The 56,107-nt window shown below is 42.4% G+C and overlaps 3 protein-coding genes and 1 long non-coding RNA gene across 7 annotated transcripts in view; 2 read left to right on the forward strand and 2 right to left on the reverse strand.

Moving 5' to 3' along the window:
* Positions 1–19,874, forward strand: part of LYPD6 (LY6/PLAUR domain containing 6) — a 680,840-nt gene extending 660,966 nt beyond the window's left edge. The window contains exon 6 of the transcript XR_014213666.1: positions 19,826–19,874. The gene's annotated coding sequence lies outside the window, so the exon portion shown is untranslated. The remainder of the gene's footprint in view (positions 1–19,825) is intronic.
* An 11,213-nt stretch (positions 19,875–31,087) lies between these two features.
* On the reverse strand, positions 31,088–35,094 carry RBM43 (RNA binding motif protein 43). The gene is made up of 3 exons (XM_082199365.1): positions 33,930–35,094; positions 33,295–33,389; positions 31,088–32,570 (listed from the first exon to the last, which is right to left on the reverse strand). Exons 1-3 carry the CDS (start codon positions 34,048–34,050, stop codon positions 31,800–31,802), a joined length of 987 nt encoding a protein of 328 aa, XP_082055491.1. The 5' UTR covers positions 34,051–35,094; the 3' UTR covers positions 31,088–31,799.
* Positions 35,095–41,387: 6,293 nt separating this feature from the next.
* On the reverse strand, positions 41,388–54,050 carry NMI (N-myc and STAT interactor). Of its 4 annotated transcripts, none has more exons than XM_082216153.1 (11): positions 53,970–54,050; positions 50,535–50,609; positions 50,359–50,433; positions 49,808–49,876; positions 49,124–49,282; positions 47,454–47,570; positions 46,701–46,863; positions 45,596–45,702; positions 44,031–44,217; positions 42,749–42,855; positions 41,388–41,672 (listed from the first exon to the last, which is right to left on the reverse strand). In XM_082216153.1, the coding sequence occupies exons 1-11, from the start codon at positions 53,985–53,987 to the stop codon at positions 41,469–41,471; spliced, it is 1,281 nt and encodes a 426-aa protein (XP_082072279.1). In that variant the 5' UTR covers positions 53,988–54,050; the 3' UTR covers positions 41,388–41,468. The 4 variants fall into 4 exon arrangements, with proteins under 4 accessions (XP_082072279.1, XP_082072280.1, XP_082072278.1 ...); XM_082216154.1 differs by lacking the exon at positions 53,970–54,050 and adding an exon at positions 53,406–53,417; XM_082216152.1 differs by lacking the exon at positions 53,970–54,050 and adding an exon at positions 51,987–52,250.
* LOC309528589 lies at positions 52,430–54,778 on the forward strand. The gene is made up of 2 exons (XR_014217809.1): positions 52,430–52,598; positions 54,601–54,778. It is a non-coding gene; the product is annotated as an uncharacterized lncRNA (long non-coding RNA).
* Positions 54,779–56,107: the final 1,329 nt, after the last annotated feature.

Below are 56,107 nucleotides of genomic sequence, written 5' to 3' on the forward strand. Positions count from 1 at the left end.
TTAATTCGTTCTGGAGGTCCGTTCTTAACCTGAAACTGTTCTTAACCTGAAGCACCACTTTAGCTAATGGGGCCTCCTGCTGCTGCCACGCCACCGAAGCACAATTTCTGTTCTCATCCTGAAGCAAAGTTCTTAACCTGAGGTACTATTTCTGGGTTAGCAGAGTCTGTAACCTGAAGCGTATGTAACCTGAAGCATATGTAACCCGAGGTACCACTGTATTCTGTAACAAAGTGCAGGCTACATATGCATCTTGGATAAAATGTGAATGTGGGTTAAAACCCGGCGTTGGAAATGCAGTGAGTGCAGACATCCATAGTTGCTCGGTAAGTAGCCCAAAATTATGAAGCCCCCCCCCCAAGTCAGAGGCCGCCTTTTTTGCCCTAATCCAGCAGTGCGCTATGAGCTGTTAAATCCATTAGTGATCTTAAACACGCCCAACTCTACACTGGTTTGTGCCCAGTGGCTTTTTCCCCCTTTGCTTTTCCTGATCGTTTAAAACAAGAACCATTCTTTATAATCCAGCAAGATGCAAGAATATATATATAAAATAAGCCCATGGTTAAGGAACAATCTATCCTCCCTTAGTCATCTATTTTCTGATAATTTTCCTCTTTTTATAACAAAAAATATCTCAATACGTTACCATCTGATTTCTATTTAAAAGACTCAACCCAAATACTGTTCAATTTAGTTCAGCATTATTCAAATAATATTCATTATTCATAAAACAATAGCATCCCAAAATAGCAAAACAGGCTCTGCTCATCCACTGGCATGCAGGGTTGTTCAATGCAGGGTTGTTCAATACATTTATCTATGCTCCAACTGCAGTATATTATTCCGTGTTTCTGCTGATTATCGTTTTGTTACAATTGCTAATTTTTAGACCATTTATATCAAAACAATCATTCAGTGCCTCCAAGCAATAAGTGGCAAGTGGCATGTGATATTTTGGTATTTAATTTGTTGAGGGAGTTCATCACTCAGGTTTGTTATTCAGTAATGCAGTGCTGGATTCTTCTCCCCTCCCTCCACTTTTCTGATGGAATAGTTGCCAATTTTAATGTTTCCTTCAAATTTAAATGCATTTCTTCTATGCCATGAGGTATCCCACCATTCTTCTCCCTTCCTCCCGCAACAGAATAGAAATATGGTAAGAATGCTGTTAAGTTTTTAGCCGAAAAAAATACCCACCCACCCCATGTGAAACTGACTGAAGCCCAAATACTCAAGGAATATAATCTGAGTTTAGAGCTATGAGGTGTGGTAACTTGAAATGTCAGACAGGCCCAGCCATTGATTTAGCTGTATCCTCGGAATAAGAACTACAAGCTATGTGGCAGATAGTAAAAGCTGAAATGGTATATTAGCAAATATTGCCAAACGGCACATTAGAATCAACAACACAGGTGCCAATTCACACATCACACATGATTAGTGTGTGCCCTGAATGTTGAAAAGCACTAGGGCGGAGATTATGCAAAGTCATCAGAAAGTTCTCTGATGTTTGATCTGTGATGACTCATTCACACATGCAAGTGGCCACTCAAGGCTACAGCCATCAAGTAACCATACATCTGTGAACCAGCTGTAGAATCCAAGCAATTCAGGACACACACACCCCCAGACATCCTTTTAATGGAGCATTCATCATCATTTGTGCTCACGATGTTATCATGGCCATTATACACAGTTAATGTTTTTCAATACCATTTGCACCTGCAAAAGATTTGGAGCGGTCATGTTGCTTCATCTGCAATAGGCTTATGTCTTGTAGTTTCCTGCTGAAATCCTGCAACTTTCTATAGTGGGCTGTCCGACTTCCATAGAATCATAGAACTGCAGAGTTGAAAAGGACCTAGAGGGTCATGCCAGAATCCTGTCCAGTGCCATCCCTGGGTCATTGAACTATTGCACAATAATGGTCCTCTAGACAGCAATAATGCTGGGGAAACATAATAAAGCAGAATTAATGTGTGGATGGTCCTGTATAAATGCACTATTATTGCATCAATAGCATATTGCAGAATACAGATGCAAAAAAAAAATGGTAAAAGAAATGGTAAAAGCAGCTCTACATTTGCATTTGAGGGGTTTGTGGAGAGCAAGTCTGGGGAACTGAGGGGTGTTTTGGGGAAGGGAGTTGGATGTTGTTAAGGTGGAGTGTGTCAGGGACATGGCATGCAGGAAAGCAATTTTAAAACTGTGTGGTTAGCTCCCATTCAGTCAGTTGGTTGGAGGGCATCACAAGATGAGCCTCAGCAGCTGAACTTGTGGAGGGCAGTAACCTGTAACAGTGCGGCACCCCAAGTCATTGCATGAGGAGGGGGGAAATATGAAGAGCATCTGTTAGTTAGCTAGTTCAGTTATCATAGAATTATAGGGCCGGAAGGATCCTACGCACAGTGGCGTAGCGTGGGTTGTCAGCACCCGGGGCAAGGCAAGTAATTTGCACCCCCTAACCCATGGATTTGCGCCCCCTAACCCTAACCCCCAGATGTTGTGCCCGGTGCGGCCGGCCCCCCTGCACCCCCACGCTATGCCACTGCCTACGCACACCAAAAGCTGTGGGGTGATGATTGCTTTTCCTTCTCGCCACAATACTCTGGCAATGTAGATTTGAGGGAGTTAGATAGCAATGGGTCCAGTTTCGTTCTTGGTTCCCTGCTTCACGTGCTGATTTCTCGAAGCACACATTACGAAATTGGCATGGGAAGGAGCCGTTGCTGGTAGGTAAGATTTGCTCCAAATCTTTCTGAACAGACACATATTATCCAGTAGCAACCAACCTATACAGCAGAAGGAGGCAGCAGGAGCATGGCATCCATCAGATGTTTTGGACTACAACTCCCATCATTCCTAAGTACTGACTATGCTGGCTGAGGAGGATGGGAGTTCTAGTCCGAAACATCTGGAGGGCAAATCTGCCCCTAGTATAAAGTGACACAAGCACAGAGTAAAAGCAAACAAAATGACCTCAGGTGCCAAACAAAGGACTATTTAGCAAAGCAAACCAGATAGTGCAAACTAGCATGTCATAAGCAAAATCAAAACGTTTCCATCATATAAACTGGAGAGGTTTGGTTGGTGCAGTTTTTCCTGTCATAAAAAAGATGAATAAATCTGTAAGGCTGATTATTAGTAGTGACATTTGACCAGAAATGTGTTGGTGTTGTTGTTTTAATCTACCACAAAGTCATTTCTGATTTCAACATATTGTGGGGTTTCAACTATTACCTGACTGGGATTAGAATCGTTCTTGAATGGAAAGCATTTTCAGCAGATGTAACTAACTAAATGTAAATATTCCACAGGAGGCTGCACACCCTTTGACTCTGTTACCACCACCAATAAGTCAAAACTCTTCCCCGTGTCTTAATCTGAAACCATTCTTTACATGGTGTGCTATTTCTTCATGCGGTGTTTTAGCAGTACCCACACAGAGGGCATTGTCAAGGGGAAAAGAGGGCAAGAAAGGGGTGAAGGGAGGTCAGAGGGGGCAAAGTACAGCTCCGCTCCCCAGTGGCAATCCCCAGCTGCCTTCAAATCCCTCAAGGACATGAGGCCAGCTGTCAGAACGGACTCTTCACCCTCTGACCTCATCTGACTGATCATTTTGCCTCCTGCCATTTTCCTCCTACCTCAGCTACGATTTAGCTAACTTGTAGCGCTCGAGCAGTGCAAGCAGTGATCTTAATTGGGTCTCGCCTGTGCCGTATAAAGCAATATAATGTGACATTCCAAACCCCATAGACAGAGACCTAATCCATTTTTCACTTTTACTACTGCCAGCCACATGCTTTATGGTGAGTTTTAAGTGTCTTGTTAAATAAATATCACTAGCAAGACCCCGTGTGCCGGTTCTGACTCTTTGAGCACCAATGTGTGTATTGTGTTCCATTTCCATGCGATTCCTACATCTGATATTTCATATATTTGTTTCCGTGAGGCCAATATCTGTAGAACGTTCTGAAGGTAGAAAACTGCTTTAAGGTGCCTGGCAAGTCTGTTCTGATGAACTTGAATAATTAAAACACATTGAAACACACACTTTTATTTTTCATTCTCCCAGTACTCAGAGTATATTATTTATACAATACCTATCACACTTCTTAAAATGGATCTCTTCAAGCGTCTGATAGAGTGGGCTCTGGCCCATGAATTCCTAATACTAAAATAAATGTGTTTTGTTTCTTCTTTTTTTCCTAAAAGCAGATCAGCCTTAAGGAAAGCCCACACGTCCCCAAAATACAAATGCACACACACGTTTCAGTTTTTATCTCAATTCTTTTTTTCCTGTGTACTTGAAGACAGGAATAGCAAATATGACAATGACTGGAAGCATCCATGAACTCTGAGAAAATTTTGCCCTTAAACCCATGAGCCTAACTGCATTGCTAATGCTATATATATATATATATATATATATATATATATATTCACTTCAGGCTATTTAAGCAAACAGAAATTTAAATGAACATATTCCAGAGTAGCTGTGTTAGTGTTTTGCAGCAAAAACAACAAAGTCTTGTGGCACCTTAAAGACTAAGACATTGATTAATCTGTAACCTATGGTGGATATGCATCTGATGAGGTGGAAATGTAGTCCACAAAAGTCTATGCCACTGTAAATTTTGTGGCATCTCAACTATTAACAAATTTGCTATGGCATAAACTCTTTGGTCTTTCAAAAATACACAGGCTACTTGTCAGTATTTCTTGTGGAATCTCTGTGTAACACCAGCAATGTCAAGAAATAATTGAGTTTTATTTAGTTCTCTGCCTACTAAAGTCCTCAGTGGGGCACCCATCTTGGAAAAAAACATACTGAGCTATCAACCTGCTCAGTCTTCTCTAAACAAATGACTCTGCCTTTCAGCCACTAGTTGGCAACAACATAAACCTCGAACCTCCCCGCCTTGTCTGTCTTTGCTCCGCCCTCTTCACACCTCTTCGGGTTCTAGGAGACCAGCAGGGAACTGGTTGCCACAAGGGGGGGGGAGCCTGGCTTCTTCACCAGCATAACTCATTGCTGTCTCTTTGCACACAACCCTGCAACCTCTGCTTCTGCCTCTGTTCCTGGACTGCTCTCTGCCATAGCCTCTCCCTGCTCATTAAACCCTGTTACCTATTCAGCTTCCAACACCTCCTCCTCCTCCCAGTCTGCTCCCTCTTCTTCCTCTGACCACTCATTGTTGCCCCACCATCTATCCCCCAGCTGTGAGCCATCTACCCTTGGGGTTCCCCAGTTGCCGCCTTCTACCACTCCTCTGCATTCAGCCAGTCCATGACAATAGATAGTCATGAGTTTAAGGGGGGAGGAAGTAGGCCGTATGAGAGATCCTTCTAACCCCTGGATCCACCAAGTGTTAAAATATAAGCCAGGTTTCCTTTCTATGTTGAGGTCATAGCCTGGGTGATGGGCCATTAAGAGAACAAAGGAAAGGGGCCAAATGGGTGGCGCCCCTCCCACAACTTGTGGTTACTTAGAAGAACAAAGCAGAGTTTTATTTAGAGTTGAGTTGCAGTGAAGTGACGTAGAAGTAAAGCCGCAAGCTAGAGAGAGAGTCTGAGGCTGTAGCTATGAGGAAAAACAAGACCCTTCTGAGATATTAATGCTGCGAACTCCTGGACTGGGGTATATATGGATATATGGATAGGGCGCTAATTGCTGAGTTGGAATAATGAATGGAGAGGTGTCAAGTGATTTATAGGCATGTGTGAAAGAGACCTAAACGGCTTGTGTGAAGTTCCTCTAATTTTTATGTATTACTTGATGTGATGTGATGCCTGTAGATGCATAAACTCTATCTGTGCTTGATCTCTGATGGCTGCTTTGCACATAGAAGCAAGTACCTGCTGCTGTGGACATCAGACGATGGAAATTCATGTGTGAATACATGCTCAGGCAAGCTTCTTGTCTCCAGATTAGGTTTTAATGCGAATAGTCTGTTTTCCTTAATCACCTGGGACCTTCTCAACCTCAACCTTGCTAAAAATTGCCAGTATGAACATTCATATTTTATCTTGTGTGAAGATGGATCTCTCAGTGTCTCTCTTGTGGGAAGAACTGAGACAACTGGAAAGCAGAGAGCTACATTTTCTTCTATTATTGGAAGTTAAGATGATTCTCCAAGGACCTATGAGTGCCTTCATACTTATCTTGAACTTCTTCACTGGTTACTTTTTTTTAGTTTTCAAAACAATTATAGGATCAGCACTGATAGCATTTCACTATGGCTCTGGCAATTCTGATGGTGCACACTGGTGAAGTAGTGGCTTTAAGCAGCCGTTAATGTGCATTTACACCACAGCCAGACCTACTATCAAGAAGAGTGAGGCATGCACTGAAAAGTATTGGGTAGCACTTGCTTGATTTAACATCATCTAATCTCTCCACAGACAAGTTAGGATGAATGATAGTTACATAGCCGATGCTGTCCAAACACTTTGCAAACAAATCAGGCTGAATGTCATCTGGAAGCAACCATAGTCTAACACTGTCTAAGCTTTGTGTGAGCAAATCAGTAAAATGGTCATCTGGGGACCCAGCTACATTAGCAAAAGAAAACATTATAAATGCATTATAACGCTGTGACACCAGATGGCATTGTAGAGCTGAAATCGGAACTCTGTGAAATTTTCCACTGTGAGCTTTAAAACGGTTTTTTCAGAGCATTTTCAGAGAGGTTTTTTAAAGGTGTGTAGATGTAGTCTGGGACAGCCTCTAGATTTTTCTGTAGAATATATTTTTGAATTTGTGTGGATTATTGCAACACTCTTTGGCTATGAGCAATAAAAGTTTGGCAGTAACCCAACGGTTTACACTTGCTTCTGTTGATGGCAGTTTTTTAATCCACAAACCAGGAGCTGATTTCCATTTGCTCTGATTCAGTGGTAAAGAGTGGATTTTCAGGAGAAAGCTCTAGAGCAAGCAGAAGAGTGCTTGAACATGGAACTATAAAGTCTGACCCATGTCTGGAAAGCACAGGGGAAAGTTAAGTGCGGACAAGCCCTATGACTGTGCTGTGCTATAGTATCCTGGGAGCACAATCTTTACTGTGTAGCAAGTTTGCATATTATGCTCACTTTTTCAATCTCCCTCTTAGCTGGAAGCCCACACTTTCTGCTCTCCTTCAGTGCAGTCAAAGGAAAAGTGATCTTCTCTGTTGGATTGAGTTTAAGAAATCTTGACAGGGCCAAGAAAAAAAGGAAATTGCATCTTGACTTTTGGCTCAGGTCCAAAAATGTCTAAAGCCAACACAGGTTCTAGTTATTTCCAGGCTGAATACTGCAGGTTTTACTACAGGGGTAGCCAATTTGGTACGTACCAGGTCCCAGTCAGCATGGCCAATGGTGAGGAACGATAAGAGTTGTAGCCCAACTACAATTGGAAGGCACCACATTGTCTACCTCTGCTTTCCTGTATTACTACAGATTTCCATAGCAACCACATCAATAAAAAGGAGGCCATGTTGTATTCATATAAAATTTACCATGATACCATTATGAATATTGTTGTATCCCAGTCCCAGAAATGCATATCTGGCTAGGCTGCAATGCTATAAACTCAGAGCTAGCATACAGAGACAAATAGAATTCATAAATGTCAGACTTGCTAATGCTAACACACCTGGATGCAGTTAAACACTTGTAGATGTAAAATTATAATTGACAATGCTGTATATTGTGGGAAACATTTCTGCCTTTTTTCTTTTGATTTGACAAGCGGCAGACTAGAGGACAAAATTTAACTTTGCAGCTCCCTGCAACATTTGTTAAAGTATAGCATTTGGATAAATTTCAGCTGGTTGTATTTTTTCTTGGTGGTGCTTATAAAAGGAACTATGGGAGGTTGTGGGTTAGAGAGCTTCCTTAGAGTAGCTATGGATTTGTATATGTTCACGTACAACTCCTTTAAAGTTCATTGCATTAACATTTACAGATGCTGAAAAATATTATTGACCCTTTTACACTGATGGCTCATAATGACTTTTCAGTGATGGAAAAATATACTACAGCTATAGGACATTTAGCCATTATTGGTGGGCTCAGATACACCATAAAGAAATATTTGTGCTATGGATTATTTGGAGCTGCGCCCTGAACAAGAACTGTTGTGGAAATGGAAAGGATTTAAAGGCAGTGCAATTTGAAATGGCTTAGACACAGAAAAGGGGGTGAAGTAGACACCAAAACAGCAGCCAGTTGGAACTGCGAAATTCATCATCCTGGAGTGTCTCTGTCACCAACAGGTACTCACAAAGAGAGTACAAGATGAAGTCACATTCCCTTTCCTCCTACACCGCACTAAAAGAGTAGATAATGAAACTGTGCTTGCAGTACAGTGTAAGAAGTGAGGAAGTCTCACCCCTTTGCTTTGGTAATATGGGGAGACATTTTCAAGCTCACACAATGGGTCTGTTTCATACCTCTTCATCTTCCTGATAAATTATTTGAAAGGGGACTCTTTCCATTTTGCCTCCACTCCATTCAGCATGCATTCGCTCATGATACTTCTGTGTGTGGTCTTCTTTTGCATTTCATGTCAAGATTCTGGGGAACTCTTGTTATTAAGTACTGCAGAAAAGACCTGCTGGTGCTTATTGGCTGCAATCATTGTTTCCACAGCCATTTCAGAACACTGCACAAAACCAAGTCGGGGGGATCTCTCTGTGAGTGATTTGAAGAGGTTTTCTGCGGTGAGTGATGATGAATGTAATTGTGGAATTATGGAGTGGTTTTGTCTTTGCTTGAACTCTAAAGTAGATTCACTTTGAACTCTGAGATTAAATTTTCAGAAAGTCAGACATTTTACTTTGAATTGCTTGGGATTTTCTCTATGAGCCACAGAAGTGTTCTTGAAATTTCTCTTCCTATTTTCTTTCAAAGTAATTGTTTAAAAATCACTTTTCTGAAATAGGATTGTTTCACTGTAAAATATGGACATGCATTTAGTGTCATGGTTACTCCTCGCAATAGGTTCTCTGTTTTATTGTAAAAATAATTATTGCACCCAAAGATGTTACGCTTCCACTGATATTTTTTTTCAGATGAAGCAAACTGTGCAGAAGATTTAAAATAAAATCATTGGTTACTTTTGTTTTCAACAGGGGTCGATGCCACACAGCTGCCATCCAGCAAACATAGCAAAAGGAAATAGAAAAAATAAAAATCTATTTTTCAACAGATTTTCTGCACAACTGGCATGCTGGGAAGAGTGGAGATCAGAGAATACACATCTGGAAGAAGATTTGTATTTTCCAAACACTAGAAGTAGCCCGCCCACCCTCCCTAGCACTTTATCCTCAAGAATTCCAGACATTTTTTTAAAGTCCTCTCCAAAAGTTGGAGGATAACTTACTTATAACTCCATCCTGAGGGTTGGAGATAGACTTTTTAAAATAATAATAATAATAATAATAATCGGAATCAGAGTTAAACTGTGTTAAAGAAATGCTCCATGTCTAGGAAATAACTTGACAGATGTGCTCAAATTACCTCCGGTAATGTTGAGTGGAAGCATTTAAATCCTGATTGCACCCAAAATGTAATGCATGATGCATATGAAGCTTTTATGGCTGACATATAGGCTGTTACCTGACGACACCTTTTCCAACTATCTAGAGATCATTCGGCTAATGCACTTGGAAAAGGCAAAATTAGAGGTAGTAGAAAGTCATTAAACTAGAAATTATATAGATTGCCTGGGCCTTTGCGGATATATATATATATATATATATATATGCTTTCGTAGATTTTCACGGGTACAGGAATGCAGGTTTTGGTGTCTTCGGGTGTCTTCCCGTGTAAGAGTCGGGGTGTCTGTGCGACGTTTCGACGAGGTCTCACTCGTCATCTTCAGGCTGGTGCTTTCGGCTTCTTGTTACTGGAACAGAGCAGAATCTGGTGTTTGAGTTCCTATAAATACTGTTGAGGGGTGTGGTGTATAGCCTCCAACGTTCTGGGCAGAGAGGAAGTTCCTAGATTAGTGTGCCTTTTCTTCTTTTGTTCCTTAATTACTTGAGGGATATCTTGAGTGATTTCATGAGTGATATTCTGAATACCACTGGGTGGGTCATTAAGTGTAGATTAGTTGCTAAAGCTTTTGTGTCTTGACCTCTTGAGCTTGTGAAGAGTTTTTCTGAGAAGATGGCTGTGCTGCATTTAGTTGTGCTCTGGCTTGGCTTCGTGTATAGGGGCGAGCTGTGGTTTTGTGCCTTGTGCCAGCCAGATCTGTGTAGGGATTGCAGGGGGGTGCAGCATCCGGAGGTGCCACTATAGTTTGGCTACTGGATGGAGTCTGTAATATGTCTGTGGAGAGGGTCTGGGTTTGGGTCTGGTGTGGTTGATTGGTGACGGCGTTCTGTGTGCCTCTGGTTCTGGTGTCGGTTTTTGTGGGGAGGGCTAATTTCCAGATGTCTGGCAGGCGGGACGTGTCGTCACGCTTGTTCATGTTGTGAGTGTGTTTCTCTATCTCGATGGCTTCCATGATTATTCTCTTGTGGTGATGTTCCATGTTAAAGAGCAATTTGGAATCTGCAAAATTAATTTCGTGTCCTGTTTCTTTCATGTGTTGGAAAAGAGAGGAAGTTTTTTCTTCTTTTTTGACGGCATTCTTGTGTTCTGCGATACGTGCATTTATTCGTCTGTTTGTTTGTCCAATGTACGTGGCTGGGCAGACTTTGCAGGGTATTTCATAGACCCCTTGGTTTTCCAGCTGGATTTTGTCTTTTGGGTTTCTGAGGATATTGGCTATTTTTTGGTTGGTGCAGAAGGCTGTTTTGATATTGTGTTTATGGAGGATTTTGCTGATTTTGTCTGTAGTGCCCTTGATATAAGGAAGGAGGGCCATGCCATTGTTTTCTTCTGTGTCTTGGTTTTTGGGGGGTGTTTCTTTTTGGATTAGCTTCGTAACCCTGTTTTTCTGGTATCCATTGGCGATTAACACATTTGAGAGATTCTGTAACTCAGTTGTCAAGTGGTCTTTGTCAGCCAGGCGTTTGGTTCTGGAGATGAGAGTCTTGGCTACGGAGTTTATTTGTGCAGGGTGGTGGTGTGATTGTGCATGTAAGTAGCGGTTGGTGTGTGTTTTTTTCCGGTAGATAGTGTGTCCTAGGGAGCCATCAGGTTTTTTGTAGATTAGGACGTCAAGAAAGGGGAGTTGGTTGTTGTCTTCTATTTCCATAGTGAATTGTATTTTGGGGTGTAGGCTGTTGAGATGTGTGAGGAAGCTATCTAGTTTTTCTTTCCCGTGTGGCCAAATTACAAAGGTGTCGTCAACATATCTGAGCCAAAGTTTGGGTTTGTGTTCTGACTTGTCTAAAGCATTGGTTTCAAAGTGTTCCATGTACAAATTTGCGATGACCGGTGAGAGGGGTGATCCCATGGGTGCTCCTTCTATCTGTTTGTATCTTTGTCCATTGTGGATGAAGTACGTGTTGGTTAGGCAGTGGTTGGTCAGGTCCAGGATGTATTTGGGGGGGTTGTATTTGTTTTGAATGGCTGTCAAGGCTTCATTAATGGGCACTTGAGTGAAGAGAGATACAACATCGAAGCTCACAAGTAGGTCATCGGGATGTAGGTATTGCTTCTTTATTGTTTCTATGAACTGGAAGGAGTTAGTAACGTGTGAAGCGATGGATTCTGCATAGGGCTGAAGTTGCTTAGCGAGAAATTTAGCGAGATTTTGTAGAGGTGAGCCTATGGAGCTGACTATTGGTCTGAGTGGTGTTCCTTCTTTGTGTATCTTGGGGAGACCGTAGAGTTTGGGGCATCTGGAAGAATTTTTCTCTGGGGATGATTCTTAGCTGGATTTCTTCACTGATAGGAGAGGCTTTTATTTTGGATTTGGTGGTTTTTTCCAGATAGGTGGTGGGATCTGTTTTTATAGGTTGGTAGGTAGGGTCTTGGAGTAGATTTGATAGTTTGTAAATTGCTTCTGGGTGGTTTGCTGGAGCAGAGGATGTTGGTGACTCCAGCAAACCACCCAGAAGCAATTTACACAAAGAAGAACAGAAAGCACTCACCAACCTGAGGAAAGACAACAACATAATCATTCTCCCAGCAGACAAAGGCAACGCCACTGTTGTGATGAACACATCGGACTACCAAGCAAAACTATCAAATCTACTCCAAGACCCTACCTACCAACCTATAAAAACAGATCCCACCACCTATCTGGAAAAAACCACCAAATCCAAAATAAAAGCCTCTCCTATCAGTGAAGAAATCCAGCTAAGAATCATCCCCAGAGAAAAATCTTCCAGATGCCCCAAACTCTACGGTCTCCCCAAGATACACAAAGAAGGAACACCACTCAGACCAATAGTCAGCTCCATAGGCTCACCTCTACAAAATCTCGCTAAATTTCTCGCTAAGCAACTTCAGCCCTATGCAGAATCCATCGCTTCACACGTTACTAACTCCTTCCAGTTCATAGAAACAATAAAGAAGCAATACCTACATCCCGATGACCTACTTGTGAGCTTCGATGTTGTATCTCTCTTCACTCAAGTGCCCATTAATGAAGCCTTGACAGCCATTCAAAACAAATACAACCCCCCCAAATACATCCTGGACCTGACCAACCACTGCCTAACCAACACGTACTTCATCCACAATGGACAAAGATACAAACAGATAGAAGGAGCACCCATGGGATCACCCCTCTCACCGGTCATCGCAAATTTGTACATGGAACACTTTGAAACCAATGCTTTAGACAAGTCAGAACACAAACCCAAACTTTGGCTCAGATATGTTGACGACACCTTTGTAATTTGGCCACACGGGAAAGAAAAACTAGATAGCTTCCTCACACATCTCAACAGCCTACACCCCAAAATACAATTCACTATGGAAATAGAAGACAACAACCAACTCCCCTTTCTTGACGTCCTAATCTACAAAAAACCTGATGGCTCCCTAGGACACACTATCTACCGGAAAAAAACACACACCAACCGCTACTTACATGCACAATCACACCACCACCCTGCACAAATAAACTCCGTAGCCAAGACTCTCATCTCCAGAACCAAACGCCTGGCTGACAAAGACCACTTGACAACTGAGTTACAGAATCTCTCAAATGTGTTAATCGCCAATGGATACCAGAAAAACAGGGTTACGAAGCTAATCCAAAAAGAAACACCCCCCAAAAACCAAGACACAGAAGAAAACAATGGCATGGCCCTCCTTCCTTATATCAAGGGCACTACAGACAAAATCAGCAAAATCCTCCATAAACACAATATCAAAACAGCCTTCTGCACCAACCAAAAAATAGCCAATATCCTCAGAAACCCAAAAGACAAAATCCAGCTGGAAAACCAAGGGGTCTATGAAATACCCTGCAAAGTCTGCCCAGCCACGTACATTGGACAAACAAACAGACGAATAAATGCACGTATCGCAGAACACAAGAATGCCGTCAAAAAAGAAGAAAAAACTTCCTCTCTTTTCCAACACATGAAAGAAACAGGACACGAAATTAATTTTGCAGATTCCAAATTGCTCTTTAACATGGAACATCACCACAAGAGAATAATCATGGAAGCCATCAAGATAGAGAAACACACTCACAACATGAACAAGCGTGACGACACGTCCCGCCTGCCAGACATCTGGAAATTAGCCCTCCCCACAAAAACCGACACCAGAACCAGAGGCACACAGAACGCCGTCACCAATCAACCACACCAGACCCAAACCCAGACCCTCTCCACAGACATATTACAGACTCCATCCAGTAGCCAAACTATAGTGGCACCTCCGGATGCTGCACCCCCCTGCAATCCCTACACAGATCTGGCTGGCACAAGGCACAAAACCACAGCTCGCCCCTATACACGAAGCCAAGCCAGAGCACAACTAAATGCAGCACAGCCATCTTCTCAGAAAAACTCTTCACAAGCTCAAGAGGTCAAGACACAAAAGCTTTAGCAACTAATCTACACTTAATGACCCACCCAGTGGTATTCAGAATATCACTCATGAAATCACTCAAGATATCCCTCAAGTAATTAAGGAACAAAAGAAGAAAAGGCACACTAATCTAGGAACTTCCTCTCTGCCCAGAACGTTGGAGGCTATACACCACACCCCTCAACAGTATTTATAGGAACTCAAACACCAGATTCTGCTCTGTTCCAGTAACAAGAAGCCGAAAGCACCAGCCTGAAGATGACGAGTGAGACCTCGTCGAAACGTCGCACAGACACCCCGACTCTTACACGGGAAGACACCCGAAGACACCAAAACCTGCATATATATATATATATATATATATATATATATATATATATATATTCTAATGTCTCTACAAATGTCAGCCGGCTCCTCTCCATTCTTTATTCCACTTATTTGCACTTTCTTCTTCCTCCTTGACTAGCAACAGTGCCTGTTCTGACTATGATCCCTTTCAAAGAAAGGAGCAACATGGTGACCAGTTAACATGTTAGGGTTGCTATGGGGAGATGGCTGCTTTAAAATGATATACGTAGAAGAGGCTGCTGATATTTGGGGAGCCTCTGGTGTGCAGCCACCCACTATCTAGACTAAGCAATGGTCTCCACACCATGGCAAACCTCCAAAGCAAAAAGCCAGTGGCAGAAATGACTCACTCCATGTGCAAACTTCAGCTCAGCCGGCTGCTTAAGGCTGTGGATTACATTTTCTTCTTGAAAACTGCCTTCAATTTTCAGCCCATTTTAGGTTCTCCTGAAATATTTGCCTCAGTTCATTTGGATTTAAATTACGGGAGTCTCTGCTGAAGCGCAGTCGCGTCCCAGTGTCACTCTAAACTCTTGCGATTACATACCAGTGGCACCAATCTAATGCCGTTTGAGGGGCTCCCACCCCACATGACTTTTTGCACTGGCGCACAGCGGCATGAGCACCTCATGCATCTCATCGCCTAACATGCGTCCATTTCTCACACTGAATCTTTCATTGCTGAACTGGGCCATAACAATGTTCTTAACAGAAGCTGGTTACAAAAAAAAAAGTAGTCAGTGGCAACAGACTCTTTATGCAGCAATGGCAACAAGATATATTCGAGCAAAAAATTTCTATTTATGTTTTATTTTTTCCTGGGAGGTAGGCACATGCAGCTGACAATTGTGGCTGACTGAAATTTGCTGCTTGGAGGCCCTTTGGATGATATCCCATGTCATTTTACCCAACAAAATTCAAGCACTATGAGAGCTTGTATCTGCCTTCATGTAAACCAATCCTCTGAGAAATTAAAAGATTGAGGCCCCTAGTTCAATGGTATATTGAGTTCTCGTAGCTTAATTCAGAGGTGCTAAGCAAGTTTTGCGAAACCCCAATGAAATGTTTAGGTATTTCCACCAGCCCTTGGCTGATGTGGGGAGAGAATTCTACTGATACCTATATAAAGCTCCAGAAAATTCTTTTTTAAAAAGGAATGGCATATTGTGGAGGGTCAATAAAACACTACTTTTTTTTAATGAACAAATATATGTATGAAAAAGGAATGGGCAAAATACTGCTTGTAAAATGTTTAAGGCGAATTAAATTGCTTACACATGCTCTGAACACAGCGTTGCCATGGTTTCCTGTGTCAGGAGAGAGAGGGGGGAGTAGAAGCTAGATATCCCTTTGCAACAGTGATTATGAAAAAGAAATGCAGGCCACACAGAGAAAAGGAATTTGGGTGTTTCAATCACGTCGCTCCTGGAGAACGTTAATAGCAAGTATTGACAGACAGAAAAGTCCTGGTTCCTATGCCCACTTGGAGTGCTTGAGAATAATATCTTCTGTCACACAGGACACAACTTCAAAACCACTGCAATTCAGGATGTTGTTTGGCCTCTGATGGAAGGAAGTGTTATTCCAGGAAGGAGCTTCAGGATATCCTACAAGCTACTTCCCAGAATAGATCTAGATGAGTAAATGACAAGAGGCCACACATAATGCCCCGGGAAGGGTCGCCGGTCTAGGGGAGATTTGGATAAACAAAGCGAAAGGCAAGATTAGTCTGTTTAGAATGCAGTCACGAAAAATGACACTAGGACAAAGGAGCATCTGGTGGCTATTCATGGGAAGACACGCAGCAAATCCTACCAACATCTTAAGGCAAATGATCAAGAAATAGCCTACCATGGGTGAAACTGAAACGTGGGCTTCCTCACACTTCTGTTGCATCCACACCAAACATTTAAAGCACATGGCTCCTCCCACACACACACACACACACACAAAGATCCTGGGAACTGTGGTTTACCCCTCCTAGATTCACAATTCCCAACGCCCTTAACAAACTACAGCACCCAGAATTGTTAGGTCACGTGCTTTAGATGTATGGTGCGTGCCTCCCAACATTTTCATCCCCAAAATTGGGGCGTCAGGAGGGGCACGCCTTCTGGTCCAGCAGCCTGGCGATCATCTGCAGGGTCGTCCCAGAGCGTTGGGAGGAAGATGCTCTGTTGTGACCCTGCTGACAAGTGATGGAGCGCCAGACCAAAAAAATGGGACAATCTGGGATCCAAATAGAAGCCAGAATTGGTTTCTGTGATCTGGGATGTCCAGCTTAAAACAGGACACTTGGGGGGTAGGATGGTGCAGTTTGCCTTGAGACAAGGGAATTTCTACTGCTTCCATGTGAATATTCCCTTTGCAGGCCGAGTCCTGGGTGTCTAGATCAAAACCATGATGTGGGAATTGAAAGGGGGGGCGTGTTTCCTATTTCCTTACATCATGAGCACTGTCCTGTGGACACTCACACTGATATCTTTCAGAGAACACTTCAAATCACATTCACATGGGAAACCTTTGAACTTTCAGTTCAGCAATGCTTTTGGCTTAAAGGTTGGGCCCTGCAATATCTCTGAATGCTTCCTTAATATATACAGTAGTACCTCTGGTTACGTACTTAATTCGCTCCGGAGGTCCGTTCTTAACCTGAAACTGTTCTTAACCTGAAGACCACTTTAGCTAATGGGGCCTCCTGCTGCCGCCGGAGCACGATTTCTGTTCTCATCCTGAAGCAAAGTTCTTAACCCAAGGTACTGTTTCTGGGTTAGTAGAGTCTGTAACCTGAAGCGTATGTAACCTGAGGTATCACTTTATGTTTGCAAACTAATAAAAAGAAATGCCATTGGAGCATTTCTAGTGGAATTTTAAATTGAAAGGGACTGCATTTATGCAAACACACATACATATGGCTATAGATATGTGTCATAAGCTCTTCTGGGAGCCTTTTCAACTGAAAACCATGGAGGAGAATTAAACAAATAAAAGGATCTGGTTGTTGCTCTTGATATCTAAATATTTTTTTCCAGGCTTTTCATACTGCCCCCCCCAAAAAAAAAAAATATGGAAGTTTTTGCTGCAGCTGATCCTTGGAAGAATGGGAAAGCTAGTTTCCATTTAAACTCACTTCTCCTGTTCAGCCAGGCAATCAGTTGCAGTCAAAATGTCCAAACAGTACCTCTTTGCATGCGCACTTCACTCGCACAAAAAGTGTTGCTCTTCCCTGGCTTAGTCCACCCAACAGACTTCATCTGTGCCTTTACCTTGCCCCACCTACAATACCAGATAATAGCTTTAGCTCAGTTCTCATTGTATCTGAACACCCCTTAGAATTCCAGACAGAAGCATCTGTTGTCCTTGAGCACACTCTATCCACCCATGGCAAGAAGCTTTTAGACATTACTGCTTTTACACGCAACTGCTGCAGGGGAAATCTTGTGAGTGGTGCTAATACCTTTGAGCACCAATGACCAGAGAATAACCATGCAAGGTGGTAGAGGGAATCAGGCATTTTGAGTAGGCACTCTCAATGCTTGAAACACTAAAGTGCTCCATTGATTTGGGGGGAGTAAGAAGCAAGGTGGCAGACCACTTCTCTTTTGTATTTATAAAGCCTTGTAAAACAGGCCTTTCTTTGGGTGGGTGTTTGCAGGGGGCTAACAGACCCTTGCTTCTCTACCATTCTGAGCCACAGCCAAGCCAAATGTGTTCCCCCTAAAGTGGAAAGTTGCAGGCATTGCAATTACTGAAGAATTGGCTGTCACTGGGTTGAAGGACTGGAAAATGGATAGGTTCCAGTTTTTCCTCTCCATTTCCCCAGCCTTCTCCCGATGCGCTGCAAAGGCCAAGCGGTGAGTTGCAGAACTGGGCAAAGTGTCAAACAAATGTTGCGCCTGACATTAAGCAGGGCTTGACACTTGCGAGGGGAGATTGTGGCACACCTCGTTCTAACTCTATTAGGCAAATTAACTTCATTAACAAGTATGCATGTTTTGTGGTTCATTAAATTGGAACTGCTCTCTAGATCCAGACTAAATGAACTTTTTTTTTTGTGGGTAAGGAAAATTACATTTGTTGCCAAGTGTATCATTTGAATTAAGCCCTTGTCTGAACACAAGTGCCAGAGGCGAGAGTTGAAATCTACATTAAATGTATTAGCTGCAAAAGGTGGGACTCCTCCCCTCCCCAATAATGAAACAATGAAAACAAACCACAATTTATTTTCTGCTTGTAATGTTTATACACTGCAGTAGATCTCCCATGGACCAAACACTTGCAGTAATGGCCACAGCATGCTTAGGTGCACTTATTGTGCCTACTGCAGACTTGAAATAGGGATTAAATAAATACTCAGAGGATGCATGCAAATCACAAGAGATTTGCTTGACAGAACAAAGGAGTTGAGAGTAAGTCGGGGGGAAGGGTAGTTGAAATATACTCAGAGTCGAGAGTGGATTTCACGCTCTTTATTCAGCTCATAGTGGGAGGAGGAATGAAAGTTCCCCCAAAGTATCTGCTTTATATACAGTATTTACACAATGGACTGAACATGACTGGCTAATTCCGGAATTCTCCTGTAGGCCAATCAGGTTGTGGAATCACTTACATCTGGAGCTGGATTGGGTGGCTCCTGCAGACCAATCATACTACTGCATTGTTCTAGGACCAATCAGACTGCTGCATTCTGAATCCTATTGTTCTAGGACCAATCAGACTGCTGCATTTTGGATCCTATTCAACTCAGTACATAACAGTAGCCAAAGCCCAATCTGAGTCATTTTCAGTGCAGTGTTAGCATTGATAGGGTTCTTCTCCAGCCTGGAGGATACGGCATTCAAAAACAACAAACCCAATCCTTCAGTCCTGTAGCTCCTGGAAGACTGCTCCATGGCCCATATGATACATCAGATCTCCTGCTCCAAGGTGGCAGGTTGGGTGGGGGGGGGAGAGATCAGGCCTTGGGGAGGAAGATTTTATGCCGGATTCCCCCTATCTGCTTATTCAGCAGATGTTCATGGTCTTTGCCTGACCCACATCAGAGCTCTGGCATCAGTAGGGCTGGGGGAAGGTAGGATGCATGCCCAGTGAGGACCCAGGAAGCCGTGGATCTGAAGGATCAACAACCTATCCAGTTCTTCAGCATGCCTCCAAGACAGAGAGAAAGTTACGCCAACCCCAGAACTGGTTTAATTAGTAGGAAAAATGAGAAGGAAATAATGCTGTTGTTTTCAGATGCCTGGAAAAAGATGGAGAGGTAAATAAGTGCTCCTCCGTCGTAGCTTGATGGGAGTTATAATCTAGTCTTAGAGAATCACAGGTTCCCTGCCTAGTACTATTTATCAAGGTCAATTTAGAGCCATAGGCACTCGTATCTGGAATTACCATAATCCATGGTCAACCATATCTGCAACTCAAGACTTGGAGTGGGAGTTTTCTCTTCTAGAATCCTTGCATTCAAGGCATTAAAACCACGATAAAACATCAATCCTTAAAAACTTCCCTAAATAGGGCTGCCTTCAGGTGTCTTCTAAAAGTCAGATAGTTGTTTATTTTGCTTGACATCTGATGGGAGGGCATTCCACAGGGCGGGTGCCACTACCACTACCCTCTGCCTGTTAATTACTAGTTAGTTACTATTATATCTCACCTTTTTCACTGAGGCACTTACCAGATTTAGACCTGCTTAATTTCAACAAGGTTCAAATGTGCCTCCATGTCAGACAGTCTAAGAGATAACATTGAAATCTGATGAGATATATAGGTAGAATACTGATGCAGCTGGATTGATCAGCTGTGCAAGCTCCTATTATATTTACCTGGCCTGGCCAAGCCAGGCCAATCCAAAGGGTTCATACTGACTGCCAGTCATAGGGGCCTGGCCAATACTATTCATTCTTATTCCCTTTTGTGCCCAAAGAAGGCTCCAAGGCCCAAATGTGTGCAATCCTCTGTAACAGGCTTCCTCAACCTCGGCCCTCCAGATGTTTTTGGCCTACAACTCCCATGATCCCTAGCTAGCAGGACCAGTGGTCAGGGATGATGGGAACTGTAGTCTCAAAACATCTGGAGGGCAGAGGTTGAGGAAGCCTGCTCTGTAATTCTCAAGGATTCATCTTGCCTGCAAACTTGGGCAGATGCAAAGAAATAATTCTTTATTATTTATGCCAAGTTTACTAACAGGTTTATTCTTTGAGTACCATATCATTCTCACACATGCCCTCAATGTGCAGATTATATTTTTGAATCCATCACTCTGCAAACCTATAGATTTCCATTTGTTATAATGCTGTTCTAAAACAAACTCAATACCTGATTTATACAGAGACAAGTGCTTGGCTGGAACTGTATCAGCACTTAATGAATGTACAGGTTAGTCCATTAATCAGAAGTGAGTGGCCTCTTGTATCACACTGAACTTAAACTAAGAATTGTTGCGGGGTGTGGGCTGTTCATATTTACACTTCTCGTGGTATTACATTAGCTAGACCATTGATTTTCTCTGGCTTGGGACATTTAAGTCTATTGTAAGCATGTCAAACACTTCAAATATCAGGAACATCAACGCAGCAGAATATTGGGTTATATCCAAACTGAGCTTTGCTTAGAGCAGACCCACAGAAACGAGTAGACATGACTAATGATGTGTGCCATAACTAGAAGTCAAATGCATTTTGACCTCCAAGAGTTCTTCTTCATTGGTCAAGGAATATGCAACACTTTATTTGTCACCCAGAGTTAGCAGTTGATGGATCTATGTATATGAGGTGAGTTGACCCGTAATCAATGCAAAACAAAGTAATACATAGTCAATATAAATTTCTAACAAAACTAAGAACCCTAGTCTGGTGTGGGGAGAGGGGAATTAAAATTCAATACAGTGGTACCTCAGGTTACATATGCTTCAGGTTACATACACTTCAGGTTACAGACTCCGCTAACCCAGAAATAGTGCTTCAGGTTAAGAACTTTGCTTCAGGATGAGAACAGAAATCGTGCTCTGGCGGCGCGGCAGCAGCAGGAGGCCCCATTAGCTAAAGTGGTCTTCAGGTTAAGAACAGTTTCAGATTAAGTACGGACCTCCGGAACGAATTAAGTACTTAACCCAAGGAACCACTGTAATCATATCAATAAGGCTACTATGCATGCATGGTAAACATTAAGCTGATATTTTAAAATGCTGCTTTTCTACTAGTGCCCAATCTGAAGTATACTGTCCTAATATAATGCAGATAATGAATATAAGATCCAACCAAGAAACTGCATGGGTGATCTTTTATTTGCATTTCATGGTCCAGTTCAACAGGGGTTCCCCACACAGAAGTCTCTTTGGCATGTAGAATAGCCTGCTTAATCATGGTACGTGAGTCAAGTTTGATTTCATAGTATAATAATGTTATAGTTGCACTGTTTATATTACAGTTAAGAGCTAAGCTTTAACTCTAATTAAAACCTGGCTTCCTGCCAATTAAACTGAAAACATATCAAGCATAAGACCAAGTGAACTAATTAAAACATTAACCGGCATCGCAGCCTTGTATATTAACAGTCCTGATCACAGTTCTATTAGCGAGTTTTAAATTTTAATTGTGTTCATCCTCACAGAAACCCCATGAAGTTAATAACTAGAGCTGATCATGCGAATGCTCTCACACATCAGCCATATGGCTCCATGATGTCATGGCTGTTGGCCACACCCACAAGTAGCTGTGCATTCAGCATCAGTGAGCCTATATGTAGGAGCATGGCCAATCAAAATTCCCATTCCCATAGAGGAGTCCTGCACATGGGTGCAAATCCTCTTTTGCATTGATGTTGAATGCTTGGCTGCTGAGCTATTACACAGTTTAGCATCGAAGAGGTATGTCTTGCACATGCAATGACACTCTTCATCTTTTTGGAATAAATCAGTTCAGTTGAATGGAGTTTACTGAACTATTTCAAAATCTCCGAACTACACCTGAAAGTAGTTCCTACAAATGTCAGGTGAACTAAAGGTGAATTAAGATAATTTGGGAGCAGAACTTTAAACAATTCCTTCATGTTCATGTTCATTCCTGCCACACACCCCTCCCTACCTGCAAGGCCCCATAATGTTAGCTTTCATTATTTTATAGTCAATCAGGCATTGATAAAGAAAGTCAGAAAGCAAGACCTGGAGGCAGTGTTCTATGGCTTATTAGGCAGATAGAGAGGCACTGCTGATGCTAAGGTTGCTTAGTCACTTAATCACTGCGGCTAAGCAATCAGAAGGAAGGAATGCAAATCCAGCAGGCAAGCGTCTGAGCCAATATGACCTTCCCTGTTATCTCACTTATCCATAATGTTCAGCCAATGGATCCATAAATTTGAGTGAATAAATGATACAGCAATGCAGAAGTCAATATGACGCAGAATGACACAGGAGTTAATATGTCCTTCCCATTTCCAGATGGAATGCCAAAGTCCACAGCCAGGATGTGAGAGATTCAACAGAGATCATTGTCAGCTGGCTTTGTTTTCTAACAAACAAACCTAAATGACTTGACAAGCGAAACTAGACATCACAATTGAAAAATACATTGTTCTTTGTTTGTTTTTAAGAATCCAGCATTCTTATTCTTTGCTTGCATTTGCTTTGTTTTGCATACATCAGCTCACCCGAGTCCTAACTGGATTAACAATCACTGTTTATAAATATTTTAAGATGGAACAACCATGGCGCCTGACAAAGAGCTGCAATACAAAATTGGCGTGAAGACGGTGGGAACTATGGAAACCTCTATAGGAGTGCCAAGTGGTGCCATTTTATTTCCCTCTGCCAAACTGCAACAGCTACTGCAAATGGTTGGGACATTTCTCTCTCTCTCTCTCTCTCTCTCTCTCTCTCTCTCTCTGGCTCATTAGCAGCACAAAGCTGTTTTCGCAAGGCAAATGGGAGCCTTTTTGATATAACACTAGCTTGGAAAATGCAACAGGGTTAATTACCACTTAAAGTGTAAATGGCAAATGTCCTATATTGGGATTCACTCCTTGGTATGTAAAAGTTAAGAGAGAGCCAAAAGACAAAAGACACTTCCAGTTGCTAAGATCCTTTGCTCAAGCACTGGCCCAGCACTGAAGTGCTCCAGTACCATAAGCAATGTACTGCAGTACGCAGAAGCAAGGATGGTTCTTTCAGCCTTTTGACCTATTGACTCCGGAAACCAGGGGTCTCCATAAGATCATCAGGATGATCTAAGCATGAGTCTGGCTTCCCTAAAGAAGCACACGTTGCAAACACCTGCTTTGAATCAGTGCAGCAAAGATCACTGCCTGCTAAACCCATCTGCTTGTGATACCACACTTTTGCCATTGAATATTGACTTGCTGCAGCTACATCATAGTGACAGTCTCAGACCCTTCAATTGTCCCTATTTTACAGGGACAATCCCAGATTTAGAAGCTGTCCCGGTTTCTGATTTGATCTCGGAATGTCTTGCTTTTCCTAAGGATGTCACTATTTTCACTGGAGAAATGTTGGAGGACATGGCAACCCCCATGCCAAGGAGATAAGTAACTATACAACCTTTGGAAGACATCTGAAGGCAGCCCTGTACAGTGGTACCTTGGGTTACAGACGCTTCAGGTTACAGACTCCGCTAACCCAGAAATAGTACCTCGGGTTAAGAACTTTGCTTCAGGATGAGAACAGAAATTGGGTGGCGGTGGCGCGGCGGCAGCGGGAGGCCCCATTAGCTAAAGTGGTACCTCAGGTTAAGAATGGTTTCAGGTTAAGAACAGGCCTCTGGAACGAATTAAGTTCTTAACCCGAGGCATGACTGTATAGGGAAGTTCTTTTATATATTTAATGTTTTATTATGCTTTTATATATGTTGGAAGCTGCTGGGGCAACCCAGTCAGATGGATGGGGTATAAATAGCAACATTATTTTTGTTATTATTATGAAATAGGACATCCCTATTCACATCAGAGAAACGCTGAATTGCTATGCTGAATCTACGCAAAAGCAAATCTTTTGAACAGGTTCCAAACATGCACCCCTATAGTCACCCCATCATCACAAAGTCGGTAAGGCTGGTTGTGTACCACTTGCAATGATGTGTACCAGAGGAGAGTCAATTGTGGTGGCATAACCTTCTTCTCTCAGGCTTGAGTGGTCTGTCTCATCCGCCTTGCAACTCTAATTTAGTTTCCGGTTATACTTGAAGAGGCAAAAAATATGTGAATGCTCCCAGATGAAACTCCAGGCAAAGGGCAAAGTCAAGAAAACCCTTGAGTAGTACCAGACCTGTGTCTCCTCCTCTTCCTAGTTACCAAGGCTCATTGCTATTGTATACAATTGTCATGTAATGCCTTTACTTAGGACTCATCTACACTCGTAGTTTCTAATGCTAAAAATTAGTTTTAAAAGGGTTATGATGTTCATATAGTCATAGTCAAAATAAAAAAAAAAATCCTTCCAGTAGCACCTTAAAGACCAACTAAGTTAGTTCTTGGTATGAGCTTTCGTGTGCATGCACACTTCTTCAGATACACTGAAAGCATGCACACAAAAGCTCATACCAAGAACTAACTTAGTTGGTCTTTAAGGTGCTACTGGAAGGATTTTTTTTATTTTGACTATGGCAGACCAACACGGCTACCTATCTGTACATATAGTCATAGGACGTTCTTTTAAAACGTCAATAATGTTTTATTAAAATGTGACACCAGAGGACATGGAGTTCTCCCCGTGAAATAAGTAGGTAGACCGTGTAGAAAAGAAAGCGGAAGAGAAATCAAATGCCTTCATATTTTAGAACTACAGTGGTACCTCTGGATACGAATGGGATCTGTTCCGGATCCCCATTCGCATCCTGAAGCAAACGCAACCTGCGTCTGCGCAGGTCATAATTCACTGCTTCCACGCATGCGCGCAACGTCATTTTTTTATTGATTTTCCACATTTTTAAACAAACAAACAAATACAAATCATAACTAAACTTAGTCCAATATTAATATCATAGTTAAATGACTTCCTCAAATTCCCTTGACTGAATTTCATTATATATCACTGTAACAGTTTTCCAAAACATTTTCTCATAAAATTAACTTGCTCCTTAACATATTTGTCTCTTTTCATCTTAACTTTAAACATATTGTTTTGTAATTTCACATATTTAAATCCTTAGCCTATCTGTTATTTTGCAAGTGTTTCTATTTAATTTACCTTAGCATATTTAGATAAATAGTCATTGAATTTCTTCCATTCTTCCTGATGTTCCTCCTCCTTCTGGTCGCGGATTCTTCCGGTCAGGTCAGCTAGCTCCCAAAAGTCCATCATCTTCATCTGCCATTCCTCCACTGTTGGCATTTCTTGTGTTTTCCAATTTTTGGCTAATAAAATTCGAGCTGCAGTTGTGGCATACAAAAACAGTCTAACACCTTTTTGGGGCAATTCCAAACCTATTATTCCAAGAAGAAAGGCCTCTGGTTTCTTAACAAATGACTGCGCATGCGCGAGCGGCGTAATGCGTTCCGTAACTTCCGGGTCACCGCAGAGCGCAACCCGAAAGCACTCAACCTGAAGCATATTTAACCCGAGGTATGACTGTATATCAAAAACAGTGTTCCAAGAACATTTTTAAAAGTATAGACCCAGCCTCAGTCTGGCAAATCTTTAAAGCAAGGCACACCTGCAAGTGGTGATGAGGTGGCCAGCAGCTAGTATTATTTACAAGGTGTGACCGGAAAGTTCGGTGAATGGTCACAGAAATCGGACAGCGAGAAATATTCAAACATACATGGGTTGCAGGCCTTCAAAGTAGGCCCTCTCTGCACCTTCGACGACGTTTGTAGAACTGTTGGAAACATCTGGAGAAGTCCTCCTTTCATACTGCATTCAGTTCCCTCGTCACAGCAGCTTGCACATGTGAAATGTTGGAAAAATCAGTGATTTCAGTTTTGGAAAAAGAAAGAAATCTGGTGGGGCCAGATTGGGAGACTATGGAAGGTGGGACAACTCAGTAACCTCTGTAACAATTTCACGTGGAATATGCCATTCTTCCACCATCATTCGGACGGACAAACGCCGATCCCACATCAGTAACTCATGAATTCTGTCGACATTTGCCACCGTTCTGCTCGTCGACAATCTGCCAGACCAAGGGCCATCTTTGATGGTCTGCCACCCTTAACGGAAACGCTTAAACCACTCATACACTGTCTTTCAAGTTACAGCTTCATCTCCGTACACAATTGTGAGCATTTCATGGGTTTCCGATGTCAATTGTATGTTCGAATATTTCTCGCTATCTGATTTCTGTGACCATTCACTGAACTTTCTGGTCATACCTTGTATTTAACCACATTAATATCCTGCCTTCCTTCTATCACAGAGCTCAAAGCAGCATTCATGGGTTCTCGGATGGTCTCTCATCTAGGCACTGACCATAGCCAGACCTGCTCTCCTTTCACAAGGTGTCTGCAACACAAACTTCAGGTCATGCCTACCAGTTCCTCCGTGCAGTGACCAGACTGGCTTTCTCCACCTCCCTCAGGATACAGATCCTGTCCGTACAGTGAACAGGTTTTGCTTTTAGGAGGCAATTCTGCAGCTAGCACCATGCAAATGGGTAAACAGATAGTCTATATTCACCGATCCCCTGCTGGGACTTGGAGGGTCCATGCATTTACTATTAGACCAGTTCTTGCTGTTATAAGCATCCTAGTTAGAAAATGAAATGCAGTTATTTGTTGCTCTGGCCATTACATTCATGATAGGTATTGTGTGAATTTTACCAGTCCAGCAAGCAGTAAAGGGGTTGCTATTTTCCCCCAATGTTGACTGATTCCACATGTCATGAAATCAATCCCAGGTGCTCCCTTGTTCATCAGTTATTATTTTACTAGATGTACCAGTACGCAGTTTTATTCATGACTGTATCACCGTTAGCACTGTGGGGTTCTGCGCTATTTTTTCCAGCAGAGCTGCCCATGTAATAAATGACAGGCCTCCCAGAGAGAGTCTGATTGGAATGCATCTCCTCTGTCCAAATCAGGCAGCGTGTAGGAAGCCGGCTCACACATCCTGCAGTGTGCAATCCATTCTTCCCCAGCAATTGCTCAAGTTTCCCTTGTCAGAAGCCAACCACCTGTGGTATCTGTTTGAGAAGTACATCTAAGTTTAGAGCAGTTGTAGGAGTGCACACCCTCTGAATGAGGAGGAAGAGCAAACCGTTCAGCTGCTTTGCAGAGTTAATTTAATTCAGTGCAAAGTCATTCCTCCTTCGGTTAACAAAAATAATGTTTACCATCATAGGGGAGCACTTGAAAAAGGACTTCTTTTGCATTCTTAAGGTGTACCACGTGAAACTCTTGCCTCCACAAGATGGCAGGGGCTCCTTTTTCCATGCAAAGTGGCAACACAACCCCAGCTAGTTGTTGTTTTTTTTAAAAGCAAGGCAGAGGCAGATAATAAAACAGAAACATCACAGAGGGAACGTCTGCCAGCCTTCTCTGGACATTTTCTTTGACTGCCAGTCAAAGTCACTCACTGCTTGTTATAGTGCTAACCTATTTGGATGGAGAATTTGTAAACTGCTCACCTGAAAACCAGACCGTGATACAGTACTTTAAAATCATGGCTAATTAACATGCTTAGAATTGGCATCTTTTTATTTAGAAAAATGAGTTGCACTGGTGGTCAACCCAGATCTGAACCATGGCACAGGTGGGAGGGTTTAATGCTTTCCCACATCGAAATTTCCTGACAGTCACCCCCCCCCCCGCAATATCTCCTGCTGACAAAGAAATAATTTGTAGCTCTGATTTTCCATACCACTGCTCAGCCAACATTAACAGTGCAATCCTATGTATATCAGTGGGATTTGCTCAAAGGTTACACATGCATAGCACTGCAGCCTAAGCAAGCCTTTGGCTGTTGACAATGGATTTGGAAAGTCCATTTGTCACACGCACAGAGGAGTCCCGGGTTTTAAAAAAGTAAAACAAAAAATGGGCAGCCACAGAGGACGGATTACAACTGTGCAAAACATATGGGGTTATTCTCTAAGCATTTACTGTGTAAACATGATGTTCATGATTGGAGCGCATTCTCATTATGAGCAACCTTAGCCTATAACTGTAGATGTTGGTACCAAAAGTGCTGCTCGCTGTCATTAACATTGCCAGGCAGCAGCCCACCCAGGTTGTTATTTATTTAAAATATTTTTAGCTTACCCTTCATAAAACTGCCTGGGGCAGGGAAACAACAACAATAACTCCTTCTAACTAACTAAACAATGCACACAATGAAATAATTTCTCTCTACCAGAAGAGCAAATGCAAAATACTTCTTGCATGGATGGGTACAGCTAATTGCCTGTGACTGCAATCCTAAACCTACTTGCTTGTGTTATGAATTGGGTGAGGTCATTCTAGATGATGTCCTGAGTCCCTTCCAGCTCTTGGAATCCTCTATCTGTAGATGTAGAGTGTACGAGAGCAAGCTTGCCAAACTCGTCCCTTTGTCTAGGCAATGGCATTGGCTGACTAGCTAAGAACCATAATCAACATAACCACAAAAGTTGCTCGGTGTCATAAAAACGGGTGGTCCTCCCTCCCCTCCCTCACAGCTAACTGCTAGGTAGGAGAACAAAAGTCAGAGAGTTGTGTGTGAACAAGCTGGAAACCAAAGCTATGACTAATGGAGAAGGAAGATCTGCCAGGGCGTTAATGCTGTGGGCCCTTGCATCTTATGTTCCAGTTATATACAGGTGTAAAATAACCACCGTATGTCCTCAAGACACCAGTCTCTGTCAACCTTCATTCTAAGGAATCAGAACCCCTGGGATCTCTTGCAACATGGAGAATGGAGTGGCGTGTACCACCAGGGAGTCAGCCCTACTGAGTTCAATAGAACTTGCTCCTGAACAGACTTGAGGACTGTGCAGTACAACTATCAAAAACACAGGCACCTAACATAATAGAGCATTGAGGAAAGGAGGTCTTTTTATAGGACCTTTCCTCTCTTCATAGTGTTTGCATGCTATTATGTGTGCAGGAATCTCTTACAATCCAGTTTCACAAGTATCTCACAGGGGTTGTTGCAAACAGTGCAATATGAAGTATGTTTCCTCAGAAATAAGCCCCAAGTTCAACATAATTCATTAGGTGCATTTAGGATCACTGCCTGAATTTCTGAGCGTAACCTTTTCCAGAGAGTATATGTGCTCACAGCAATTCCCCTCTGCAAATACAATCTTGGAAGGCGCTGATGTCTTTCACCTTTCTAACACGTAGATATAACATGCATAAAAAGACAAGATCTTTTTGATTGGGTAGTACTGTCTCTATTGGAAGGTACTTTTAATTACAGTATATACACAATTTCCCTCTTCGGCACTTTACATAGTGGCAGTTCCAGAGGAGAAATGATCTTCCAAATGTACAAGGATTTAGCTGAACATCTACTTATAGGGATTCGGGTTTTGCAAGCTGGGAAAATTTTTGTGAGCTGGACGGTATTTGGCTCCCTCTTGTGCTTTTTGTTTTTATGACACTTGCAATGTCCCAGCCTTCCTTCCCTGTGTTCCTTTGCCAGATGGCTATATGCTTCTTTAGTGAACGGCAGAGAAAAGAAGAGTCAAATTCACCCTTGGTGTAAAAGAGCATCACGAGCCATGTATCAATACAGACTAATTCTCCATATAGATTTTCCTGATAGTTTCTCAAAGCAGACTAAAAATCCTGGTGTTTCTCATAGTCATACAGAGTCATAGCAGGGGACAAATGCAGCTTTGTCTATTCCAGGGCCCTTAACAGCTTTAGACAGGTCTGGGAATCCCTGTACACCTTTTCCAGTGATATCATGAGTAATATTAACTTGCAAATGCCCTCTATAGGGAACAGATACAGGCAGTTGAGAGAAGATGCATTTTCTTCCTGGGGGGGGGGGGGGAATGCCCATCATATTTAAGTCCCTGCAAATACTCTGAGCCCTTTGATTTTATTGTGCTGATTAATTGCATATCAGGCCAGTGGAGAATGTTTGACATCTGAAGACTGCCCTGTATAGGGAAGTTTTTAATGTTTGATGTTTTATTATGATTTTGTATTTGTTGGGAGCTGCTCAGAGTGGCTGGGGCAACCCAGCCAGATGTGTGGGGTACAAATAAAAAAAAATTATTATTATTTCTGTTGGCGACCTAAAATACCCTGCAAACTCCAATGTCCCATTTCCAACAGTTGCATTCCTTTTCAATTGGAAACTTGATTGGAACTAATTCACACATGCAATTCATCATCATCACATATTTTGAGTGCCTAAATTTCAAATCAGAAACTATATATATATATTTTTTTCTGGAGACCTACTCTAAACGAGAAGCAGGGTGGCTGGGTGGAGACCCATATTCAGCTCCTCAACTATCTCCCTTGAAGTGACCTCCCAGCAAATTCCTTTAGTAAAACAGCACCTCCCTCCACATTTCTTTCAGCTCTGGATTAGCGGTCAGGAAAAGGGAAGGGGCAAGAACAAAAGCCTTCCTTTCAAAGGCTGGAAGGGACCGCTGCCTGAAAACCCTGCAGAGCTCTTGCCAGTATTGATAACTCTGACCTGCATGAACCAATGATCAGACACCGAGACAGCTACTTATGTTGTTGAGACTCCCATCACTACCTGCGAACATGGCCAATAGTCAGGATGGTAGGAGCTGTAAGCTCAGCAACTAGGGAGAGGGGTCCATGGGCAAACCACCCCTGCGCTATAAAACTCATGGTATGAGAGATACAGCTCCAGTTTTGCTTAATTGTCGATGTACAAAAAGGACTAACGTGAAACATATTGACCAACAGAGCCAGTTTTAATCCGGTGATATTGAACTATATACATCATGAAGAAATCTCGTTTCCAGGTCTCATTGTCAAACACAGAAAACAGCTTCAGCTGTCCACACTAAACTATGACACATCACCTTCTATATAACAGGACCATTGAAGAAAGCTCTCAAGTGAGCTGGAACTTGCTGAGAATGATGGGTCGTTTTGACCAGAGAAAAAGGCTAGGAGGAAACAAAAACTTTCAGAAAGCAAAACCGCTCTATTAAGTAGTGTGTTGAAATCCTGAGGGAGACACTGAAAATGTCACATCTATAGACTAAAAAACCCACAAACTGCTAAACTGTTCTACTTTCAGCTTTTCCATTAGGCAGCAGCTGTCCTTTCACTGTTACTGTCAATATGTTTCAGCTCACTTTATTGTCAGTGTAGAACTAGCCATTATGGTCAACATAGTACTTCTGCCCCAAAACAAGCCTTGTGTAAAGCTTTCACTTTTCCTTATTGCCACTTGCCCTGTGCCATTTTACCACTTCTGTTGACCACTGATGTGGTGCAGGGGTCGGGAAAAGGACGATACAACAACACCACAACACTACCAAGTGTGCATAAAATGTGACAAGCAGAGAACACGACAGAAGGTTGCCATTTTTGGTGGCAGCTCCTGTGCCGAACAGAAAATCTAGGTCTGCCCTCAAGAGATCAAAATAACCAGCTGCCTATCTCCAAGGTTCTCTGGGGACATTTCCCATCATTTTATTTACTTGTCTTGCAAACTCATAAATGTCTGAGGAGGATCCTATAATATCAATGTAAGTCGGGTATGGTAGAACCAGAACGTTTGGATACTGGCTCCTTAACATCTCACATGCACGCTCACGTCTCCGCTTCTCAGAGTTGTTGGACATTTCATGTGACAATCTTTCCTTACGCAGAAAGCCATATAATTCTGCCAACAAGCCTTCAACCATATCTTTTGCACATCTTAATGGTCTGGAACCTGGTTTTGTTTTGTCACTCTTTAGATATATGGTGGTGACCTCCCCATCTTCAGCTGCATAACTAGTAACACCACATTCTTTTAGAATCCTTTGGTAAAACTCGTCTCTAAATGTTCTCATGTAGTGATATGTATCGGTGTCAAGGGCAACAGTTAGTCCCTCCTCCTTGCTTTCATTTTGCACAAAATTATTTTTCAGCTCTGAGGATAATCCGCTGTTTGCCTGTCTTGTACCAGGCCTGTGATCTGATACTTTCAGATTTCTTACAACATGTTGTTCTGAAAGGGAATGCTTTATGTTTAATAAGATATTCTTTTGGAGGGCACTGATGGCTAAAAATGGACCCTGTACACTTATTAGCCCGTTAGACTGTAATGGCCCAAAGCTCAAATTTGGGAACTTCTTCTTGAAGTCTTGCACCACACTTTCCAAGTTGTATTTCTCTCCAAATGGGGACAAATTGAGGATGCATGTCATGCAGGTAAAAATCTAGAGAGAGAGAGAGAGAGAGAGAGAGATCATAACTGAAAGGCAACACTAGACTTTTAGGTTACAGGCACCTGTGTGCGTTTCTTTACATAGATGCCTTATTACACTTAAGACAAGCCCTGCTGGATCGGATGACTGCCCTATCTAGTCCAGAAGCACTGTTCTCACAGTGCCCAACTAGATGTCATGGGAAGCCCAAAACAAGAACCTAAGTGCTACAACACTCCACCCACTTGTGGTTCCCAGGCATTCAGGGACAAACACTGCCTGACATCGGGAGGTAGAACATAGCCATTATGGTCAGTAGCCATTGATAATCTACTCATCACTCCCATCCCTCAACTCCTCAGTTGCCCCTTTTCTGTGAAACATTAGACTGTAAGCTCTATGGAGAAGAGATCTACTGTTATCATTATTTACACAATGACATGGACATTCACTGTGCTGTATTGTTATCTCAGCTGAAATTTAACAAAGAGCAACGGTCCTGACCAAAAAGAGCTCCTTGGTGACACCTGCCACTTCACAACTCCCCCCACGCCCCCATTTCTCTCTCTCTACGTATGTGCATATAATTATGTATGTGCATGGTTTTTTTTAGCGTTAAGTCAGTTGGAGACCTTCAAGTGAACGTGACTAACAAGTTTCACAAATAAATAAAATAAACAACTGCAAGGCTAGAGATTCTAAGAAGAAGAAGAAAAGTCGAGCTGGCGTAACTTACACTTTTTCCATATGACGACACTTTCAAGGGATAACCCACAGGCAGCCTTTTGTCCTCTAGGCTGTGGTCGCCTTTCCTGAGAACATTTTCTGCATCTGAGAAGGAATTCAGATTTTGTCTTGTAGAAAGAAGTAAAAGTTAGAATGCTTTGTTGCCAACCCAATTCCCGGAATACCTCGATTTTGGGGGAGGAAGGGGGGAGTCCCTCTCATTGGTAGTTTTCCTCTGGGATTCCTTCCCCCGCCCCCAGTGTTCGATACTTGTCTCCTGATACTTTTTTTGCACCGCGCAAAAATTGTTCCGAGGAGAATGACGGCAGCCTGTCTCTTTAGAAGATTAATTGGCAGCAATTTTACTCCCCCCGAAGCTCAGCTGCAATTTTTTCATCTGCCAGGCAGCGTACTATACGTTCCATTCTTGTGCGAGTAGTTTAAAACACCCACGCAAATGCTCTCTCTCTAAAGCCTCGCTGCATTTATGTGTCTGACAAATGGCAGGCAACCTTATACACTGTGAGAGGTTTCAAACCCAGAGTACGCTGAGCCAGGACATCAAGAACGCAGGAGTTTTACAGAGCAAGAATTCCGCTTTACGGTTAAGGACCCAAAATTCTAATTTCCTTCCTCTGACATTACCTCGTTCATCTTCAAACGTTACATATGCCACTCCTTTTGTTGATGTCGGGTAGGCAACATCCTCCACATCGCCACCCTTATTCTTTCCCTTTTGAAAATGAATCATTAATATGTCGGCCATGACGTCGTCACTCAGGAGGCCATCTGGAACACCGCAGACCACAATGGTTCTTTTTGGCTTGGCAGCTTGTGTGGTGGCCTGTGAAGAAACACAAGGGACACTGAAAGCGCCAGGTCCGCGCCCCACCCCCCTTCAGGCTGTCACTAAGGAGGGGTTCAGTCGCATCCACTGCCAAATTTAAGTTTGCCCAATTAAAGTGGATGGAAGTGGTGTGGTGCAACAAACACACTCGAACACAAAGGGTGGGATTCAACACAGGGCTAAGGAGGTTGCTCTGTTGGTGCAAGCTTGCTTGACTGAACAATCGCTCCGTCACCTGCTGGTCTGCAGGTTCTCCTGAACCCCCAAGCAGATTTGGGGCAGACTGTGGGATGAGGATGGGAGTCTTATTGTGCTAGCAGGAGTCCTCGTCCAGGCTTTTGTTAATGGAACTAGGGAGGACTACATGCAATAAGGGAAGCGACAAACAGCTGTTCTAGAAAGTGTGGGATAACAATTGATTGATAAGAAGGCATATAACCTCCATCCAAAGAAATCAGGATGAATGCTGCATAAACAGCAAGTGTATTCTTATTATTCATTTGATTCAATTCAGCCCCCACCTCTGTAAAGTAGCAGAGCGATGCTTGTAAATTTGTGATGCCATAGTACTTATTTTTTTAAAAAAAGAGGGGATTTTTACAGGCCTTTTAATACAGAAAGTACAAACTGCTGAGGAAACTGTATTGCGCATATTGTTGACATAAAATAAAACAAAATAATTAAGACTGAATCCCACTATAGACTTCATTCCACGAAATACCGAATCACAAGAGTCTCACTGTTCTGCGCACATAAAATTTTCCTCAGAACTGCCTTTTGGCCTAATTCCTATTCAGAAAAAAATGTTTTTGTTCTCATCAGTTCCAAAAAAAAAACAGCCCGTAGGACTGAGGTCCAGCGGTTCCCTCACTGTGAGAAGTGAAGTTTCAGGGAAACAGGCAGAGGGCCTTCTCAGTAGTGGCTCCTGCCCTGTGGAACACCCTCCCATCAGATGTTTAGAAGACATCTGAAGGCAGCCCAGTTTAGGGAAGTCTTTTTTAAAAAATGACTGATGTTTTAATATATTTTTAATCTTCTGTTGGAAGCCACCCAAGGTGGATGGGGAAACCCAGCCAGATGGGTGGGTTATAAGTAATAAATTGTTGTTGTTGTTGTTGTTGTTGTTGTTGTTGTTGTTGTTGTTGCCATGAAACAGAATGGTCTCACTCTGCAAGTGTAGCACATAGTTTCAACACTGAATGAACTAATCCCTGGTTACTTTTCTAAAATGTGTACCTACCGGCTGCTTTTCTACCCAAAGGCATCAAACAAACCAATTGAAAACCATGATGAAATAAAACAGTCTTTAGAGATGATGATGATAAAACTATGGTGATGAAGATCTCTCACGTTGGGTGTGGAGTTTCACGGCCTAGGCAACACTATAGGCCTTACTCTATAATAGAAAATTGTACCTCAGACACTAAATAGACACCAAATATTTGGTTGGTTTGCAAAGCGGAGTCAGATTATTATTATTATTGTTATTATTGTTATTATTATTATTATTTTAAAAGCAGCAAATCTCACCATTCCCCATCAGGAGTGACATGGCTTTAGTATGTATGGAGTAGCAGATCATTTTGCACATAATTTGGTGTGCCAGTGTTGAGACGATGATAGGAAGAACTGTCAATAATTGCTGACATCTTGCAACCTAAGCTAGCTTTGCATCAAATCTCTGTACAATGCACTTAATGTCTATTCCTTGGGTTACTGCTTCAGAAAGGAGACAGGGCAGCGCAGTTGTGCTGCAGCCTGAAAGCACTGCTGTAGGAGGGCTCTTTTTTAAAAAAATATATTATAAAATGACAAGAAATCAGAACTATGATTACCATCACTGTCTCCTATTTCTAAAAAGAGTGAAGAAACAGACTCAAACGGACAGCTCAGCAACCTTACCCACAAACTTTTAATCCAAGACGACGCAAGGACTATTTTTAACACACTTCATGCTAAATATTCCTTTCTCCTAAAGGACTGCAGAATGAACCGAATCTTCTTTATCGTGTGCTTGCAGAATGCAAACTGCAGAATGCACAAAAAAGTATGCATTTCCTACAAAAGGGACACAACACTTTTGATTCTGGAGTATGCTAAAGCTACCCAGTATTAGAAGCGCTGGGAAAGGAAGCAGATTATTATTTTTTTAATCACAGATTTTTATGAGCATTTCCTTTCCATACCCTAAAACCCCCTCCTAGAAAAATAGCTTTCCCTCCTCCCCCACTGCTGTTGTCTGGCAGCTGACAGAAGAAAACTAGGCTGCTTTTAATTTTTCCCTCTCTGAGAAATATATTTATACCAGTCAGAAAACCAGGGTGTGGGGAGGGAGGCCAAGGTGAATGCTAGAAACGGCTGTAATAAATTGTTGATGTTGGCATCCATCTGTCTCAAGAGACAATGGAGTACGCTTCCAGGGGTGAAGTCAAACCACTGTGTTAGCAGCTTCAAAGTGACCTACCTGGGGCCACAGGTGAGAGCTGAGTGCAGGGTGGTGACCAAAGGTGGTTGGACCAACTGCCCCCACCAGAGGTACTACCCCTACCCATATATACCCTGGGTTTTCAAATAAAGCTAGCATATTCCACACATAGGTTTGTTTCTCCTGCAATATCTTGATGCCTGGCATGCAGGACTCCAGGGGTCTTCCAGCCTTTTACTGGCTTTCTATTGAAAGTCTTCATGCCGGGGGGGGGGGGGTGGAGCTGGCAGAAAGATTCCTTTCTCACCTCTCCATGTAGCTCATGTGCTTGGGCGCACAAGTTGAGCACAAAAAGTCTACAGTGGCACCTCTGGTTGCGAACGGGATCCATTCCGGAGGCCCGTTCACAACATGAAAAGAGCGCAACCCGCAGCAGCGCGTCTGCACACGCGCAGGTTGCGATTCGCCGCTTCTGCACATGCGCGTGATGTCATTTTGTGCTTCTGTGCACAAAAATTTTTTTCCCCATCCCTAACAATAGAATTTTTTTTTCCCCATCCCTAACAATAGAAATTTATTTCTCTCTCACAATCCAGATACTTCTTGGTTATCAGAACTGGAGCATACCTGCACACCTTTTCGGGGGGGGGGGGAGGTGAGGAAGCACATTGCAGCAACGTTACCTAAGTATGCAAGAATGCAGAAACACAACTACATACATATATATATATATATATATATATATATATATATATATATTAAATGACTGCCCAGCGGGTCAGTGAGGGGCCTGAGAATAGGAAGCATATATGTACAGGAAAAGCATGCAGTGCAGGAGAAGGCAACCAGGGTCAACCCCGAAAACAAAGGACTGCAACAAACTGCCTTGTTGGTTATTGCTCTTACATACGCAGGCCACTGTGAGAATCTTTTTCCACTGAAAGCAAGGGAACGACAAAGGGATGCTGGTAGCAACTGGGATGCAGTGGTTAGCTTGCTGGGACTGGCTGCTGGAAACCCAGGTTCAAATTTCCACTCAGCAATTAAACTCACTGAATTGCTTTGGACAATGCACCATCTCTCAACCTAACCACCTACTACACAGTGTGGCTGTGGGGCTACAACACCACTCTTGAGTTAGTTGGAGAAAGTGTGAGATTCAAATGTGATCATTAACTTGCCACCATCGCCATTAGTCTAAAGTTCATCAGTGATGAAGAAAAATTGTTTACTGCATCCTTTATTGCCATCCATCAGAGACAGAAAGGGGGAGGTAAAGCGGCCAGGTTGCCTATGCTTCATTTCAACTCTCTTAATTTAGGTCACTTCCGGAAGTGCTTATTTACCATTCAACCTGATCAGGATGACTAAAATTTGCAAGGAGGTTAGACGATGTCAGCTGACTTGTTTGCAGAGAGGTAAGATGTTGCATCACGCTATTATGATTAATATTATTAATAAAATTTGTATACTGCTCTATACCTGCATGTCTCAAGCAACTGTTACCACACACCACCTATTTCCCCATCTATTACCTTATTGCAAACAGTCCAGTTTTTCCAACTCTAACAGTGCTTGAATTTGCTGGTATGTGTCTGAGAATGCCCACTGGTGAAAAAACAACAACTTCTTCTTTGGTTGCTATTGTTAAACAATTGGGAGTCAGAAACCAATCTACTGATTGCATGCTCCTGCTCAAAGGGCCCACATCTTATGTCCATAGTTTTATTGCAGTGCTTTCCAAGCCAACTTGGTACTGGGATGGGTATGTGTTTTAAAACTTTTTTGTATAAGCCAAGGACAGAAATATATGCAATGACCTTTTGATTCATCATGCTAGCGAAAAACCAAGCGATACTGATCACAAACAGTTGCTAAGGTAACTAAAGGAGCCTATCAAATTACCAGAGGCAATGCATGAAACCAAAAGAGGCCCATTAAACAAAGTTTCCTGAGTGCACGTCATAAAAACATGGAGCTCCTGGAAAAATTAACTTAAGTTTCTCAACAATCTAGGTTTAAAATTAGTTTATGCAGATGCAGATTATCATTCTACAGTACTGAACTGCGTCTAAGGTGTGATTTTAAAAAACCACAAGCATTTGCTATGATGAAACATACTCCGCCACTGGAGATCTCCCACTGGCGAACTAATGCCAGTGTACTGGAAGAAGCAAAGATCACCAGTTCAACATCCACTTCGTTGGATTGGTCATGTTGTGCGGATGCCCGATGATCGTCTTCCAAAGCAACTACTCTATTCCGAACTTAAAATGGACAGCGTAATGCTGGTGGTCAACAAAAGAGGTTTAAAGACTCTCTCAAGGCAAATCTTAAAAAATGTAGTATAAACACCGAAAATTGGGAAACACGGGCACAGAACCTGCTTGGCAATTTGGTGTAACAACAGGGGAAGGGAAATATCGGAGGGCGCTAGAGACGCGACTACTCCACCCCGGGGAAACGCTCCTGGTTCGGCGTCTTTCCAAAGAGCCATCATCTCTAGGGAGCTTCAGAAGACCCAGTATTTGCTCCACGAGTCCCCATCAGCAAGGCAGATATAAAAGGCAACGCTCGGTCACTTGCCATAGTCGCGCAGATCTCGCCTCGCGAAGCGTTCCTCCTGGAAGATGCGACGCTAAAACATTTGCTTTCGTTTCTGTCGAGTGTTTCCCTGAACACTTGGGAGGCGGGCTGGCAGAGTGCATGCTGGGAAGTGTAGTTCGTTCCAGTTAGGCGAGAGCGGCATTGCGCAACTTTGTCTAGGCGGGTCAGAGCATCGTCGAAAAGCCCTTGCTCGCTTTTTTGTATTAAATGAGGGAACCGAAGGGTCTCGTGCTTTCGTTGAAAGCAAAATAAGAGACGAGGGAAGCATTCGTTGCCTATCGGCGTCTTCTTTTGATTTATAAATGTGAATAAATGAATAAACTTCATTTAATTCTCATTTAATCTTCCAAGAGCTGGTTAGTTCATGCTGCTGCTAACACGCAGGGATGCAGATTTCTGTCCCCGTGTGGTACAGCTGCATATTCCTGCATTGCAGGGGGTTGGATAGAAGATCCTGTGTTGATCCCTTCCAACTCTGCAATTCTAGGGTACTTTTGCAGTCTCGTCTAGTCTGTCAGGAAGAAATCCAAGCAGCCACGCTTTTTCCATTACTGCATGCACAGAAAAGTTGTTAAAATACTTCGCCGCATGAGCCATTTCTGTTCCACATCTTTTAATTCGAGGTGGGAGGTGGGCATCAATTTAACATATCCCAATAATTCTCTCTGTGCTCCACTTCAGGTGTACCGTAATTTAATAAAAGCTTCAAAGGTTTGTTCCTCTGGAATCTGTTTTTTTATGCAAAACTGGAATAGGAATAACAACAACTGTGGGAATGTTAAGCATGAGTTATTAAGCATGAAGTATCAAGAGATGAATTGGAGCAATGTTTTGAGAGCGCAGTTCTAATATGTAGATCTACTGGTTGGGGCAGGACTAGATTTGACAGAAGGGTCTGGACAGAAGGGTCTCCTCATCCTAGAAGACCCAATTATGCCCACAAGAATCTCCTTATTCCAGGGTGGGTGGGTGTGTTGTGGACCCCCTGGATCCAAAACTCCGTTCTCCACAAGAAGTCCCAGGACTGAGTCTATCAAGCCAGTTTCCCTCACACACAAACTCAGCCTAACCTACCACACAGAGTTGTTGAAAAGGTAAACTGGGCAGGGGGGGAACTATTGACATCACCTCAAACTCCTTGGAGATTTTAAATGTTAACAAAATAGACATCAGCAGCACGGAACGCCCTCAGAAAGACAAGAAATGCTGTCAGACCCCGGGGAATTATTCAGCACACAATGCGATCAAAACACTGCTCAAGCAAAAGTGTGGATGAGAACCTTTACCGTATAGTAGCATTTGTGGAACATAACTTGTAGGAAGTACCTTCTCTCAGGCAAAAAGCACCAGAGGAAAGATGTGTATTGGTTGTTAAGATGAAAGGAAGGGATTTCAAGGACTAGAAAAATGAAGCAAGCAGGAAACGTGCACTAAATGTGAGAAACAGTTCTTTAGGACCCCAGGAGTTCCTATAGTCTGGGGCCCAAGGAACTCACGCATCAATCAAAATTTGGATTGGCTAAAACATTGGAAGGCAGTGGTGGCCAGGTTGACTTATTCCTTTATGATTTTATACCTCAGTTGGGCTTTACTCAGACTTTAGCTGTTTGGATTATCCTTTGCTAATGAAAGTTATTCTGACAACGATTTGTAATTTAATTGGATTCTGCTTTCTACATGTATCCTATTACAGGTAATGTATTTGACACATACACCTTATCATATATCATATGTGCATACACACACAAATAATAAATTAATGCAATCCCAAGTTCATTAATTAGATTCTATGAAGAAAGAAAACACAACATATATTCAAAACACACCAATTTATTATGAGCACTTATATTGTATTGACAAAAACAGCAATCTAGGATCCAATATTAGTATATAATCAATTTACTGAGATTGTAAAGGACTTGTGGTCATCTTATATCAGCCATCATCTCTGTTGGGGCTTGTTTCCTATTGTGGCGCTAAGATCAATCAGTGCTTGCCTAGTGATGCCTTCTTTACAGTCTGATGAACATAGGCAGCAAACCAATGCACACTTATTTCAGAGTAAACCCCATTTAAAACAGTGAGAGTTACTTCTAAGTAAACATGCATAGATAGGATTGCACTGTTTGTCATTACTTTTGCTGGATCAGAGGAGAACCTTCCTATCTGTGAAAAATGACTTTTGATTTAAAAAAAAAAGCAGGCACACCATCCAGTGTAATAAAATAAAATAAAATAAAGAGCATGTTTATTGTTCTATGAAGCCCTTGGCAGAATGGGAAGTCGAATTCAACTTCATTCTCTGTCATATAACATTCTCTGCATCATTCTCAAAGTAAGCGACTTTGGCTCCTTGTGAAACGAATTTGACATTTTCCACTTCACCGCCACCATTTCTAGGTTTCTGAAAGTGGATCGCAATCATATCTTGCACACTTTCATCATCATCCTCCTCTTCTGCCTTGATTCCTGTTAGCAGTATGGTTCTCCTGGAAATCCCTGAATATATCTGTCAAAAGAAAAACACACAACGTCTTCTGACTACAAATCTCTTTAAGGAATATATAAATTGGTGGAGTGAAAATACTGGTATTAGCAGGTCATGTGGTCCTTCCCTTTTTTGATGTTTTAAAACAAACTACAAACCTGTACTTTTGGCTACAATCCTAACCATGTCTGCTCAGAAGTAAGTTCCATTTAATTCAGTGGGGCTTACCCCCAGTTATGCAGGCAAAACCTTTAGGCTTTAGTCCTTAAGAGCCAAGATGCTCTTTAGATGCTCTTTGCTTTAAGCATACCTTCATTAGTTTTAAAATGCAAGTAGTGCCTCTGTGGGAGTGTTTATTTACTAGGTTTAACCTGCCGTCCTCCACCTGCCTTGGTCCAGACAAAAATTATTCTTCTGAAGCTATTTGGACTGGGAGGAAAGTACCCATTGATGCAAAAAATAATAATAAATTCTTTTGTCTTTTTTGAGTGCTGCATGTAATGCCTGTGTGTCTAATTTTAAAGGTAAACCAATTGTTGTCCTGTAGGGTTGCTAAGTAGCCAGAATAAAATGTACTTACACCTTTTGGCTGCTTGTTAAAAATGGCAACCTAATTCTGTTAGGAAAAATCAATAGTGGGGCCTCGGTGAAATCACTAAAAGCAGAAGAGAGAGAAAATGTGCCAGCCCAAGAATCATGAAAGTGCCTTTTAGGTTCTGGATGTGTCATATGCACTTCCTTATATTCGCACACATGATGTTGAGGATCTCAAACATAGCGTGGCAATGTTGCTAAAATCCGAGGGTCTCAAACCTATGCTTGTTTCTCAGAACGCTTCTAAGCTCTTAATTCTCACTCCCCATTACTTGACACCACAGCCTCTTTGTGATAAGTTCTGTGAAGAAAAGCATTCTCTGGAAAGTGAATGTAGGTTTTAACTATTATGATTAAAATTACAAATCACAGTTACCTGCAAGTAAGTGCCACTGAACTGAGTAGGACTTACTTGCCAGTAAAGACTGGGATTGTGGCACAATGCTTGCAAGTCTCCGTTCATTTACTAACTGCAATAAGCCCCATGGGTATGATCCATTTACCTGAAATCTATTCAGAGTCTTCTCTATGATAGGAGAAACCAGGACAAAATGAGTCCTTTCACCTGTACGGAAAGGGCATTTTCCATATCTCACAATGTTGTTAGCAGCTAGGAGAGAAAAACAGTAGAAATGTAATGAAGAAATACAGTTTATTCCAAGTACTGAACTTCAGGGGCAGGGGGAGGGGGAGAAAACCCTATTGTTTTCATAAAGAATAAAATCCCAAACTTGCAAATTAATATTTTAATATGTACTTTAATTGGGCAATTGTTTATTTGTACAAAACCAGTATTGATGACTAATATTGTAGCCCTATGTATATTTAACTGGGATTGAGCATACTAAGACTGTAAGGTAAACATAATGATTAAACGTCCCACTACGAGGCACCATTAGTGAACTCTTTGTCATGTCTACTCAAAAGTAGGCCCCTAAATTCAATGGGACTTCATCTTAGGTTCAGTGTGAATATGACTGCAGCCTGAAATCAGAAGGAACAAGGGTAGCCAGAGTGTCATGCTACACTAACAGTTGTGTAGAATAACGAATCTCATGAAGATATTCAGGGACAAGCAATAACTGCTGACATTCATGCTTCTACACCATTATTAAAGATGCAGGAGCACTTATTTCCATATATTATTTGGCCACCCTGCTAGAAAATGTGTCCAAGAAGGACACAACAATTCAAACAGGATTCTATAAACACACCAAGACTTACTTCTGAGTGAACATATATATTTTTATTATTCATTTCTACCACATCTGGGGTATAAACACCCCCCTTGTTTACAGTGATATAAAAATGAAGCATCATTTTTTAAAATGGTTACTGCAAGGGCAGAGGTTAAAAATGTGTACAACTGCACTAGTGAATAAGAAAGATGTAAAATGGAATGCACATCTGCTTTTTCTTTTCTAGGATGAATAAAAAACACTCACCAGTGCAGAAGAATATGGTTTAGAACTGAATGCATTTCAGGTAACATTGCTATATATCCTTTTTATTCTTAAGGCTGCAATCCTATATGAATGTGGTAAGCAATATCAGCTGAACTAAATAGGGCTACTTCTAAGTAATTCTGCAATAGACTGTGTTATAAGTCTACCAGTGGGGGGAGACAGGAGATAGTACTTGGTGTCAATTCATCTTGGATCAGTTTTGCAACAATCAAATGATGCTCAAATATGCAGTCAACTGAACAATGTCAAAGTAAAAGTAATGCAAATAAAAGGGGATCAGATTTTGTAAAGTTAACTTGCACAATGCTTCAGAGATCACCTATTGGCTGGCCAAATGTAACGAGGGCCATCTGGGACTGCTGGTCATACGTCACGTTCTGCACTTCTCCTCCCAGTTTAGCTTTGTATAAATTCAGTTCCAACTTATCTCTCATCCATTCCGGAGGGATGTTTAGGTATGGGATGTTAGAAACATTAATCCGCTTTCTAGAGATCTTAGCATGGAGCTGCAAAACAATCCAAAATTACAGGTGTGAAATAAAATCCAGAACTGTAGCCATGTTCATTTATAGCAGCAAAAAGGCCAAAACATATCATGACCATAGCATGGGTTTCCTTGGCAAGAACACACTCCCTACCAGCTACATCATGAGTGGCAGAAGGTTGCAGAACTTATACTTGTTACCAAACACCACTGTGACTATCAGGCATTAAATACATTTCTCACAAATCGAGCTGAGAAGGCTGTAAGTAAATAGGTCCAATATTTTGCTTCACCAGAGTATACTATGCAAAAAATATGTTAAAAGATTTGGGCTGTAATTCTATATTTGCTTCTGTGGGAGTAAGTAACATTGAACTCAATTGTGATTACCGTATTTTTCGTCCCATAGGACGCACCTAATTTTTTGGGGGGGGAATAAAAGGGGGGAAATCCTTTATTTCCCCCCCCCAAATCAGGTCGGGGAACAGCGGGATGGCGGCGCTGCGCCTCCCCGCTGTCCCCCAAGCTTGTGGGGCTGGCCAATGTCTGCCCGACGCACTGGGCGCTCTGCTTCAGGGCATCCTGCGCGCCAGGCTGCTATCCGCAGCATGGGGAGCCCCGCGGGAACTCCCGCAGGGCTCCCGACGCTGCGGGTGTCTGCCCGGCGCGCTCTGCTTCAGGGCACACCACGTGCCAGGGGCGGCAGGCTGCTATCCGCAACCTAGGGAGCGTTGCGTGAACTCCCACAGGGCTCTCTAGGCTGTGGATATCTGCCCGAAGCACAGGGTGCTCTGCTTCAGAGTGTCCGGCGCTCCGGGCGGCAGGCTGCTATCCGCAGCCTAGGGAGCCTTGCGGGAACTCCTGCGGGCTCCCCAGGCTTGCTGATAGCTTCCTGAAGCCTGGAGAGTGAAAGGGGTCGGTGCGCACTGACGCCTCTCGCTCTCCAAGCTTCAGCGAAAGCCTGCATTCGCCCCATAGGACGCACACAGATTTCCCCTTCATTTTTGGAGGGGGGAAAGTGCGTCCTATAGGGCGAAAAATGCAGTACTTCTGAGCAGTCATATACAGGTCTGCAATGTATATGATACAACCTGATTCTGTGGAAGATTTATTCAAATACAAGTCCTGAGAGATGCGCAGAGGGGAAAAAAAAGAAAATTCACCGGGATTTTAAAAAAACACCACATTTTACAATTACCCTTTAAAAAACAGAAGGGAGGGAACAGACATTTCTCATTAATGTTCCTGTTTTCCCCAGGCCTTCATATTTCTGAAAGTCCAAGTTCAAAAAGATTTACCCCTGAGTAACTCTGTATAGAATTGCAACCACCAACAAAACTTTTGTCTCAGAGTTCAACTCACCAACACATAACACTTAAAAACCACAATCACTGACTTACCTCAAATGTTACTCCCCTCTCCAGGATAACAGGCAGAGCTTTCATCGCTATCATCTTACTTTCAAAGTTCACATTATGGCAGTGTTTTTGGATCAGTCCCTGGGCAACTGAAGGACAGCATGTTAATAGTTTTCCATGACCAAGTATAAAACTAAGGAACAAATTCATACATAAAAATTGGCCATATATACATTTGGTTTTAAAAGTTCACGGGAGTCAAGTAATCAAAAATTGCGGGGAATTAGCTTGCACTATGCCACAGAAGTCTGTGTGAAAGGCAGGGCTGGCTATGGGTCATATCCAACCCCTAAGGAGATTTTCTGCCCCACCCACCCCCTCTGCAAAATATATCATTTAAACAATTATTAAATAATTACTGACTCCTCCTGTTGGTCCCTAGCCGGAACACTTACTTCCGTGTATTTGGTGTTTGGGAGCCAAAACGTTCCAAAACAGAGGCGTCTGGGAACCGAGGTTTCACTGTACTGATTTTAAATAATTTTACAGACCACTTTATAGGTCAATGCTTTTTTCTCTGGTTCTGACATAAAGCTTACCCATTACACTATGAATGTCCTGCTGGGCCTATCAAGAAGAAGAGTGAAGCAGCTGCCTAAGGTGGCAGATTTGGGGCACCATTAAAGGGCATCCAATTGTCGGTTACTGTTATACAGTGGTGCCCCGCAAGACGAATGCCTCGCAAGATGGAAAACTCGCTAGACGAAAGAGTTTTCCTTTTTGGAGGTGCTTCGCAAAACGAATTTCCTATGGGCTTGCTTTGCAAGACGACAATGTCTTGCGAGTTCCTGCTGGGTTTTTTTCCTTTCCCCCCCCCCTTTTTCTAAGCCGCTTATCAGCTGATCCGATCAGCAGATAAGCCGCTAATAGCGCTAATCCATCAATGGGCTTGCTTCGCAAGACGAAAAAACCGCTAGACGAAGAGAATCACAGAACGGATTCTTTTCGTCTTGCGAGGCACCACTGTATCTTCACAGCAGGGTCATGTGGTCAGTTTGCTCAACGTCTTGGCCCGGACTTGGCTGACCCAAACGTCTTTGCTAACAAAACAAATTAGCATTCATATATATGAATGCACATTTCCTACCACATTCCTCTTCAAACGTGATGAGAGCTTCTCCTTGGCTTAGCCTGAATGGGATTTTTGTCGCTATGTGAAAAAGGCAGGTTATGTTCATATACATGCTCTCATCCTTGATATTCTCCAGCCGCATAAACTTCATCTTCTTCTCAGGTATGTCGTTTTTGAGCTGGTATTTTAGAAACCAAACAGAAGATAAAAACAATTTATGACATTGTTCATAAAAACACAGCAAAACCCAAAATGCTATACTTATTGGATGAAAGGTTTCACTGGCGTGTAGGCCCCATAGTGCCTGCTTGTTCCTAAAGTTTCTAGCAGGACCGGGAACCTTTGGCCAGTGGTCAGTCTTGTTCAGCTTGCGGGCTTCCAATAGGTATCTGCTGGGTCACTTTGCAAAAAGGATGCTGGACTAGATAACCCTTTGGTCTGATATAGCTGGGCTCTTTTGCTCACTGGCCACACTTGTATAATGCACTGCTAAAAAGTTAGGCAATTTTAAGTGCCTAAGTAGTAATTGCTCCTAACGAAGTTGCAAGCGGAGGAGTAATGAGGGTGTTAATCTGTAGTAAACTACAAATTCAGAAATACAAGGAGGAGTTGCAAAGCCTACCCAAGCATGCAGGAAAATTTGAAATCGGAATAGTTTAAAATATTGTCCCTTGTGCCTTAGGCAGCCCAGCTCCAGCAACATCTCACCCACAGTCCTGAATACAGCTATGTCCCTTTGAAGGTTAAACAATGAAATGTAAGTATTACCCGATATCTCTGTGCAAGCTCTCCACATTTGGCTTTCTCTTCTGCAAGCCTGGCTTTAAGGATCTGAATTTCCCTTTTCAGCTCAGTATTCTTTGAATTTATTGAGGAAAGTTCCTCCTGCAGAATGTGAGAGAAGATTTAAATATCTGTCAATGGGAGGTAGCTGATGCTGGGAGATAGAAATGTTTTTTTTCAAAGGTAATCGTTTTACTGAATGCCAACAACAACCAAGCAGTTAAGAGTAAACAAAATATTGCTTAATATTTACTATAAAAGTTTCCCTTGATTTAATTTCCTAGACTCTTGTCCACCCCCAAGAAAAAATATTCCTAGGTCCGAATAATAAATAATAATAATAATTTATTTATTTATACCCCGTCCATCTGGCTGAGTTTCCCCAGCCACTCTGGGTGGCTTCCAACAAAACACCAAAATACAATAACCTATTAAACATTAAAAGCTTCCCTAAGCAGGGCTGCCTTTAGATGTCTTCTAAAAGTTTGGTGCCTTCCAGTTATGTTGAACTACAAGCCTCATAACCTCTGACCATTCATTGTGCTGGATGGGGCTGATAAGAATTGTAGTCAACAACATCTGGATTGTACCAGGACAGAGAAGACTGCTCTAGCCCAAACAGACAAACCTTGATTATATTTAAACTTTGGAACAGCCAGATTCTGTACTGCTTGGTTTCCTAAATTAACACTATAAAGGCCTTTTAAATGTCATAGTCACATATTGCAATTGTTTCTGTTGCTGCTCTACAGAACCCATTATGCCATGTGGAAGCACTTCCAGCAATGTCCACATGGTGGCCATAATGTTTGAATGGGTCACAATATTCCTGTTGCTTGATTTTTGCTCTATTTAGTTGTTCTGTCCTTGTTTAAAGATAGTTTGTGTCTCACTCAAAATGTATTCCAGTCCACAACAAACACACAGATCTTAATGAGAGTGAAGATGTTACTCCCAAATCTTTTTTTTTTCTCTTTTTCTTTTTAATCTAGATTAGCTCTCAAATTTGTTTAAATACCTCTCTTGGGACATGAACAAGAGTTTTAAGAAGTTGAGTGCAGTGGTACCTCAGGTTAAGAACTTAATTCGTTCCAGAGGTCTGTTCTTAACCTGAAACTGTTCTTAACCTGAGGTATCACTTTAGCTAATGAGGCCTCCCGCTGCCGCCGCCGTGCGATTTCTATTCTCATCCTGAAGCAAAGTTCTTAACCCGAGGTACTATTTCTGGGTTAGCGGAGTCTGTAACCTGAAGCGTCTGTAACCCGAGGTACCACTGTACTCCTAAGCATGTGCAGAGTAACTGTCCTTCACTGCAAACTAGCCAGAACCAGCCCCCAAATGCTGGACTTTCAAGCCACAGAAAGACGCAGGATTGAGGCTCCCCATATTGACTATTTTGCTATTTGCTTAAAATAATGGCAGTACAAATAGGCTCTCTTGTTACTTGATGGGAAGGGGCCAAATTGACGATATGAGCAGCCGCCTCTATCTTTCACTCTCCTATATTTTGAATTTGTAACGTTTGCTGCTAACCTGCTTTAATCCACAGCAGGAAGCACTCCCCACTGCAACATTTTGACATAACAATAACAACAACACCGCCACCTCAGGATAGGGATGCAAAAAGGCAGCTAACTAACACAAATCTATATTACCTGATGCTTCTCCTGCAGCATCATTCTTTCCCTCAGTGCCTCGTTTTCCTGATCCTTTAGCTTTGTGAACTCCTCTTGGCAGCAGGACCTCTTCTCATCGGCAGCAAGTTTCGAAAGAAGCGCTTCGGCCTTTTCCTTTTCAGCTTTGGCAACCTTCTCCTTTGCAATGCAAGAGAAGTCAAGACGGTTTCAGCGGAAGGCTTTCTAAACAAATGCGGCTGCTTGCCGCAGGCAGCAAAGGTGGGGAACCTCAGGTCTGGGGGGCTGAGTCCCTCCTCCTCCAGGGCTCTCTATCCAGCCTTTGGCCATGGGCCATACCTGTCATAGGGCTCTGCTCTTCACCCTCCCTGAATGCTTTTGCCTGCCTGGAATATATTATTATAGTGTTGTAATGACTCTTTGCTTGCCTGTAGGATGAATGGAGGTGCGTAGAACCCTCTGGCTTGTGTGGGGCTGGAATGTAGCCTGCTCTACAAAGGCAAGAGTCACGCCTATTGTTCCGCCCATTTTTGCCCCAGGTCTTGCCCATTTTTGCTTACGGCTCCTCCCACCAATGACATGCAGCCCCTGGCTCTTCACATGGGAATGAAACCCAACCCAAGGGTTGGAAAAGGGTTCCACACAGCCTATGCATTAGGTTCATGCTGCCATCTTTGAATGGCATGAAAACCTACAGAGATTTACCTCCCATTCTTGCCGTTCCCTTTCTGCCTCTGTGGCACGCTGGTCTTCAACCTGGCCTTCCTCAGTAGTCTACAAAACAAAAGTTAATCGGAACCAAATCTATCCATCCATTAAAGCAATAAGTCCGGTTTAATTCTCACTTCCATCCAGTGGGAGACACCTACAAATTAAAACTATAATCTTCATTCTCGGCCGCGGCTCCAATCTGGTGGAACGCTCTGTCACAAGAGACTAGGGCCCTGCGGGACTTGACATCCTTCCGCAGGGCCTGCAAGACAGAGCTGTTCCACCAGGCCTTTTGTCAGGGCGCAGCCTGACCCCCTCCTCTGGCAATCTGCACAAAATTTTGCTTGATGGTTGCCATTAATTTGATTTTAATTTGATTTAATTAATTTTATAATGAATGTTTTAGAATGTTGAGTTATTTTGATTGTTGTTAGCCGCCCTGAGCCCAGCTTCGGCTGGGGAGGGCGGGATATAAATAAAATTTATTATTTATTATTATTATTATTATTTAATGGAACTGCACAAGGACCAGCGACAGAACTTACTTTGTCTTTTTCCTGTTCTCCAAGATGCTTTGTTTCGTTCACAAGTGCGCCTGGAGACTCACCATTCTCCATTCTCTATGAAATGGTACAAATACACAATTGTACACTCTGTAAATATCTGGGCTGCAAGCTTTAAGCTATTTAAATGGAACTGCATTGGCACTTCAAGAACTTACCTTTAATTTATCTGGTTCTTTAACATTCTCCGTCTCATTTACAAGTGCTCCTGTAATCTCACTTTCCTCCATATTCTACAAACAAAGTCAGAAATACATATTATGAAAAAGGGTGGGGCAAACCTTAACCTTTTAACTAGAAGACTACTCAATAAAGGGATGCCTGTGTATTGCAATGAATGCCAGAAGTTAAATAAATATTGAGGTTTGCTTCTGAAGAAGCAATCCTAGACAATTCATTAGTGTATGTTCTTACTTCCTTGACATACATTGGGCATCCCATTCACTTTTTTGTTGTTGCTGCATCATACTGATGTTAAGCTTGTGGTATACTAAGACTCCTAGATCCTTTCCATATGTATTACTGGCAATCCAGGTGTCCTCCATTTTATATCTGTGCAGCTGATTATTCTGGCCTAAGTGCAGAACCTTACATTAGTCACAACTGAAATTCATTTTGTTAGTTCGAGCTCAGTTCTCCAATCTGTTAAGGTTATATTCAAACCTGATTATGTCTTCAACAGTAATGGCAAACCCTCCAAGTTTGATGTCATCTGCAAATTTGATAAGCATCTCCTCAATACCATTCATCCAAGTCGTTTATAAAGGTGCTGAGAAACAATGGGCCCAGAACAGAACCCAGCAGCACCCCGGTCATCTAAAAAAGAACATCAAAAAACCTACCTTTTCCCTAACACAATTTTTACTTCGCTATGCACTTTTCTGACAAAATAACCTTCAGTGGACATTTTTCTTATAGTAGCCCTAATTCAAGATATCTTAAGTACTGAATTCATACTGAAAAGCTCTTATCCACATGAGACACAACACAGATTAGTGACACAAATCTGCTGAGAAAAGACCTTCTCTATATTCATTAATAGATTTTCATTCAATATGAATCATTAAAACCTAGACAGGAAAAGATCATGAGGTAATCTGTCTGTTGCCTTGTAAGTAACGGTTAAGGACATTCAGAATAATTTCCAAAGCTCTGTCCAGCCTTTTTCAAAACACCTTCCACTACTACATGACACTTAAGCAAACATTTGTTTTAGAATAAATGTAAAGAATATGAGGAGAGACTACATCTGAAAATAGAACTTTTTAAATAGCAAGGACGATGGCATCATCAGTGCATATTCATAGTGCAATTGTCATTTGAGCAGGTCTGACGTGTTAAATCCACTGGAACATGAAGTTTATTTTAACAAGACACATCCTATCGGAATATTTAATAGCAATGCAGTCAAAGCACCTGATATTCTTTACCAGTCACATTTGTTTATGTTCCCATACCACAGAGCTATGTTGTGTTTATTTATTTATTAATCCAATATGTTCCACCTTTCACTAACAATAACGATATTAAAAAATACAAAAACAGATATGAAAAAGTTAATAAATAAAAACAGGCGCCTTTAGCAGTTAGCAACCAGTTTCCCTTCCTACCAACAGAGTTGTGATTAATCTGCACTGGTATGCATTTATTTGTTGTTGTTTTTTTAAAAAATCATCCGATAAGAAATCAGCATGACTGAAGACAAATCGCTGAAGGCTCATCTACAGGAGAAGGCCTTCAGCTCCCTGTGAAAGATCAACAAAAGGAATAAACAGGCCTCCTTAGGCGGGGAGTCCTGGAGCTTAGAGACTCCTTAGCTTGCAAGATGGCTAACTTGCAACAATCAATCTAGCTAGCTGCTTCACATGCAACCTGGGTCAATATGAGATTTGCAGACTGTAAATGTACATGTACTTACATAGCTATTAGACAGGGTGGCTAAAAATCAATGATTTTTTTTTTAAAATTGGATTACTGATGTAGCCACAGAGGACTCCTCCATGTGAGGGGAGAATCATGCATATTTTTATTTTGTACACCCATGGGAATTAGTGATCCACTCAGTTGAGCCTGAGGTGAATTCCAGCCATGCAGCTAATTGGATGGCGAAAGAGCTAGGCAGTTGCAGGTTGGAAATATACCAAAATATATACCGTATCTGCCAAAACAAGACTTTCATTGGGAATGCGCCGTACATGAAGAAAATCCAAATACTGAACAAGGTAACAGAAATTCTGCTCCCGAATAATACCAATTCTGCAACCCGAATAAATTGTGCAGATATGTGTGTGAGAGAGCTTATTCTGCATAAATGATTTACAATGCGGCTTAAAGCTTTCAAATAAATATTGTTCTGTGTAAACGGCCCCTTCACATGGCTAATAAAAGGTGTGGCCAGCAGTAGGAGTGTGGTGATGGCATGGCTGGTGTGGGTAGGGCAACATAAAAAAAAACCAAACTCCCTTCACATATGAATTTAACATACGAGATGCTTGAGTGAACCCCTCTAATATAGGAGGCAGTATCTCATCATCATCATCTGAAGGTAGGCCTGTTCAGGGTAGTTTTTAGAATGCGATATTGTATTGTGCTTTTACAGGTGGGCGGCATATAAATAATAAATTATTATCATCATCATCAAGTCACTTTTCTTGTTTTTGTCTGAATTGCATAAACTTTTAATTCTATGACTATATTGTCACTACCAACCCTGAAGCCTTTAGGTAGGTGATTTTGGAAGGCAAGTCGTTCTCTCTATTTTGTTTTCCTGCAGCAATAGCACCTTCCCTTACATGGTTAATAATGATGATGAAAAAATAACAACAACAATATTTATACCCCGCCCATCTGGCAGGATTTCCCAAGCCACTCTTGTAAGCAAACGGAGATGACCGTAAAAACAACAACAGTACTACGTGTAGCAAAAAATAATATTTTATAGTTACTGCAAAACCTTCCCAACTGTAGAAATTGAGAATACTGTGTGTTATTCCTGCGGGAAACAAATGTTTCAAGGTAATAATTCTTACTCATTACAGGACCTTTCCACGCTTGCGCGCTTTTCCTGCCCCCCCCCCCCCGCTCAGCAGCACTCCAGGATTGGGGGCTCCAGTCTGGGGACCCCCCCCTCTCCCTCTTTTCTAGTCTCTACTGCAAAGCTCGGGAAGGGAGGAGAGGTCAGTTGCTGTATTTGGATTCCACCTCACCAGCCAGGGTTGTGGATCAGCTGCGTTGCTTTCAAGCGCAGAAAGCGAACCCCCCCCCCAAAAAAAAAAAGTTAAGACGAGTAAAATTAGAACAGGGAAATGCACTTGGACCCTCTCAAATTTCGAAGATATTTCCCGAGATCGACCAGCAAAAAGCCGGAGGTAGCACTCCTTGCTCTTTCCTGAAACCGGAGGCACCCACCGTCCTCCTGCGAGAGGAAACCACTTTTAGTTTCGCTTTTTTAAGAAAAGCAAAACACCACCAAGAGTTCCCCGAAGCGGGTTTGCTTGGTAGGGTTGGAAACAGGGCGCGATGGGGAGGGCGGGGGACAACGTGGCAGGCTCTTGTCCCCAAAGTTTCTCCTCGCACGCAGACACACAACTTACAGGAGCTGAACTTTGCATCCCCGGCTGCAAAGGGAGGATCGCCAGGAAACGAAAGCAGAGAGTTGCAGCCCCTTGACTGGAAGTCACGTGCAGGGAGGGCGGGGATAAGTCGCGCAGGCGATGCCTTTCCTATCTGAGGAAATGGGAGATTGGATTAGTGATGGTTTTATTTGTCTTCTAGTGGAGGTGTTAGCTATTAGGTAGAGCATGGGAGATGGTCTCTCTCCTCGCCCCCCACCCCCAGCAAGGAATGTGCTAACCTAACTTGCCATTATGCGATGTTCAAATACACAGAAGCACGCTCAAATAGTATTATTAGCTTCTTAGGAATCCTTTCTTTGGCCCATGTGTAGAAAGGAATTCTCTCCACCACAGGAATGAGTCTCAAAGTATTCATTTAACTTGTTTTTATTATTTCTTGTCAGCTGCCCTGAGCCTGGCCTTGGCTGGGGAGGGTGGGGTATAAATAAAAATTATTATTATTATTATTAAAGCTTTACTTCAGAACAAGAATTGATAAATGTAACAACACATTGCAAATGAGCACTGGGGTTCGGTCCTTTATGCAGTTTGGTAAACTTTTCTCTCTTCTGGCCTCAGAGGAAGTTCCTAAGCTTGTTTGTCATTGCAGAGCTGCTCTGTAACCGCTGCTGCTGAAGCTACTACCACCAGTCATCTTCAAAAAGCACCCCCAAGGCTTTTCAAGTTCCAGTTTCCTCCTGCGAGAGTTCTGCAGCTCACGTTTCCAGAAATGGAGAAATACCAGCCTTCTCTGACGCTTTTGCCATAGTGGAGCCTCTAGTCTAAGGTAAGCCTCCCTTTACAGCATTTTAACTACAGCGCATTCAAACACAGCATTTTATGTACATTAAACTGAAAACTTTTTAACACCCTCTCCCCTTCCCTAACATAGGGATCTGCCTTATAGTAATACAAACCATTGGCTTCTGCCTTTATCACGATTGACGATTGTTTGACGATCTGAAAGCACACCAGGTGTGGATTTGGGTTTGGTCAGGGCTTGGATGAAATGATGACTGCCTGGGAACCACAAGGCCTTGGGTTCCATGATAGAAGACAAGCACAGTATAAATTAAAAGAAGGTGTGGGTTGTGGTTGTTGTTTTTGTAATGACAGCATCATGCTATGAGGAGAAACTGTGTAGCTCAGTAGTTGAGCCCCTGCTTTTTGTGCTGATGATCCTAAATCCAAAGCTTGGCATCTCCAGTTTTTAAAAGTATCAGGTACTATGTGATGGGAAAGACCTTGCACACCTGAGACTTTGGAGAATTGCTGCCAATCAGAACAATACTGAGCTAAGAGAGAGAGATTTCATGAATTGGGTGTTAAGTTTAATCAGACATCTGTGTGATACAGTGGTACCTCGGGTTACAGACACTTCAGGTTGCGGACTCTGCTAACCCAGAAATAGTACCTCAGGCTAAGAGCTTTGCTTCAGGATGAGAACAGAAATCGTGCGGCGGTGGTGCAGCGCCAGCGGGAGGCCCCATTAGCTAATGTGGTACCTCAGGTTAAGAACAGTTTCAGGTTAAGAACAGACCTCCAGAACGAATTACCGGTAAATTCTTAATCTGAGGTACCACTGTATATCCATTTCAAATGCTACTTTGCCTGGAAGAAAGGAGGAGTGCAAACTGGGCCTTTGTATTTATAGAAGTGTTCTTAAACCTGCTTCACAGTCAAGTAATCCAAAGTGGCCTCTACCTAGTAGCTGTTATATGTAAGCAGCCAGCTTCTCGTTGCTTTGCATTATGCCCAGAAATGCAAGCTGTGCGATCTTACATGTATCTACTGAAAAGTAAGCCCTATTGCAGTCAGTGGGTCGTACTCCCAGGTAAGCACGTATAGGATTGCAACCTAAGTACAGTGGTACCTCAGGTTACATACGCTTCAGGTTACATACGCTTCAGCTTACAGACTCCACTAACCCAGAAATAGTGCTTCAGGTTACAACTTCGCTTCAGGATGAGAACAGAAATCAGGCTCCTGCAGCGCAGCAGCAGCTGGAGGCCCCATTAGCGGAAGTGGTGCTTCAGGTTAAGAACAGTTTCAGGTTAAGAACGGACCTCTGGAATGAATTAAGTACTTAACCCGAGGTACCACTGTATATTTAAAAA

The sequence above is a fragment of the Podarcis vaucheri genome (genome assembly GCF_965113315.1).
Source record: "Podarcis vaucheri genome assembly, chromosome: 1".
Classification (NCBI taxonomy): domain Eukaryota; kingdom Metazoa; phylum Chordata; class Lepidosauria; order Squamata; family Lacertidae; genus Podarcis; species Podarcis vaucheri.

Bases quoted from the DNA above. Each gene is read 5' to 3' on its own strand.
- RBM43 (XM_082199365.1), bottom strand. From the start codon at position 34,050: ATGGCCGACATATTAATGATTCATTTTCAAAAGGGAAAGAATAAGGGT. The intron at 33,390-33,929 runs GTAATGTCAGAG...ATTCCTTCTCAG, and splicing joins AACGTTTGAAGATGAACGAG to ATGCAGAAAATGTTCTCAGG. The intron at 32,571-33,294 runs GTAAGTTACGCC...CTCTCTCTCTAG, and splicing joins TGTCGTCATATGGAAAAAGT to ATTTTTACCTGCATGACATG.
- NMI (XM_082216152.1), bottom strand. From the start codon at position 52,097: ATGAGCCTTCAGCGATTTGTCTTCAGTCATGCTGATTTCTTATCGGAT. The intron at 46,864-47,453 runs GTAATACTTACA...CTAAAATACCAG, and splicing joins AGCTTGCACAGAGATATCGG to CTCAAAAACGACATACCTGA. The intron at 42,856-44,030 runs GTGATCTCTGAA...TTTCTCTCCTAG, and splicing joins TACATTTGGCCAGCCAATAG to CTGCTAACAACATTGTGAGA.